The 72089-nt window shown below is 37.4% G+C and overlaps 1 protein-coding gene across 2 annotated transcripts; it reads left to right on the top strand.

The window, feature by feature from the left end:
* The first annotated feature begins 47038 nt into the window (after positions 1–47038).
* BNIP2 (BCL2 interacting protein 2) lies at positions 47039–71851 on the top strand. 2 transcript variants are annotated; one of them, XM_082647751.1, is made up of 11 exons: positions 47039–47228; positions 53760–53866; positions 54994–55061; positions 55555–55722; positions 57552–57728; positions 61289–61391; positions 62063–62194; positions 63564–63650; positions 63768–63866; positions 64597–64632; positions 67249–71851. In XM_082647751.1, exons 2-11 carry the CDS (start codon positions 53817–53819, stop codon positions 67298–67300), a joined length of 972 nt encoding a protein of 323 aa, XP_082503877.1. In that variant the 5' UTR covers positions 47039–47228; positions 53760–53816; the 3' UTR covers positions 67301–71851. The 2 variants fall into 2 exon arrangements, with proteins under 2 accessions (XP_082503877.1, XP_082503876.1); XM_082647750.1 differs by lacking the exon at positions 47039–47228 and adding an exon at positions 52131–52173.
* Positions 71852–72089: the final 238 nt, after the last annotated feature.

The following is a 72089-nucleotide window of genomic DNA, read 5'->3' as shown; positions in this document are numbered from 1 at the left end:
ATGTTCAAAGAAATACGAGTCCTCTAAGTTTCCCAAAGGACGATGAGAGGGTGGTTCCAGTATTAGAGCCCATGAGAAACAGAATATGATAGCGTCTGCGAGAGATTTTTGGGGGGAATGATGACTGAATCCCAGCAGAAACAGGACACAGTGCTGTTCATTGGAGAAATGAGAAGACTTTTTCAAAGGATTGGATCTTCTTATCCCTGGTCCAAGAATCAGTGAGATTTAAGGATCCGAGTCATGTGCCTACAAGAGCATCTAAGAGCTATACTTCATTAGAAACTCTTAGAAAGTATGAAGGAGGGGAAGGGAAAGAAAAGTACTAGAAGAATGTTAGCCTCAGAGTGACTGCATGCTTATGTTGTGGCAAATATAAGTAAAGAAACCAACCCTTCGCCAGTGACTTCAGCCCTTGGAAGACCTGCGGTAGAACATGGGACTTTTCTCATCTCCCTGGCCTACTGCCTCATTTATCAGACTGGATTCCTCAGACAGTATGACTGAGAGCCTACTTGGGAATGAAAAAAATAATTTCTCATTTTCTTAATTCAGGGAGAGTAGGTCTTTGTTTTATTAACTTGTCCACCTTCTTGTGTTCCGCTTTCTTGAGGGCAGGGTGTTGCCCACGTATCTCAGCGTCCCAGGGGTAGCGAGTACCCAGTCCAGTAAAAACTGTGAATACATCATTCAGCACCTCCCTTTCAGAGTCTGCTCTCTGAATTTTTAGTGTAGTGTACCTTATGTAGGCCAATTTCTGCATCTAGGCCAAAGAAAGTATCTATACTCAGTTCATGTTCCCTAAAAAAACCAAGTGACTAGACTGTCCTAGAATTTGAAAAATCGGTTTTTGGTATTTTGATTCACAATTCTGTAAGCACAGAAGAATTCACAATTATTCTGTAAACACATGGCTAAAAGAATAGGAATAATGAGTATTAAGATGTTAATTATAAACATTTTGTTAGGGAGAGGATTTGAAACTCTGGTTACAAAGGTTTAAGTTTTATGCAATACCAGACTTTGCCCCTCTAACAAAACTTGCTGGATTTTCTATATATTAATTAAGTTAATATTATATCATTAATTGGTTTTAAGGCACTTTTTTAAAAATAGGCCTCGTTTCTCCTGTCCTTTCATACTGGGAGAAATATATAATAGATAGAAACCAACCTGGATTGCTCTGGTCTGAACACAGATCATGTAGGACTTTAATCATTGAACAAACGAACCTTTAATAGTGGTTATACCACAGAGACGTGCTGATCCAACACCAAGGTCGTAAACCCTATTGTCGATATGAACTCTAAAATAGGATTGCGCTGTTATCCCTAGGATAACTTGTTCCGTTGATCAATTTTTTGGATCAATAAGTGATAATATATTTTGACTAGTAAGTCTAGACTTTAATCATTCAGAGGCTTTTTTGTTCTCCGAGGTCACCCCAACCAAAATTGTTAACCCATGTGAAAATTTTATTATCCTTTGGTGGTTTAGTTAGGTTTCTGGGGTTAATTAATTAAAGCTCCATAGGGTCTTCTCGTCTTATCTTATTATTCCCACCTCTTCACAAGAAGGTCAGTCTCACTGACTGAAAGTAAGAATTCCCTGGCCGTCCAGTGGTTAGGACTCTGTATACAGTCTCACTGCCGAGGACCTGGGTTCAATCCCTGGCTTGGGGTTCAGTCCCTGGTCAGGGAACTAGGATCCCACATGCTGGGCAGTGCAGACCTTCCCCCTTGCAAAAGTAAGAGACAGTAAAACCCTCATGTGCCCATTCATACAAGTCCTTATTTAGAGAACAAATGATTATGCTACCTCTGCACAGTCAGGATACAGTGGCTGTTTAACAGTTGTCACTGGGCAGGCAGTCCCTCTAATACTAGTTATGCTAGAGGTGATGTTTTTGGTAAACAGGTGGGGTTTATGTTTGCCAAGTTCCTTTTCCTTTTTTTAGTCTTCCCTTGGGTGCATGCCTGTGTTGGGTTAACAGCATACTTAATAATTTAATGTTGAGTTGTGTTTATTGGCTGTTAACTAGCAGTATAATATCAGTTACTGATGTAAGCTTATGCAAGGAGAAATAGTTCTTGTTACTCATACTAATATAATTGCTTCTCTTGGTTAATAGATGAGTCCAGTCCAGCTAGGAGATGATTTGCTTATTGTTGGTATTAAGATAAAGTCATTGCTGAGCTTGAATGCTTTCTTAGTTGGTGGCTGCTTTTAAGCCAATATGGTGTTGTTTATTTTTCCATTTCTAAAAAGGTATACTTTTTTTTAAAAATATAAATTTACTTATTTATTTATTTTTGGCTGCATCACCTTTTCGTTGCTGCACGCGGGGTTTCTCTAGTTGCGGCAAGCAGGCCTACTCTTCGTTGCGGTGTGCGGGCTTCTCATTGCGGTGGCTTCTCTTGCTGCAGAGCACGGGCTCCAGGAGCGTGGGCCTCAGTAGTTGCAGCACGCGGGCTCAGTAGTTGTGACTCGTGGGCTCTAGAGTGCAGGCTCAGTAGTTGTGGTGCATGGGCTTAGTTGCTCCACGGCATGTGGGATCCTCCCAGACCAGGGCTCGAACCTGACTCCCTTGCACTGGCAGGCGGATTCTTAACCACTGCGCCACCAGGGAAGTCCCAAATGGTGTACCTTTTTAAATTAACATTTAAAAATACATTAAAGTTTATAATATTTTTTGCTAATTTTTAAAGTTGAACTAAGATTCTTTTCTTGGACAACCAGCTGTCACCAGGCTCGTTAGGTTTGTCACCTCTGCTTATAAACCTTCACACTGCTTTGCTACATAGATGAGTTTGTTCTACAAACTGTTCGTAAGTAGCTCATCTGGTTTCGGGATATTTAGCATAAGTTCTTTTTGTTAAATGTTTACTAGTTAAATCATTATGCAAAAGGTAAAAGGGGTAAACTTTGCTTTTTATTACTTGTAATGCTTCTTTCATCATTCCCTTATGGTGCTTTCTCTATAGCGCCAAAAGTGGGTTTTTTTCGTTTGTTTGTTTGTTGCAGTACGCGGGCCTCTCACTGTTGTGGCCTCTCCCGTTGCGGAGCACAGGCTCCGGACGCGCAGGCTCAGCGGCCATGGCTCACGGGCCCAGCCGCTCCGCAGTATGTGGGATCTTCCTGGACTGGGGCGCGAACCCATGTCCCCTGCATCGGCAGGTGGACTCTCAACCACTGCGGCACCAGGGAAGCCCCAAAGGTGGTTTTAAATTTCTATCTCCTGTACTTTAAATGTTGAGTGAATGATTTATTTAATTTGCTTGTGTTAGTAAAATTTGTGGAGGTTTCAGCTAGATTTGTTCAAAGTATTCACAGATTAGGAAATTCCCTAGGTGTAAACGAGGTGCTTTTATTTAAGCTATGCTTTGATTGATCCAAGCACACTTTCCAGTATGCTTACCTTGTTACGACTTGTCTCCTCTCATAGAGTTGGTGTTTGTTAACAGGTTATAGAAAGTTGTTATAATACCTGAGGGGGGTGACGGACAGTGTGCGCATGCTTCATGGCCTTGTTCAAGTAAGCACTCTATTCTTAAGTTACTGCTAAATCCTCCTTTGGTTTTTAGTTTTCATAGAAACTTTCGTGTGTGAGGAATATATTCTTGAAATAGAATATATTCTTCCCATCCCATAGGTTACCCCTTGCCCTAGAGTTTTTATGTGTAATATTTATGCTTACTTTTATTCCTTCTTAGGGTTTGCTGAAGATGGCGGTATATAGACTGAATTAGCAAGGGTTGGTGAGGTTCATCGGGGTTTATCGATTATAGAACAGGCTCCTCTTGAGGGGTGTGAAGCGTCGCCAAGTCCTTTAAGTTTTAAGCTGCTGCTAGTAAATACTCTGGTGAATAATTTTGTTATTGTAATTATTTGGGTTTAGGGCTAAGCATAGTGGGGTATCTAATCCCAGTGTTGGTCTTAGCTGTCATGTAATTGGGAAATACTAAAGTCACTTTTGTAATTTATTTTTATTTTAGTTGTGGCTTTTTACGGCTCAGTTAGAATTTAACTTTATTTTTTATTACTCTTTAACATGCTTTACCCAGGTTTCCTATTAATTTGGGTCAATCGTATGACTGAGGTGGCTGGCACGAAACTTACCAAACCTAGGTAGTATAACTTAGTGAAACTTTCGTTTATGGCTTAATTTTTATCACTGCTGTTTCCCGTCGGGGTGTGGTTAATCATGGCATTTTGAGCTACTACTGTTACTGTGCTTGATACCTGCGCCTTTTAATCTTAATGATTTAGAGGGTATTCTCACTGGGGTGCACACACTTGCGTGTGTAATCTTACTACAAACTAATAGAAAGGTTATAGAGTTAATAAACTCATCTAGGCATTTTCAGTGCGTTGCTTAAGGTTTTAAGCTCCATTAGCAGGTTGTGTTTATATAGTAAAGTAACGTATATATAGTTTTGTGTGATTTATGTTAGATTTAGTGTTAAAATTTTAATAAAAATGGCCAGTAGATCTAGGGAGATGTCTGTCTGTATAAGTGGTATATACCTAAGTAATTCATTGGTATAATTAGGGTTTATTTTCTAGGTCTGTCTTACTTTGAGCACTGAAATGTTCATGCTTTGTTGGATAGATTAATTAAAATTTATGTATGTATTTATATGTTTTTGTGTTGTATGGGAGATTTGGCATGGACTTATAGCCCAGTAGAGCATAGGATTTAAGTGGGACGTGAGGGGGGTTTGAAGGATAGGGATAATAAAAATGTACTCTATGATGTTCTAATAAGAAAAATGTACTACAGGATATAAAGGAAAATTCTGTTCTGAATTAGTCACAACTATAGACTGTTTTTAAATGCCCTTTAAAAGATTTTTTTAAATAATGAAAATTAATCCTTAATGAAGTCCTGCCAAACAGAGGTCCTAGAGGGCCTTCTTTTGATGAATAAATTAAGGATTTTTAATTCACTAATTTAATGGTTTCCTTGCCACTTCTGAAGGAAGGAATTGGCATCTAACGCAACCTTATGTAACCTGTAGTGCTCAGCAAGTGGCTTGAACACATCTGACATTCGGGAAGTAGCTACTAAATAGATGCTTGTAAGGGGTTTGAGAACCATTTGCTCTCTTGAGTAAATATTTCTTCCATATTTTTCATTTTATGAGGTAATTGCCACTTTTTTTTTAGCCACTGCAGAGTTCAGTTTTAGTCCAACCCATGAAAGAGTGATTATAAATTCCAGATAAGTGGGATCCAACTTCACACAGTTTTACTCAACTTCAAAATGTGGCACTATGGGACCTCCCTGGCAGACCAGTGGTTAAGACTCCACGCTTCCAACACAGGGGACATGGGTTTCATCCCTAGTCGGGGAGCTAGGATCCCACGTGCTGCATGGGGCAGCCAAAAAATATATATTTAATAAAATAAAATGAGGCACTGTAAATTGAGAGCCTTGAAAATATGTTTACCTTTCACCCAGTAATTTCTCTTTTAGAAATAGTAAATAATAATGGATTATATAAAGATTCAGATAAAAGAATATTCATTACTGGGAAGCACCCTAAATGGTCAAGTATACCTTTAGTGGAATAACATTTAGCCTTTAAAAATGGCCTTGTAGATAATTATTTAGTGACTTGGAAAGATAATAATATATTAAGATTCTTTTAAAAATAAGGCTCAAGTTGACCCGCCAGAGGTTGGCAGATTGAGCGATGGATTAAGAGAAAGAGGTTTCTCACCGTCAGAAAAGAGAGTTACAAATGTGAAAAGAGGGAAGGTTAGAATGAACTCTGCAGTATTGGACTGGAATTGGCGATATTGTGAATTTATGGCTTTCAGTATGCATAAACATAAAACCAAATATAAATGTAAATGTATATGTATTATACAGAATGTATCTTTCCCTGAGTGTCTGGGAGCATCAACCTTCCAGTAGCAATAAGCACACCACTTCCTAAGTCTTAAAAGACCTCTCCATTAAAAAGAACCTCCACAAAGAAGAAGTAGGGCTTCTTGGAGAAATGGCTGATTTCAGGGCTAGAGCAGGGAAGTACACAATATGCCTGGAACATCTTGTACCAGAAAGTAAGGCAGTGCTCAAAGAACAGTATGGACATGTCACTAGGACATGGAAGCTAGCTTTCAGGGATTCCCATTGGCTAAATATGGGACAATTTCATGGTCAGAATAATTAATGGCAGTAATAGAAATAGATAGTAATAGGAAACAGTAGAAATCCATGAATCCACACTGATATAAATGAATGAAGAAAAATCTCTTCTTTATAATAGAATGTCAACTAACAAGTGTAGAAGAAATAATGGATTTAGAAAATCACCATTTGGTAGCTATCATAGTAATAATAAATTCAGTTAAGAAACATCAAGAAATGCTAAAACTAGTGGAAGAGATTTAGTTGGAAAATGGGATATATATATCATCTCGGAGTATCTCCATGCAAAATATTTACTACTTACAAAGGAAAAACAAGTAATTTTATAGGGAAAAACCTGCCATACATTACCAGTGACAAAAGTTAACGTCACCAGTAGTGGAGAAATCAAATAGTATGCCATCTTATAAAACGCAGTGAGAGAGCACAACATTCCTTTGTGATATTCCTGCCAAAGATTCATAAACTGAATCTAATCATGAGGAGACATCAGACAAAACCAAATAGAGGGACAGTTGACAAAACAACTAACCTGTAATCTTCACATATGTCAAGGTCATAAAAGTCAAGTTAGGACTGAGGAACTGTCCCACAATGAAGGATATTAAAAAGACTTGACAGTTAAGAGCAGTGTCTATTTCTGGATTAGGTCCTTTTGTATAAAGAACATTTATTCATACAGTTGCTAAAACTTGAATAGGATCTTTGGATGGTGGGTTTAGGGAGTTCTTTGTATTGCACTTTCAAAATTTTTTAAGTTTGAAATCATTTCAAGCTAAAAAATCAGGATATAATACAATATGTAAGCTATAATATCGCATTTTTTAGAAGCTGTATATCATAATATACATGACACAAAGAGAGAGGTCAAAGAATATATATCAAAACATTGTAATCTCTGAGTAATGGGACTATTTATTTATATTTTTATCTGTTTTTTATCTGTATTTTATAATTGTTAAAAATGAATATAATCGTTGCAATGCAAAAAATTATTATTTTATTTATTTATTTTTATTTATTTATTTTTTTTGCGGTACACGGGCCTGTCACTGCTGTGGCCTCTCCCGTTGCGGAGCACAGGCTCCGGACGCGCAGGCTCAGCGGCCATGGCTCACGGGCCTAGCCGCTCTGCGGCATGTGGGATCTTCCCGGACCGGGGCACGAACCCGTGTCCCCTGCATCGGCAGGCGGACTCTCAACCACTGCGCCACCAGGGAAGCCCAATTTTTGTTTTTTAATGTGTATTTGTGCACTTTGGTAATTTCCAGCCTTAAACTGGTAAGATTATATTATAAAGCATGATTGCTTCGTTTATCATTCAATTAGCTTCCACAGTATCTAGTTTTGTACTTCCAAGTCACTGCAAGATTACATTTTACTTCTGAAATGTGGGAAATAGTCATATTTGGGAAATGCTGTTTATCTTTTCTCTTTAATACATTACCTGTTGCTCATTGATCATATTCCTGAAAAATAGTCTACTATAATTGAATCACTTCCATTCTAATTTCTACAATAGAACTTTTAAAATAGTTTAGTCTTAGGGCTTCTTACTAAAAGAATTTGAGCTTCACGTTGAATTGCATTCATTGAAATGAAATGTGTTCAACATTGTTATCATTTGCAAAGGCAAAGCCCTTAGTAGCATGGGCCTGAGATCACAGAAGAAGAGCCTTGCAAGTATCTAAAAAATGAGATTCTTCATCAGATTTTGAATAAATTTGCAGTTATGGTCATTGTGCGCTTAACGTATAGAACACAACACTGAAAATGTACACTAAATTCACCTTTTTGCATGAAAGCTTGAAAGAAACATCTCCTGGGTCAGTTTAGGTGAAAAGAAAATAAATAGTGGGGCTTTGCAAACCCTGGACGTACACACGTATCTCCAATTAACTGAAACAAAATTCGCAGCATGCTTTGAGTGGAGAGGACATTCTTTAATCATGTCATTGTATTTTGGCAGGTAATTTTAACTACATAAATCAGAAATTTTAACAGCAGAATCAAATCAGAGACATACATTTCTCTATATCAATTTTAACACCCTCTCTCTGGGCAGGTGTCTACAGCACACTCTACCTTACTTACCAGATCTGTAAAACAGAATCAATATTACCTTGTGCAGTGGGAGAACCAGCTGAACTTGGCTTGTAAAAATTAAGGTCTATAATATACATAATCTCATTACCTGCTAACACCTCTACTACACTGTAGCTATTCCTCAAGCCAAAGTCTCAATCAGAGAAAGATGGTAGGTGAATGAAACTGGTCTTACAAATACCCAGGACAATAACAAATTAAGATAGTTAATGTAAAGATTATGTTTAAAAATAGGATTATTTTAGCTGCAAGCGTAGAAAACCTAACTGAAAGTGGCTTAAATGAAAGATCAGTTACCATTTCACATAAAACGTGTCTAAAGGTAAGGCTGCAGGGAGGCTACAGGGACATCCCTCAACAGTGACATCCATGACTCAGGCTCTTTCCGTCTTAATGCTCAGTTCTCTTCCATGTGTTGTCTGTCGTCCTCACGCTCATTCCCTCGTTGTAGCAAGGTGGCTGCTGCTACTCCAGACATCAAGTTAGTAACCATGTTCAAAGGCAGAAAGGGTAATGTTTCTCTTTTGATCAGGGAGGAAAACTTCACAGAACTTCACCAGCAGACCTCCCCTCAGGTCCGTTGGCCAAGACTTCCTGGGTCCCATGCCAATGCCCTAGCTGCAAGAAAGCTGGGAAACTACCTTTCTGACATTTAAGCCTCTGAAATGAGAATCAGCTCTGCCAGCAAGAAATAGGGGAAGTTGGAAGGGCCGTTGGTTAGGCAGCCAATAGTGTCTACTATACTATGTGTCTTCTGGTCAGAGTTTTGCTTTTTCTTTTCTTTACTTTAAAAAAAACTTTTTAGAAAGCTTCAAGTAAGCTTTAAGTACACCTGTCAGATGTATTCATATGCTTTTGAATATGGTGCATTTATGAGCCCTTGTTTCTCTTTAACTTTGCACGTATGAGGTGGATGTTTGTTAGTGGTCTCCTGTGTTTTCATTGGGCTCAACATACATAGCCACGTTCCAGCACCTCTGTGCTGATAACATCCTAAATTTACACCTGGGGCCCTATCCTTTCATGATAAAAATTAGCATTTTTATAACGCTTTGTAATTGGAGAAACTTCCTATTCATATATCTTTCAAACCTTACTATCCATATAAAGGCTGTGTCCATTTTTTTAAAATGAGCCAGGACAATAGGAAAGCTCTAGACCTGGCACTCCAGATCTGGACTAGGTGAAAGCCAGAGACTGGACACTTAAGTTTCAGCCTCTGGAAACTTTGTCAACAAACAGCTGGGCTCCAGCCAGTGGCCTAGTGCTCAGAACAGAGCTCCGGTCTCATGCGAGGAAGGCCAACGACAAGATGACACTTTAGTCTGAAGGGAAACATCTCTAATAGGAGGTTAGCAGATGAGGATCTGGGAATCAGGACCAAGGTAGAAATCTACAAATAAGACCTAAGACTCAGGAGTATACAGAAAAATCCAGCAAGTTCTCAATACATTTTGATGAAGGAATGAATAAATGAGATAGCAGACTTGTAGCAGAGGTGATTTAATACTGCTTAAATAGTCACATCCATTATTAGTATTTACTTTAAATTACATAGGTATGTATATGTGTGTAAATATATAGGTATATATTGGGTTGGCCAAAAGGTTCATTCTGTTTTTTCCGTAAGGTGGCTCTAGTAGCGCTTAGTTGTCTTTAACTTCATTTGAAACAATTTTGTTAGATTGTACTGTGACAGCTGTCACATCAGCATGCATTAAAAAAAAAAACTTATCAAAATTGGTGAATTTTTGTGTAGCCATTTTAATATTGAAGATGGAAGAAAAAAGCAACATTTTTGGCATATTATGCTTTATTATTTCAAGAAAAGTAAAAATGCAACTGAAACACAAAAAAGATTTGTGCAGTGTATGGAGAAGGTGTTGTGACTGATCGAATGTGTCAAAAGTGGTTTGTGGGCTTCCCTGGTAGCGCAGTGGTTGAGAGTCCGCCTGCCGATGCAGGGGACACGGGTTCGAGCTCCGGTTCGGGAAGATCCCACATGCCGCGGAGTGGCTGGGCCCGTGAGCCATGGCCGCTGAGCCTGCGCGTCCACAGTCTGCTTCGCAACGGGAGAGGCCACAACAGTGAGAGGCGTGCGTACCGCAAAAAAAAAAAAAAAAAAAAAGTGGTTTGTGCAGTTTTGTTCTGGAGATTTCTCACTGGATGATGCTCCATGGTCGTCAGGTAGACCTGTTGAAGTTGATAGCGATCAAATCAAGACATTAATTGAGAACAGTCAACGTATTCCACGCGGGAGATAGCAGACATACTCAAAATATCCAAATCAAGCATTGAAAATCATTTGCAGCAGCTTGGTTATGTTCATCGCTTTGATGTTTGGTTTCCACATAAGTTAAGCGGGAAAAAAAACCTTCTTGACCGTATTTCCACATGTGATCCTCTACTGAAATGTAACAAAAACGTTCCGGTTTTAAAACAACGGATGCTGTACCCTAATGTGGAATGGAAGAGATCGTGGGGCAAGTGAAATGAACCACCACCAACGACACCAAAGGCTGGTCTTCATCCAAAGAAGGTGATGTTGTGTATATGGTGGGATTGGAAGGGAGTCCTCTGTTACGAGCTCCTTCCAGAAAACCAAACAATTAATTCTGACAAGTACGGCTCCCAATTAGACCAACTGAAAGCAGCACTCGATGAAAAGCGTCTGGAATTAGTCAGCAGAAAACTCATAATCTTCCATCAGGATAATGCAAGACTGCATGTTTCTTTGATGGCCAGGCAAAAACTGTTACAGCTTGGCTGGGAAGTTCTGATTCATCCGCTGTATTCACCAGACATTGCACCTTCGGATTTCCATTTATTTCGGTCTTTACAAAATTCTCTTAATGGAAAAAAATTCAATTCCCTGGAAGACTGTAAAAGACGCCTGGAACAGTTCTTTGCTCAAAAAGTTAAAAAGTTTTGGGAAGATGGAATTATGAAGTTGCCTGAAAAATGGCAGAAGGTAGTGGAACAAAATGGTGAATACGTTGTTCAGTAAAGTTCTTGGTGAAAATGAAAAATATGTCTTTTATTTTTACTTAAAAACCCAAAGGAAATTTTTGGCTAACCCAATACATATACATTTACGTGTGTGTGTGTCTATGTGTGTGTGTGTGTGTGTGTGTGTGTGTGTAGTATAGGTGTGGGGGGGTGTATATATTCCATAGCTTCATCCACTTCCTTCCTTCCAATTTTTTATTAAAACTACCCGATCATAACCTCCTTGAGGACAGTATCCATGTCTTTACTCCTTTGTATCCTACAAAGCACTTACCACACACATTGTACATATACATACTCAGTTATTATTTATTGTTGAGGAAAAATCTTATCAGCCAGTAAAAGAGCAATGTGGAGATATGGAAAAAACACGTTTGAATTCTGGCTCCAGTGTTTAATAACTGTGTGTCCTTGAGTGAGTCACTTCTCTGAGCCCTGCTGTGTGTGAAATGGTGATGTGGTTGGAAACAGCCTATGGGTGTGTATACTCTTTGCCCCAGTTACTCCGGTTCTAAGAATGTATCCTACAGGTTGTCATCTCAGAAAAAGAGGTAGACTGTAAACAAAGAAATGCATTTATTTGGGGTCTTAGAATTGCAATGTGGAAGCACAGATTCTGACAGCAACCAGAATAATGAAATGTCCTGTCTGGGGAGCAAAAAATAGGGGTCTTAAAAGGAAAATAGAGAAGTACATTTAGTTTACATAAGTTGTTTGCCAAGAAATATGATTGGATGGCATATATATATATATATATATATTTTTTTTTTCCTGTAAGAATTTATTGGCTTGTCAAGGATGTTTCAGTAAAGGCACATTTCTACACAGTTCTCAGGGATTACTTTCTCAGCAAATAGCTTCCTTTTTTTTTTAAGTCAGCAGAGTCAGGTCAGCAGAGTTCCCAGTTTAACAAGATGGAGTTCTAAGGTACAAAATGAAGTTACTGCTGACAACTCTTTCCAGAAGGTAAACTTGCATTATTAAGAAATAGTATATTTACAGGTTTATTCATTGTAGCATTGTTTGTAATCACAGAAGATTTTAAGTAACCTAAATGCCCATCAATAAAGAACTGATTGGGACTTCCCTAGTGGGGCAGTGGTTAAGAATCCGCTTGCCAATGCAGGGGACATGGGTTCGATCCCTGGTCCAGGAAGATCCCACATGCCACGGAGCAACTAAGCCCATGTGCCACAACTACTGAAGCCCACACACCTAGAGCCCGTGCTCCGCAACAAGAGAAGCCACTGCAGTGAGAAGTCTGCACACCACAACAAAGAGTAGCCCACACTCAACACAACTACAGAAAGCCCGTGTGCAGCAACAAAGACCCAATGCAACCAAAAATAAAATAAATAAATAATTTTTAAAAAATAAAAATATAGAACTGATTGAATAAATTATAGCATATGCATATAATGACATCATAAAAAAAGATTGGGGAAGCTCTTTTTGTATTGATATGGAACAGTCTCTAAGATATATCATTAAATGCACATTTGTGTGTATAGCATACTACCATTTATCTTTTAAAGGGTAGGGAAAGAATGTATTCATTTACATATATATGCATAAGTTAGCTCTAAAGAAACAGATAACATTACATACCCACGAAGTGAAATATCACAGGAAACTGCTAACATTAGTTGCCTGTGGGAAAGGTAGCTGAGAGGCTGAGGGACAAAGGTGGCAGGGGAGAGTTTTCACATTATACTCTCTTGGACTTTAAAATTTTTTAAACTTGTAAATATATTTTCTATTTAAAAAGAGATAATATAATTTAAACTTAAGACATTAAAAATAAAGAAATAATGTTGTAAAATACCTAGCATGTGGCTGACATTTAGATATCAGCCTCTGATAGGCAAGTTATCTATCACTGCTGTGAGTAGTGATGTAAGTCTACTTGCTTTTCTCTCCAAACATTAACCTTGTTCCCTCTGGTGGTGATACCAGTGAGTTGCACTAAGCGGGAGAATAAAAGTTGGAACATCAAATTCATGAGTAAATGAGAAATGGATTGGATACCTACCTTCATTTTCCCTAACCACTCCAGTCCATGCATTTTCAAGGTAGCTCTCAACTTAGGGAGTCTGGCACCTGACAGCCTCCCCAAGGTACATGAAGAGTTAAGAATATACGTGATGTGCTCGCTTCGGCAGCACATATACTAAAATTGGAACAATACAGAGAAGGTTAGTATGGCCCCTGCACAAGGATGACATGCAAATTCCTGAAGCATTCCGTATTTTAAAAAGAAGAATATATGTGATCACAGTGGCCAGCACATGTAGCTCGGTTTACACAGACCTGTGGATGCATCTTATAAAACTTTGGGATGTTACCAAACTCAGGTCCGGCTGTTCACTGCTCGAAAACCAATACTCAAGAGGCAGGTGTTGGTCGAAAGGAAAATTTGCTTTATTTTTGAGGCTGGCAACTGGGAGAGAATGTGGACTCATGTCCAAAGACCAATTTCCCGCTGCCGGCCAGTGGGCAAGAGCTTTTAAAGGAGAGTTTCAGGGGTGTATAGATGGAGAGAGGTGGCTACATGTAGAACAGCATAGTCTGCTCTGATGATCATCTTGAAATTAGTCATGCGGTGGTTTGATCAACATCATGTTTGATTGTTTTAACTACCGTTAATCTTCAGTTCAGGGTCGGTTTGTTCCCATTTCCTTGAGGCCAGTTCTTGGAATTATGGTAGCTTATGTCATGGCTACAGTTTGGTCATCATGTAGTTAATGTCTTCCACCTGGTGGGGGTTTCAGTATCTACGAAACAGCTCAGAGAATATGGCTCAGAACATTATCTATAGCCCTCGACAAGGAGCTAAAAGTCTTTGACTTTGCTTAATGACTATACTATTATTATTTTGTCCTGTTTGACTGCTTTTTATTTGTTTCTGCATTTTCTCATTTCTCTGATTAAATTTATTTTTGACTAAAGTTTTTCTACAGACAAAAGGCAGGCAGAGGACATGGAGGGTGTCTGTCTTGGGAAGGCCCCATAGGGTCCTGCTCCATTTCAGGGACAGTATATTTGTAAATAGATAACCTAGAAATGTGTCCAAATATTGTCCAATAATTGAGGCAACTCAACTGCTATTATTCACCCACAAGCATGATTTTTTTTAAGTATAAATGGCATAAAGTTTTTACTCTTGAAATTAGCAGGTAATTTTGTTTTACATCTTTATTGGAGTATAATTGCTTTACAATGGTGTGTTAGTTTCTGCTTTATAACAAAGTGAATCAGTTATACATATATATATGTTCCCATATCTCTTCCCTCTTACATCTCCCTTCCTCCCACCCTCCCTATCCCACCCCTCCAGGCGGTCACAAAGCACCGAGGTGATCTCCCTGTGCTATGCAGCTGCTTCCCACTAGCTATCTACCTTACGTTTGGTAGTGTATATATGTCCATGCCTCTCTCTCGCTTTGTCACAGCTCACCCTTCCCCCTCCCCATATCCTCAAGTCCGTTCTCTAGTAGGTCTGTGTCTTTATTCCTGTCTTACCCCTAGGTTCTTCATGACATTTTTTTTCTTAAATTCCATATATATGTGTTACCATACGATATTTGTCTTTCTCTTTCTGACTTACTTCACTCTCTATGACAGACTCTAGGTCTATCCACCTCATTACAAGTAGCTCAATTTCATTTCTTTTTATGGCTGAGTAATATTCCATTGTATATATGTGCCACATCTTCTTTATCCATTCATCTGATGATGGACACTTAGGTTGTTTCCATCTCCGGGCTATTGTAAATAGAGCTGCAGTGAACATTTTGGTACATGACTCTTTTTGTATCATGGTTTTCTCAGGGTATATGCCCAGTAGTGGGATTGCTGGATCATATGGTAGTTCTATTTTTAGTTTCTTAAGGAACCTCCATACTGTTCTCCATAGTGGCTGAACCAATTCACATTCCCACCAGCAGTGCAAGAGTGTTCCCTGTTCTCCACACCCTCTCCAGCATTTCTTGTTTCGAGATTTTTTGATGATGGCCATTCTGACTGGTGTGAGATGATATCTCATTGTAGTTTTGATTTGCATTTCTCTAATGATTAATGATGTTGAGCATTCTTTCATGTGTTTGTTGGCAGTCTGTCTATCTTCTTTGGAGAAATGTCTATTTAGGTCTTCTGCCCATTTTTGGATTGGGTTGTTTGTTTTTTATTGATATTGAGCTGCATGAGCTGCTTGTAAATTTTGGAGATTAATCCTTTGTCAGTTGCTTCATTTGCAAATATTTTCTCCCATTCTGAGGGTTGTCTTTTGGTCTTGTTTATGGTTTCCTTTGCTATGCAAAAGCTTTGAACTTTCATTAGGTCCAATTTGTTTATTTTTGTTTTTATTTCCATTTCTCTAGAAGGTGGGTCAGAAAGGATCTTGCTGTGATTTATGTCATAGAGTGTTCTGCCTATGTTTTCCTCTAAGAGTTTTATGGTGTCTGGCCTTACATTTAGGTCTTTAATCCATTTTGAGCTTATTTTTGTGTATGGTGTTAGGGAGTGATCTAATCTCATACTTTTACATGTACCTGTCCAGTTTTCCCAGCACCACTTATTGAAGAGGCTGTCCTTTCTCCACTGTACATTCCTGCCTCCTTTATCAAAGATAAGGTGACCATATGTGAGTGGGTTCATCTCTGGGCTTTCTATCCTGTTCCATTGATCTATCTTTCTGTTTTTGTGCCAGTACCATACTGTCTTGATTACTGTAGCTTTGTAGTATAGTCTGACATCAGGGAGCCTGATTCCTCCAGCTCCATTTTTCGTTCTCAAGATTGCTTTGGCTATTCGGGGTCTTTTGTGTTTCCATACAAATTGTGAAGTTTTTTTGTTCTAGTTCTGTGAAAAATGCCAGTGGTAGTTTGATAGGGATTGCACTGAATCTGTAGATTGCTTTGAGTAGTAGAGTCATTTTCACGATGTTGATTCTTCCAATCCAAGAACATGGTATATCTCTCAATCTATTTATATCATCTTTAATTTCTTTCATCACTGTCTTATAATTTTCTGCATACAGGTCTTTTGTCTCCTTAGGTATGTTTATTCCTAGATATTTTATTCTTTTTGTTGTAGTGGTAAATGGGAGTGTTTTCTTGATTTCACTTTCAGATTTTTCATCATTAGTATATAGGAATGCCAGAGATTTCTGTGCATTAATTTTGTATCCTGCTACTTTACCAAATTCATTGATTAGCTCTAATAGTTTTCTGGTAGCATCTTTAGGATTCTCTATGTATAGTATCATGTCATCTGCAAACAGTGACAATTTTACTTCTTCTTTTCCGATTTGGATTCCTTTTATTTCCTTTTCTTCTCTGATTGCTGTGGGGAAAACTTCCAAAACTGTGTTGAGTAAGAGTGGTGAGAGTGGGCAACCTTGTCTTCTTCCTGATCTTAGTGGAAATGCTTTCAGTTTTTCACCATTGAGGACGATGTTGGCTGTGGGTTTGTCATATATGGCCTTTATTATGTTGAGGACAGTTCCCTCTATGGCTCCTTTCTGGAGGGTTTTTATCATAAATGGGTGTTGAATTTTGTCAAAAGCTTTTTCTGCATCTATTGAGATGATCATATGGTTTTTATCCTTCAGTTTGTTAATATGGTGTAACACGTTGATTGATTTGCATATATTGAAGAATCCTTGCATTCCTGGGATAAACCCCACTTGATCATGGTGTATGATCCTTTTACTGTGCTGTTGGATTCTGTTTGCTAGTATTTTGTTGAGTATTTTTGCATCTATGTTTATCAGTGATATTGGCCTGTAGTTTCTTTCTTTGTGACATCCTTGTCTGGTTTTAGTATCAAGGTGATGGTGGCCTCTTAGAATGAGTTTGGGAGTGTTCCTCCCTCTGCTATATTTTGGAAGAGTTTGAGAAGGATAGGTGTTAGCTCTTCTCTAAATGTTTGAAAGAATTCTCCTGTGAAGCCATCTGGTCCTGGACTTTTGTTTGTTAGAAGATTTTTAATCACAGTTTCAATTTCAGTGCTTGTGATTGGTCTGTTCATATTTTCTATCTCTTCCTGATTCAGTCTTGGCCGGTTGTGCATTTCTAAGAATTTGTCCATTTCTTCCAGGTTGTCCATTTTATTGGCATAGAGTTGCTTGTAGTACTCTCTCATGATCTTTTGTATTTCTGCAGTGTCAGTTGTTACTTCTCTTTTTTCATTTCTAATTCTATTCATTTGAGTCTTCTCCCTTTTTTTCTTGATGAGTCTGGCTAACGGTTTATCAATTTTGTTTATCTTCTCAAAGAACCAGCTTTTAGTTTTATTGATCTCTGCTATCGTTTCCTTCATTTCTTTTTCATTTATTTCTGATCTGATTTTCATGATTTCTTTCCTTCTGCTAACTTTGGGGTTTTTTTGTTCTTCTTTCTCTAATTACTTTAGGTGCAAGGTTAGGTTGTTTATTTGAGATGTTTCCTATTTGTTAAGGTATGATTGTATTGCTATAAACTTCCCTGTTAGAACTACTTTTGCTGCATCCCATAGGTTTTGGGTTGTCGTGTCTCCATTGTCATTTGTTTCTAGGTATTTTTTTATTTCCTCTTGTATTCTTCAGTGATCACTTCGTTATTAAGTAGTGTATTGTTTAGCCTCCATGTGTTTGTATTTTTTACAGATCTTTTCCTGTAATTGATATCTAGTCTCATAGCGTTGTGGTCGGGAAAGATACTTGATACAATTTCAGTTTTCTTAAATTTACCAAGGCTTGATTTGTGACCCAAGATATGATCTGTCCTGCAGAATGTTCCATGAGCACCAGAGAAAAATGTGTATTCTGTTGTTTTGGATGGACTTGGATGAACAAGTCCATCTTGTTTAATGTATCATTTAAAGCTTGTGTTTCCTTATTTATTTTCATTTTGGAAGTTCTGTCTATTGGTGTGAGTGGGGTGTTGAAGTCCCTTACTATGAATGTGTTACTGTCGATTTCCCCTTTTATGGCTGTTAGTATTTGGCTTATGTATTGAGGTGCTCTTACATTGGGTGCATAAATATTTACAATTGTTACATCTTCTTCTTGGATCGATCCCTTGATCATTATGTAGTGTCCTTCTTTGTCTCTTCTAATAGTCTTTATTTTAAAGCCTATTTTTCCTGATATGAGAATTGCTACTCCAGCTTTCTTTTGGTTTCCATTTGCATGTAATATCTTTTTCCATACCCTTACTTTCAGTCTGTATGTGTCTCTAGGTCTGAAGTGGGTCTCTTGTAGACAGCATATATATGGGTCTTGTTTTTGTATCCATTCAGCCAGTTTGTGTCTTTTGGTGGGAGCATTTAGTCCATTTACATTTAAGGTAATTATCGATATGTATGTTCCTATTCCCATTTTCTTAATTGTTTTGGGTTCGTTAGTGTAGGTCCTTTCCTTCTCTTGTGTTTCTTGCCTAGAGAAGTTCCTGTAGCATTTGTTGTAAAGCTGGTTTGGTGGTGCTGAACTCTCTCAGCTTTTGCTTCTCTGTAAAGTTTTTAATTTCTCCATCAAATCTGAATGAGATCCTTGCTGGGTAGAGTAATCTGTTGCAGGTTTTTCTCCTTCATCACTTTAAATATGTCCTGCCAGTCCCTTCTGGCTTGCAGAGTTTCTGCTGAAAGATCAGCTGTTAACCTTATGGGGATTCCCTTGTGTGTTATTTGTTGTTTTTCCCTTGCTGCTTTTAATATGTTTTCTTTGTATTTAATTTTTGACAGTGTGATGAATATGTCTTGGCGTAATTCTCCTTGGATTTATCCTGTATGGGACTCTCTGTGCTTCCTGGACTTGATTAACTATTTCCTTTCCCATATTAGGGAAGTTTTCAACTATAAACTCTTTAAATATTTTCTCAGTCCCTTTCTTTTTCTCTTCTTCTTCTGGAACCCCTATGATTCGAATGTTGGTGAGTTTAATGTTGTCCCAAAGGTCTCTGAGAGTGTCCTCAGTTCTTTTCATTCTTTTTTCTTTATTCTGCTCTGCAGTAGTTATTTTCACTATTTTATCTTCCAGGTCACTTATCCGTTCTTCTGTCTCAGTTATTCTGCTATTGATCCCATATAGAGTATTTTTAATTTCATTTATTGTGGTGTTCATCGTTGTTTGTTTCATCGTTAGTTCTTCTAGGTCCTTGTTAAATGTTTCTTGCATTTTGTCTATTTCCAAGATTTTGAATCATCTTTACTATCATTCTGAATTCTTTTTCAGGTAGACTGCCTATTTCCTCTTCATTTGTTAGGTCTGGTGGGTTTTTATCTTGCTCCTTCATCTGCTGTGTGTTTTTCTGTTTTCTCATTTTGCTTATCTTACTGTGTTTGGGGTCTCCTTTTTGCAGGCTGCAGGTTCGTAGTTCCCGTTGTTTTTGGTATCTGTTCCCAGTGGCTAAAGTTGGTTCAGTGGGTTGTGTAGGCTTCCTTGTGGAGGGGACTAGTGCCTGTGTTCTGGTGGATGAGGCTGGATCTTGTCTTTCTGGTGGGCAGGTCCACGTCTGGTCGTGTGTTTTGGGGTGCCTGTGGACTTATTATGATTTTAGGCAGCCTCTCTGCTAATGGGTGGGGTTGTGTTCCTGTCTTGCTAGTTGTTTGGCATAGGGTGTCCAGCACTGTAGCTTGCTGGTCATTGAGTGAAGTTGGGTGCCGGTGTTGAGATGGAGATCTCTGGGAGATTTTCGCCGTTTGATATTACGTGGAGCTGGGAGGTCTCTTGTGGACCAGTGTCCTGAAGTTGGCTCTCCCACCTCAGAGGCACAGCACTGACTCCTGGTTGCAGCATCAAGAGCCTGTCATCCACACGGCTCAGAATAAAAGGGAGAAAAAGTAGTAAGTAAGTAAGTAAGTAAGTAACTAAATAAGTAAGAAAGAAAGAAAGAAAAAGGAGGGAGGGAGGGAGGGAGGAAGGAGGGAAGGAAGGAAGCAAGGAAAGAAAGAAAAAGTAAAATAAAAAAAGTAAGATAAAATAAAATAGTTATTAAAATAAAAAATAATTATTAAGAAAAAAAAATTTTTTAAGAAAAACAACAACAAAAGAAAAATGGACGGATAGAACCCTAGGACAAATGGTGGAAGCAAAGCTATACAGACAAAATCTCACACAGAAGCATACACATACACACTCACAAAAAGAGGAAAAGGGGAAAAAATCATAAATCTTGCTCTCAAAGTCCATCTCCTCAATTTGGGATGATTCGTTGTCTATTCATGTATTCCACAGATGCAGGGTACATCAAGTTGATTGTGGAGCTTTAATCCGCTGCTTCTGAGGCTGCTGGGAGAGATTTCCATTTCTCTTCTTTGTTCTCACAGTTCCCGGGGCTTAGCTTTGGATTTGGCCCCGCCTCTGCGTGTAGGTCGCTGGAGGGTGTCTGTACTTCGCTCAGACAGGACGGGGTTAAAGGAGCAGCTGCTTCGGGGACTCTGGCTCACTCAGGCAGCGGGTAGGGAGGAGTACGGAGTGCAGGGCGGGCCTGGGGCGGCAGAGGCCGCCGTGACGTTGCACCAGCCTGAGGCACGCCGTGGGTTCTCCCGGGGTAGTTGTCCCTGGATCCCGGGACCCTGGCGGTGGCGGGCTGCACAGGCTCCCCGGAAGAGGGGTGTGGAGAGTGACCTGTGCTCGCACACAGGCTTCTTGGTGGTGGCGGCAGCAGCCTTAGCATCTCATGCCCATCTCTGGGGTCCAGGCTTTTAGCCGTGGCTGGCGCCTGTCTCTGGAGCTCCTTTAAGCAGCGCTCTTAATCTCCTCTCCTTGAGCACCAGGAAACAGAGGGAAGAAAAAGTCTCTTGCCTCTTTGGCAGGTCCAGACTTTTCCCCAGACTCCCTCCCGGCTAGCCGTGGCGCACTAGCCCCTTCAGCCTGTGTTCACGCCGCCAACCCCAGTGCTCTCCCTGCGCTCCCACCAAAGCCTGAGCCACAGCTCCCAGCCCCGCCCGCCCCGGTGGGTGAGCAGACAAGCCTCTCGGGCTGGTGAGTGCTGGTTGGCACCGATCCTCTGTGCGGAAATCTCTCCGCTTTGCTCTCCGCACCCCTGTTGCTGTGCTCTCCTCCGCGGCTCCGAAGCTTCCCCCCCCCGCCACCCGCAGTCTCTGCCCGCGAAGGGGCTTCTAATGTGTGGAAACCTTTCCTCCTTCACAGCTCCGTCCCACTGGTGCAGGTCCCGTCCCTATCCTTTTGTCTCTGTTTATTCTTTTATCTTTTGCCCTACCCAGGTACGTGGGAAGTTTCTTGCCTTTTTGGAGGTCAGAGATCTTCTGCCAGCGTTCAGTAGGTGTTCTGTAGGAGTTGTTCCATGTGTAGATGTATTTCTGGTGTATCTGTGGGGAGGAAGGTGATCTCCGCGTCTTACTCTTCCGCCATCTTCCCTACGATATCCACAAGCATGATTTTTAATGAAGATGACTAATTCTTATAACTTCCACAATTCAAGGTGTCAGAGACAGATGTACTATTCTGTGTTAGTTGATATTTGTGTTGCTGAAGGAATGATACTCCATCTACATCAGAGTTTTTCCTACTGTGGACCCCAGTGAAACCTCAGGAACATTAAATCCCATTAGCACTACTACCCACACTGGAGGGAGAATTGATTTAATTGGGAGTCAGTACACATTTTATACTTCTTTGGGAGCAAAATCTCAGGACTTGGGTATGATTAACAGCAAAGGCTCTGTATGGTACTATGAGGAATAATTAAGCCATAAATTTCATCTTTGTTTGCAAAATGAGAAACGCCTTTAAAAAAAATATGATCCACTCTTTTCCCTCCAACTTTATCTGTCTAGGTAAACATAATTAGGTAATGGATGATGATTTGTTAGCATTTTACTTCTTGTGTTTGCAAGGGCATTAACACTGATCATAAAGCTCACAACAAATATGGTCGGTTTCTGATTTTCAGAAGCAAGAACGTGACTTTTGAGAATCAGATGGGCCAGAAGCAGGCGTCCTTGCAAATTAAGTCTTCCTGTATTCTGAACAGGATCTGAGAGACTTTTGTCTTAGCTGATTTGCATGCACTAATTGCTAATTCTGAGTAAATGTGGAGTGATCACCTACACAATTACATTCATAAATTAATATTTTTACTTCACAGTTATTTACACACAGAAAGAAACAGTACAAATAATTTTAAGGCTGTGTCTACAATTACATAATGAACTGGTTAATTAAGGTAATGAGCTAGTTAATGACAAGCCTAGAAAATTTTCATGCAATATCCATATAAGGGAGGAAGAAATGTCTTTGCCTGAATAATTCTCATAATGCCTCAACATTTGACTTCACTATCTACACACAGAGACATACCCTAAATGATACTTTGGTAATGAATCTAAATTATCTTTTGATTTCTCATTGGTGGTATGGATGCCAAGGCTAACTGCCAGTGTAACAGGATTAAACCTGAGGTATCACAGAGAAAGAAGATAGCCCCACTCCCAAAAATCAGACTGGACACAGGCTGTTTCAGGCAAGTAGGTGGCAGTGAATATACAGAAACAGAAGCTAAGCTGGGTCTAGGGTAAATTAGCCATTAACTGTCAATACCAAAGAGCTCCTTTATCAGGGTGACCCATCCCAATTTTAGAGGGGCTGATCCTTTTGGGATCTCTGATCCTTTGGTCCAATAGATGTCTGACCTTTATGTTGGAGACAAAATTTCCTCTGACTCTTGGCTTCACATCTGGAGGGGCCTGCAACAAACCCTAATCATCTGGGTTTGGACAACCACCTCACTTATTTGGGAAAAGATCTAATTTTTTCCCTATTTCAGTGAAGACCATTGCATCCACCCAGCTGCCCCAAGCAGAACTCCAGCAGTCATCCTTGATTCTTTGCTTTCCCTTGTGTCGGTCTGAGCCACCATCATCTCTGATCATTGCAACAGCCTCCTCACTAGCCTCTCTGCCTCCATTCTTGCTCCCCTCAGCCACACCACTGATCCCCAAAGCCTATTCTCAATGCAGAAGCTGGTATAATTCTTTAAAATGTGCATGATATTATGTCAGTCCTCTGCTGAAAATCTTGAGCAGATGTGTAGGACTGAAGCTGTGGAACATGTTCTGGGTCTGGAAGCATATAGAGGAGGTCAGCAGATCAGCTTCTGTGGGATAACAGGGAGTAAAGTGCTCATGAAGAGTTGGGGAATTAAGCCCCTCTCACTGCTTGAAGCCATGACTAGGGGTGGAGCTCCTCTGTCAAGTTCAAGGATGCTTTGGCCAAGGACTATGATTTATGAGAAAATCAGCATCTAGAGAGGTGAAAGGACACAGACACATCCTCTTTACCTGGACCTGATCCAATATTGCCTTGTATATTAATAATATCCCCTAGGATGGGAGCTGGGAACAGCTGCCACTACACTGAGTTCTCACCTAAGGCCTCTAGGGGAGATCCTGTGAAGGCAACTGTAAAATCACTAGACAGCAGGAGGTAAGCACAAAAAAAAAGAGAGAAAAATAAAAACCTCCCACCCCAGAATCTGAAAACCTAAATTCTAAAACATAAGAAGGAAACTAATTCTAAGAAGGGGAGCCAAACAAAACTATGGTCAAAAAGCAAATTTACCTGAGACAAAAGAAAGTATTTTTTTAAAAATCTAACAAATATAGTTTGTTTCTGCAAAGAAATACAAATTTTTTTAAGTATAGAATAGGTTAAAAAAATAAAATTCATGGCTAATAAAGCAAACTAATTAAAAAGTGTTCAAATGGAGTATTATACTGACTGGACTTTTTAAAAAAAAATCAGTAGAAGGGACAAACTCTGGATAAGAGTTGAAGAGAGAATTACTGAACTGGAAGACAACACTGGGGGATTCTCTGAGTATGCAATACTTAGATACAAAGAAATAAAAATATGAAAGAACAGTTAATGTACATGGAGAATAAATTGTTTGGGATATAATTCTATTAAGAGTTCCTGGAAAAAAGATGAAAAGAATACGGGAATAGCAATATTTGAAAAAAAATAAAGAATTTTGCAAAATTTGAGAGAGACAGGCATCCTTAAACTGAAAATGTACTCTAGAAACCAAGAGGAAAATAAATAAGTACACACTTAGACTTGTTCTAGTGGAACTGGAAAATATCACTGTTAAAAACTTTTAAATGCTATCAAGGAGGGGAAAACATTAGTGACAAAGGAAGTACAATTAAACTAATATCCAACTTCAGTCTTCAGATGCCAGAAGGCAATGGAGAAGTAGCTGTAAATGTCAATTAGAATTCCACACAAGTCTGAACTGTAATTTAAGAGTGGGAATAAAATGAAGACATTTTCTGGCAACTAAAATTGTTTACCTGTTACTGACCCTCAATAAAATAATCACTAAAGAATCTTGTCAAATAATAATATAATCAATGTCAAATCATAAATAATCTTGTCAAAGAGAAAAGTGAACCCAGAGGAAAGAAGTAAGATGCAATAAACAGTGAGCATTGAAATTAGGTTTGTTTTTAATGTTGCTAAGTTTAAATAGCTGTTTACTGTATACGGTAGATAGAATTATAAGATGGCCGCAAGATTCCGTCTCCCTAGTCTACTTCCTATCCTTGAGTGTGAATGGGACATCACAACCATGATTAGGTTATGTTGTATAGAATAGTTGATTCTAAGGAAAGTAGATTATCCTGGGTGGACCTGACCTAATCCAATGAGCCCTTAAATGGGATTGATCAGTACTTAGAGAGAAATACTTGAAGTATGAGAAGAATTTGATGGAAGATTGCTCTTTGAAGATAAAGAGGGTCACCTATCGGAGAATGAGAATGGCCTTAAGGAACTGAAAGCATCTCCCAGTTGTTAGCCAGTAAGAAATGGGAACCTGAGTCCTACAACCACAAGAACTGAACTTTCCACATAAGCTTGGAAGAGGGCCCCAGTTCCAGATGGGAATGCAGCCCAGCCAACAACTTGATTTTAGCTTTGTGAGACCCTAAGCAGAGAACCCAGTCACACTATGTCCAGACTCCTGACCCACAGAACTGTGAACATTTAAAAGAGTATTGTTTTCAGCCACTAAATTTGTGGTAATTTGTTAGGCAGCAATAGAAAACTGTTTTACCTAAAACAGTTAGTTTTAGCCATTAGTTCAATGGCTAAGTTAGGACTGATTGTAGTAGAAAGAATCTCAAGGAAACAAAACAGGTTAGAAATTGCTGTAGTAATCTAGGATGAGATGATACCAGAAAGAAAAAAACTAGAAACATTGTGAAGGAAGAGTCCTTTAGACTTGGTGTCCTCAAAAACATTCAGGGATAGTTAACTACTATAGCAATGATTAATCAAAGAATTCATTGGAGTCAATCATGAACTTTCTTTTGATGGCTTTCCTGCTGTAAGAAGATAGGGTAGAAGGTCCCCAGAGAAAGAGAACCAGGCGTGGCTTTCTTGACAGAAGAGAGGTTATTTTTGGCCTAAGCCATTATGTGACCTAAGCCTGACCACAGTGCTTGCCCTTGAACATGTCTCAGTAATTAATGATCTCAATGGAACAAAAGAATTCAGGAACAAATTCTGTTATCAGGCAAGAGAAGTAACAATAGAAATGATAATAAATCAGTTGTGAAGATTTCCTGTTCTGTTTCAATGGTAAAGATTAGCCTGACACCTCAACCGCCTGATCAACTGGAACCTAAGGGATGGTGATGTTGACTGACCTTTTCTGACCTTCAGTGACTTCAATCAACTAAAGGTTGGACTCTGTTGACACCCTCCATGAATATGCATATACCCTTAGCTTAAAAATTCCCCAATTTTGCAGGGAGACACTGCTTTGGGAAAGATCCCAGTGTTTTCCTTACTTGCTGCAAGTGATAAGTCCTTCCTTCTCCAAATCTTTGGCTTGATTGTGTCTTTTGGCTCAACACCAACCAAGAGGTGAACCCAGTTTTTGGGTAACCATGCTATTATATTGGACTACTATTCCATTTAATTTTTGTGTGTTTGTATTAGCTTCTCAACTAGAAGACAAGCTCCTTGTGGACAGGATTGTTTAAACTTTACTGAATTCCCCCATGGAAACAAATGTCATAGGTATGAAATGGTTTAATTAAATTACAACATATTTTACCACATGTCTGTTAGACTGGCTCAGATCAGAAGGAGCTGACAATGTCAAGCGCTGACAAGGATGCAGAGCAACTGTAACTGACATGCATTGCAGGGGGAATGAAAAATGGTACAGCTGTTACTGAACCCAAATTCATGTGCCCAGCACATAGTGAGGCCAAACAAACAAAAGTATTAGAGTTTGGAGCAGAGAAAGGTTTATTGTGGGGGCCAAGCAAGGAGGACAGGCAGCTCAAGCTCAAAAGACCCAAACTCCCTGATGGTTTTCAGGGAAGAGTTTTTAAAGGCAAAATTTAAAAATTTTGGGCTGAGAGCTTCTTTCTTAGATCAACTGATTAATTTTTCATTGACATATGTAATATCCTCTTCCTAGCTCTACCCTTCAACCTCGACAAGAAATATATATGTATTAAATTAAGTAAAATAATTTATTTTTACACAGAGAAATTGACAGAAACAACAATGGATATACTAAGGGGGGAAGGAAGAAAATAAAATATTTCCACAGGTCATATTGAAGGTGAGGAAGAGGTCTGAAAGCAAGGAAGGCCTGCCAAGCTGGGACAGCATATCAATCAAATGTGTACCTGGACTTTCAGTCTATTTTTAGCACCAATTGGTAGCCTCCTCCATCCTCTACTTTCTTTGGCACCATGTAGCAACAGCTGCTTAAATCCTGAAAGAGTTTAGAAGCACTCCAGACATAGGACTCTGGGCAATTTTTTAACCCCTACTTTCCACATCTTAGAGAAGTCTCTGCCTATAGACTTTCACAGGCATCTATGACAGGTCAAGTCTTAGGAAGGTTTGTGCAGCATTTCAGAGTTCATACTTCTACTGACGTAATAGGCAGTCACAACTGGTAATTTTCTATTTTTATCTGACCTGACTTGAATGTAATTTCTGTGTAAACAGGGGGAGTGGAGTCTTATAAGACCACCTCTAATCTTAGGGAAGAGGAGGAGAATTTCTCCTATTTCCCTATTCTTTTCTTGCAGTTTCATACACAATCACATAAAACAGGCACCCAAATGACACAGTTTAGGAAAGTGTGTCAAATGAGAAAGTGGTGTACTAGGATTAGTGAAAGCATTAATGCTGGGATGACATTAGAAAAGAAAGGCAAAAGAGTTCTGTGTTAGCATGATAGCATCTTATGTGGTCAGAGAGTTGTAGGCATTTCTGTTTTACTACATTGGTTATCTTTCTTGAGTTGTGTCTTTAAATTTAAGATGGGGTATACATTTTTACAATGGTTAAATACTGTACCCTTTGAGAATAGAGGAATTTGAATTTAATATTAACAGTATTTCCAATATGTTAAAAGTTAACTACAACCCATGTTCAATATTTTCTTAGATAATGATTGTATTTAACAGGCCATTCTGAAGTATAATAAATGATGTCTTCTAAATTCTAATAATGGCTGGCATTACTTATGACCCTTTCTATAGCAATAGCCAATTAAAAAAAAAAGATCATATTTTCAGTATATACATATCCTTTTGAAGACCTAATGTTCAGAAGTGAGTCAATTTATTTAATTTATAGGAATATGAAAACCATTCTAGGAATAACATTTTATGATTCTACTCTCATCGATATCTGATACTCTAAATTTTCTTTTTAAGCATCTCCATTTTCCATTATCATGTCTGAATTACTTTTATTATTGTATTTTACCTATTTCACTGTCTACTTCTTTTCTTTTATAAATGAATTCACCAGTTGAAGCCAAAATGAGCCTAGAAACCCTTAAGATTTAAAACACACTTTAATTATCATATATCATGCCATTAAGAAAAATCATATATATCTCCCTCTCTAATAAGCATTATGTTTACATTTATCTCATCATTAAATCTGACTTATTAAAAATAATCTTTTAACAGCAATAAAAATGGAAGTGACATTAAAAATTTGTATTCTTATTTTATTATTTTAAAATTTTAAAACTATTTGGATGCTGTTGCAACTCTATTTTCGTCATTCCCTCTGCTTGTTTTACTGAAGAAAAAAATGTCACCATTGAAAATGTACATGTGATAGAACCTATACATAAATAAATATACATAGAATGACTGTATATACATATGCATATCAGCAGACAAAACTGTAAAATGACTCCGTAAAACTTCTGCTATTAAAAATGCTTCAAATACAGTGATAAGAGAATTATCAGAGATTTCTTTAGGAAAGAAGAAGTCTGTCAGTGTGTGGGAGGGTCTGTATTTAGATAAGCCCTGACTGGCCAGTTAAGTCCATGAAAACTGTCTTCTTCTTTTTCATTCATCACTTGTGTTTCCCCATTAGTCATTTTATAACAAATCAGAAGTCCAATTTAAGATCCAAGTATCGTGTTTGCAGTGTCTTATTTAACCCCCCAGACTATAAAAGATCCACCCCTTTGCCTTCTATTTGAATGGATATTAAGAGAAATGAAAGAGAAAGAGAAATATGGCTTTGTTTCATAAATGGTAAATATCATCTAAAAAGTTAGTTTATTGGCCATGGTTAAATATTTGATGCTCATGAAGAAATTGCATGATATGCTTTTGAATCACTTTATATTATTAATTGCATTAAACCTTTTTCACTCCCATAATTATTTTTAATTCTCACCCATTCCTTCAATTACTTTTTCCCTTTGAGTACTTTAATTATCATGTTCACTTTTCTCAAACTAAATTTTGTACTTTCCTTTATAAATTTTGTATTTCCATAAACTAGATAACATTATTCTTGGCCTAATGACCTAAATACGTTACAAGATTAGATATTACTAAGTGTGCTGCAGAATTTTTAGGATTAGATATCAGAGACAGAAATTGTGACAAGGTTGAAGATTTTTAATGGAAAGTTTTTTGACACTATATTCTGGTCGCAACTTATGGCTTAGAAACTTAGAGCAAAATAACTCAATACATATACAGATCAACAAATAAATAACCAACACTGACATAAATGCCTTATTTCATATGAACATGTCTCATCTCCCTTATTAGATGGTTAGTTTTTAAAGACAGAGTCAAAATAATGCCCCAGCATCTAGTGTATACCTAGAAAGTATTAGGAAATAAATGTTTGAGTTGGTTTTACTTTTTTTAATTAATTAATTAACTTATTTATTAATATTATTATTATTATTAGTTTGGCTGTGTTGGGTCTTTGTTGCTGCACGTGGACTTTCTCTAGTTGCAGTGAGCAGAGTCTGCTCGTTGTTGTGGTGTGCGGGCTTGTCATTGCAGTGGTTTCTCTTGTGGAGCACGGGCTCTTGGCGCGCGGGCTTCAGTAGTTGTGGCACATGGGCTTGGTAGTTGCGGCCTGCGGGCTCTAGAGTGCAGGCTCAGTAGTTGTGGTGAACGGGCTTAGTTGCTCCGCGGCATGTGGGATCCTCCCAAACCAGGGCTTGAACCCTCATCCCCTGCATTGGCAGGCAGACTCCCAACCACTGCGCCACAGGGAAGCCCAAGTTGGTTTTATAAGACCAATTAATCTTTTGCCGTGTATATTTATTTATCCCAAAATGAAATGTTATGCTATTTAAGATGTACAGCGACTAAGTTATTTGCACATCCTGTGAGTTCTGCACAAGTCTAACAAATCGATTAACTTCATTTTCTATTGTGAGTTTCTGAGTTTACATTGCTTCCATATACCAATCATGAGGGACGGGGTGCTTTTGTTGCCCTTTCCTTAGACTGTGTATCAATCTTCACAATATGGGACAAAGCAGAACATTTCTTTTAGACAGTTTTTGTTCCCAGCTTACGCTTTTTGCTTTTGAGATCGTTTGACATTTCATGTTGGTGGAAAAAAATAAAAGTATTTTAAATGTGCAAGTGAAATAACAGCCAACAAAAAACTGTTCTCTGCATTAGATGATAGAATTTTAATGTATTTCTGCTGTCAGGTTGGTGTATTTGTGTGATAATTTTATGTGACAGTGTAATTAAATTGTAAAACAATTCCCATTTCCTATGTATTTTATCTATTTATCATCATTTATTTCTTTACCTTCTCTTTCTGCAATAAATATTATTGTAAGGAGAGTTAAATAAGTTAAACCAATGCAATTACTTTTACAGATTGAAATTAACTTCATATATCAATTTGTACACATTTATACAAAGTACCTACAACTTGCCCAGTATAAATAAATGTGTTTATTGCAGTATATTTATGATGTCACTGTGGTTTCCATGTTTGCCTTCCTTTTGAGTAATGATGTATATGTTTAAACCTGACATTTTAACAGTATTTTCAAACAATTTCATTCATTATCAAATAACCATTTATTACACTATGGCAATTTCATACCATTTACTCTACCCTTTAGACACTCCTAAACAATGATTTATCAACCAATATACAGATTTTAATGCTTATCACAGCAAATATAGAAAGTAACATTAAATAGTGACTTGACAAGAGATAACTAAATTATCTTTTTAAAAGAAATCTTGAAGAGTCATGTTTAGCAATCGCCACTATGCACTTATAGCTGTACGAGTAATTAAAAGAAGTGTATTAAATAAATTGTTATATTCTTCATCTATTAAGATGGTTAATTATAAAACCTATATGGACATCAACCATATAACCCCAAATGCTAATCTTAAAGGAAAGAAAGAAGAAAGGGTGTTTTAAATGTTTTGGATGCTGACCTACTTGGTAGCTTTTTGTGTCTGGGCTTCTCGATAGGAAGGACAAGAGTCCTCAGAAATCATCCCTTGCGACAAGCCTGGAATGAGCCAGATGGATCGTGTCCTGTGAAACCAGTGGCTCTTTACAATGACCCTATCTGCTTGCTGCACACAAGACATAGCCAGATCGTCCTCGTGAGGTCATCCTCGCTGGAGCATCCCACAGAAGTTATGTAGCTATGAACTTTATTAGGGGAGAAAATTTAATTTCTCTACCCAAAGGAGCCAAATCAGTGGCAGAATATTATCCTTGTAAGATCACACAGTTGATCCAGTGAAGACTACAGTTCTCAGAGGACGCTGAAAAAGAAAGTTTAGTTTAAAAATAAACAATTAACAAGGACAGAAAGGGAGGAGGGAGAAACACGACAAGCTTCCTTTCAAGTAGTATCATTTCCATAAAACATTAAACCTGATAAAGGTTTCTGTCAGTGTGTGGGAGGGTCTGTATTTCTTTAGTTGTCCACATCCAGAATGAATTAATTTGACACTAACTGCAGAAGGATTAAATTTATTCAATCTCTATAGACTACTCCTTGACTACTTAAATTAAATGAAGATAAAAATGAATTATTCTTTCCTAGATCAAAAATTAAACACCAAACCAATTTATGAGGATGTGAGGGAAGATGGGCAGTAAAGACCTCAATCTGTGAGTTTTTTGTTTTTTCTAAAATAGATTGAAATGAGAATCTTATTTTTGGATAGATTTATTAATTTAACAAAAAGATTCCTTCTTGAGGAGGCCCCTGGGACACCTTTAGAAAATATACCCTAGCTATAAGAACCTAAAAATATATACATTTTTATTAATACTTTTAAAATAGATAGCTATGCCATGATATTGGTTTGCTAGAGAACGGCTTTTTTAGTAGTCAAAACACAGAACGAATTATTAAGATCAAAAAGAGAAACAAGTTTCAAGTGATTTCATTGCAGCATGTGTTTTCTGTACCTCCAATCAAATAAAGAACTGAAGCAAAAACTGTTATAAGAAGAGGCATGCCTATAAACTAAACTTTGAAGCAACTCCTCATTTTCAGAATGGTCCTTAAACAATAAATATCAATTCAAGGCAATTCCTAAGACTCCCTGAGACTACCATCTATTTCTTCATTTGCTGTTACCTGTTTCCTTGTCTTAGAGAATGCTTATTACATGGGGCGGGGTGGGTAGGGAAGGGGGGAGACTTACAAATTCAATGGTCAAGTTGGAATTTCAATGGAAATTTGCTGATTCTGAGTTCAAGGCTCTGTCTACTGTATTGTGCAAACCTGCAAACTGTAAATACCGATATCCCTGGTAAATATTCAGATTCTTTACAGTATCTTTCCTATCACCTGGCATGGATTTTATGTATGTATTTGGATTGTCTTCTTTTTTTATGCCATTTTTAGAAAAGATAGATGATAACATGTAAGGCGTGTCATTTTCAGATGTTTGTACTGAAATATCCACTTAACATTTTAGTGAATTCCTAAAATTTAATGAAATGATAAGCCCAGCTTCAGACAAAATGCTGAATTAGGTAAAAATGAGTCTCTGGTACCTCATAAATTACTGACAAGGAAACTGAAGTTCTAGGGGACATAGGTAACTTGCCCAAGGTCACAGAGACTGTACTGGAATAAGGACTAAAATGCCTCTCCTAATCCCAATCCAGTCCTAGCCTTCCATTTTAGCATAAGTTTTATGTATTAAGCCATTCTATGAAAAATAATTGCATTCTAACATGAATCAGTGCCATTAGCTAATTAAGGAAAGACTAATAATGCAATTTCAGGCATTAGTCATCATATTGATTCAAATTCACCCCTGCACTCTCTCATATCCCAGACTACACACAAGGCATATTAGATACAGTATTTGTACATAGTGCCTGGGTAAGGTCATTGTCAGATGGAATAGCACCTCATATATATATATATATATATATATATATGTAAAGGTCCTCATATTAATGGGTAATCTGCTGAAGGGTTAATACTCTAGAATTTTAGAGAGTAAAGATCTTTTAAAGATGATAATTCATGCTAAACTTCTGTCATTTCATCTCTCCCCATTCTATAAATACCTGAAACTACAAAGTGTTCTTTTTAAAAAAATTTTTATTGGGGTATAATTGCTTTACAATGGTGTGTTAGTTTCTGCTTTATAACAAAGTGAATCAGCTATACATGTACATATATCCCCATATCTCCTCCCTTTTGCATCTCCTATCCCACCCCTCTAGGTGGTCACAGAGCACCGAGCTGATCTCCCTGTGCTATGCAGCTGCTTCCCACTAGCTATCTATTTTACATTTGGTAGTGTATATATGTCCATGCCACTCTCTCACTTTGTCCCAGCTTACCCTTCCCCCTCCCCGTGTCCTCAAGTCCATTCTCTACATCTGCGTCTTTATTCCTGTCCTGCCCCTAGGTTCTTCAGAACCTTTATATTTTTTTTAAATTCCATATATATGTGTTAGCATACGGTATTTGTTTTTCTCTTTCTGACTTACTTCACTCTGTGTCACAGACTCTAGGTCCATCTTAGAAAGTGTTCTTTTTCTTAATTTGGTGCTTTAGTAATTATATGAGAAGAAAGGCATTTGTCTTTAAGTATAAGGGAACTGTGTAAGTGAAAAAGAATGTTAAAATATTAATATTGTCTCCTCGGTTTTACTGAAATTCATTTAAAAAATTGAGTTAGTACATTTTACTTATTTACAGAGTTCCAATGTTTCAGAATATAATCACCTAGATTCCCTCAGTTGAGGTACTTTTAGGAGGTAAAGTATTTTGGGAAATATGTTTCCAGAACATTTAGCACATCACAATAGTGAGTTAGATAATACAGCCTTTTCGTGTTTATATTTGTATGAAATAAAAATGCATCTGCCTAGATAGCCTCATCCACCAGAGGGAAGACAGCAGAAGCAAGAAGAACAACAGTCCTGCAGACTGTGAAACAAAAACCACATTCACAGAAAGATAGACAAGATAAAAAGGGAGAGGGCTATGTACCAGATGAAGGAACATGGTAAAACCCCATAAAAACAACTAAATGAAGTGGAGATAGGCAACCTTCCACAAAAAGAATTCAGAATAATGATAGTGAAGATGATCCAGGACCTCGGAAAAACAATGGAGGCAAAACAAGAAGATGCAAGAAATGTTTAACAAAGACCTAGAAGAATTAAAGAACAAACAAACAGAGATGAACAATACAATAACTGAAATGAAAACTACACTGGAAGAAATCAATAGCAGAATAACTGAGTCAGACGAACGGATAAGTGACCTGGAAGACAGAATGGTGGAATTCACTACTGCGGAACAGAATAAAGAAAAAAGAATGAAAAGAAATGAAGACAGCCTAAGAGACCTTTGGGACAACATTAAGCACAGCAACATTCGCATTAGAGGGGTCCCAGAAGGAGAAGAGAGAGAGAAAGGACCAGAGAAAATAGTTGAAGAGATTATAGTCAAAAACTTCCCTAACATGGGAAAGGAAATAGCCACCCAAGTCTGGGAAGCACAGAGAGTCCCATACAGGATAAACCCAAGGAGAAACGTGCTGAGACACATAGTAATCAAATTGGCAAAAAATTAAAGACAAGGAAAAATTATTGAAAGCAGCAAGGGAAAAATGACAAATAACATACAAGGGAACTCCTATAAGGTTAACAGCTGATTTCTCAGCAGAAACTCTACAAGCCAGAAGGGAGTGGCATGACCTACTTAAAGTGCTGAAAGGGAAGAACCTACAAGCAAGATTACTCTACCAGCAAGGGTCTCATTCAGATTCAATGGAGAAATCAAAAGCTTTACAGACAAGCAAAAGCTAAGAGAATTCAGCATTACCAAACCAGCTCTACAACAAATGCTAAAGGAACTTCTCTAGGCAAGAAACACAAGAGAAGAAAAGGACCTACAAAAACAAACCCAAAACAATTAAGAAAATGGGAATAGGAACATACATATGGATAATTACCTTAAACGTGAATGGATTAAATGCTCCAACCAAAAGACACAGGCTCGCTGAATAGATACAAAAACAAGACCCATATATATGCTGTCTACAAGAGACCCACTTCAGACCTAGGGACACATACAGACTGAAAGTGAGGGGATGGAAGAAGATATTCCATGCAAATGTAAATCAAAAGAAAGCTGGAGTAGCAATACTCATATCTGATAAAATAGACTTTAAAATAAAGAATGTTACAGGAAACAAGGAAGGACACTACATAGTGATCAAGGGATCAATCCAAGAAGAAGATATAACAATTATATATGCATCCAACATAGGAGCACCTCAATATATAAGGCAACTGCTAACAGCTATAAAGGAGGAAATTGACAGTAACACAATAATAGTAGGGGACTTTAACACCTCACTTACACAAATGGACATCATCCAATATGAAAATTAATAAGGAAACACAAGCTTTAAATGACACAATAGACCAGATAGATTTAATTGATATTTATAGGACATTCCATCCAAGACCAGCAGATTATACTTCTCAACTGCGCACGGAATATTCTCCAGGATAGATCACATCTTGGGTCACAAATCAACCCTCAGTAAATTTAAGAAAATTGAAGTCATATCAAGCATCGTTTTGGACCACAGCACTATGAGATTAGAAATCTATTACAGGGGAAAAAACGTAAAAAACGCAAACACATGGAGGCTAAACAATATGTTACTAAATAACCAAGAGTTCACTGAAGAAAGCAAAGAGGAAATGAAAAAATACCTAGAGACAAATGACAATGAAAACACAATGATCCAAAACCTATGGGATGCAGCAAAAGCAGTTCTAAGAGGGAAGTTTACAGCAATACAAGCCTACCTCAAGAAACAAGAAAAATCTCAAACAATCTAATCTTACACCTAAAGGAACTAGAGAAAGAAAAACAAACAAAACCCAAAGTTAGCAGAAGGAAAGAAATCATAAAGATCAGAGCAGAAATAAATGAAATAGAAACAAAGAAAACAATAGCAAAGATCAATAAAACTAAAAGCTGGTTCTTCGAGAAGATAAACGAAATTGATAAACCATTAACCAGACACATCAGGAAAAAGAGGGAGAGGACTCAAATCAATAAAATTAGAAATGAAAAAGGAGAAGTTACAACAGACACCGCAGAAATACAAAGCATCCTAAAAGACTACTACAAGCAACTCTATGCTAATAAAATGGACAACCTGGAAGAAATGGACAAATTCTTAGAAAGGTATAACCTTCCAAGACTGAACCAGGAAGAAATAGAAAATATGAACAGACCAATCACAAGTAATGAAATTGAAACTGTCATTAAAAATTTCCATCAAACAAAAGTCCAGGACCAGATGGCTTCACAGGTGAATTCTATCAAACATATAGAGAAGCGCTAACACCCATCCTTCTCAAACTCTTCCAAAAACTTGCAGAGGAAGGCACACTCCCAAACTCATTCTATGAGGTCACCATCACCCTGATTCCAAAACCAGACAAAGATACTACAAAAAAAGAAAATTACAGACCAATATCACTGATGAATATAGATGCTAAAATCCTCAACAAAATACTAGCAAACAGAATCCAACAACACATTAAAGGGATCTTATACCATGATCAAGTGGGATTTATCCCAGGGGTGCAAGGATTCTTCAATATATGCAAAACAATCAATGTGATACACCACATCAACAAATTGAAGAAGAAAAGCCATATGATAATCTCAATAGATGCAGAAAACGCTTTTGACAAAATTCAACACCGATTTATGATAAAAACTCTCCAGAAAGTGGGCATAGAGGGAACGGACCTCAACGTAATAAAGGCCATATACAACAAACCCACAGCAAACATCATTCTTAACGGTGAAAAACTGAAAGCATTTCCTCTAAGATCAGGAACGAGACAAGGATGTCTACTCTCACCACTATTATTCAACATAGTTTTGGAAGTCCTAGCCATGGCAATCAGAGAAGAAAAAGAAATAAAAGGAATACAAATTGGTAAAGAAGAAGTAAAACTGTCACTGTTTGCAGATGACCTGATACTATACATAGAGAATCCTAAAGATGACACCAGAAAACTACTAGAGCTAATCAATGAATTTGGTAAAGTTGCAGGATACAAAATTAATGCAGAAATCTCTTGCATTCCTATACACTAATGATGAAAAATCTGAAAGAGAAATTAAGGAAACACTCCCATTTACCATTGCAACAAAAAGAATAAAATACCTAGGAATAAACCTACCTAAGGAGACAAGAGACCTGTATGCAGAAAACTCTAAGACACTGATGAAAGAAATTAAAGATGATACCAACAGATGGAGAGATAGACCATGTTCTTGGAGTGGAAGAATCAATATTGTGAAAATGACTGTACTACCCAAAGCAATCTACAGATTCAATGCAACCCCTATCAAATTACCAATGGCATTTTTTACAGAACTAGGACAAAAACTCCTAAAATTTGTATGGAGACGCAAAAGACCCCGAATAGCCAAAGCAGTCTTGAGGGAAAAAAACAGAGCTGGAGGAATCAGACCCTCTGACTTCAGACTCTTCTACAAAGGTACAGTAATCAAAACAGTATGGTACTGGCACAAAAACAGAAACAGATCAATGGAACAAGATAGAAAGCCCAGAGATAAACCCACGCACCTATGGTCAACTAATCTATGACAAAGGAGGCAAAGATATACAATGGAGAAAAGACAGTCTCTTCAATAAGTGGTGCTGGGAAAACTGGACAGCTACATGGAAAAGAATGAAATTAGAACACTCCCTAACACCATACACAAAAATAAACTCAAAAAGGATTAGAGACCTAAATGTCAGACCAGACACTATAAAACTCTTAGAGGAAAACGTAGGAAGAACACTCTTCGACATATATCACAGCAAGATCTTTTTTGATCCACCTCCTAGAGTAATGGAAATAAAAACAATAATAAACAAATGGGACCTAATAAAACTTCAGAGCTTTTGCACAGCAAAGGAAACCATAAACAAGATGAAAAGACAACCCTCAGAATGGGAGAAAATATTTGCAAACGAATCAACAGACAAAGGATTAATCTCCAAGATATATAAACAGCTCATGCAGGTCAATATTAGAAAAACAAACAACCCAATGCAAAAATGGGCAGAAGACCTAAATAGACATTTCTCCAAAGAAGACATACAGATGGCCAAGAAGCACATGAAAAGCTGCTCAACATCACTAATTATTAGAGAAATGCAAATCAAAAGTACAATGAGGTATCACCTCACACCAGTTAGAATGGGCATCATCAGAAAATCTACAAACAACAAATGCTGGAGAGGATGTGGAGAAAAGGGAACCCTCTTCCACTGTTGGTGGGAATGTAAATTGAAACAGCACTATGGAGAACAGTATGGAGGTTCCTTAAAAAACTAAAAACAGAATTACCACATGACCCAGCAATCCCACTCCTGGGCATATACCCAGAGAAAACCATAATTCAAAAAGACACATGCACCCCAATGTTCATTGCAGCACTATTTACAATAGCCAGGTCATGGAAGCAACCTAAATGCCCATCAACAGACGAATGGACAAAGAATATGTGGTACATATACACAATGGAATATTACTCAGCCATAAAAAGGAACGAAATTGAGTCATTTGTTGAGACGTGGATGGATCTAGAGACTGTCATACAGAGTAAAGTAAGTCAGAAAGAGAAAAAAAAATATCGTATATTAACGCATATATGTGGAACCTAGAAAAATTGTACAGATGAACCGGTTTGCAGGGCAGAAATTGAGACACAGTTGTAGAGAACAAACGTATGGACACCAAGGGGGGAACGCCACTGGGGGGTAGGGGTGGTGGTGTGATGAATTGGGCGACTGGGATTGGCATGTATACACTGATGTGTATAAAATTGATGACTAATAAGAACCTGGTGTATAAAAAAATAAAATTTAAAAATTAAAAAAAAGTGCATTTGCCTTACATAGAGCCATGTTAGCGCCTCATTTTGTTAAATAGAATGAAATTCCCAGTTGACCCAGTAATTGTTTGTGTATTTTAAAATGCACTTACTTGTCTTCTTGAAACAAGTAAAATTGTACTTTGATTCTAAAGGTGCAGAACAAATTGTTAATGCTTTGTTGAATGACAATGCTATATCTAATTTTGTGCTAATCTGGATGCAGGAACTGTAATTGGCTGTGGGACAGTTCACTTTAGTTATCAATTCTCACTTTTCTTTACCCAGCCCATAAAGAATTAGAAAAGCATTGTCATTGGTAAAAATGAACATCATCACCATCATCATCAGTCAAACTCTGCTTTTTGTAATTGGAGGCTATTACTTTTTTGTATGTTTCTAATTATAGATGGTCATACTGCTATTAACATTTCATATCTTAAAGGAGAGAAGGAAGAGTAAAATCAACTTCCCTATTCAAAATTAATGTTTATTTTAGTAATAAACCAAGCATGGTAATACTATGTCTCATACTTTTGCAAGAGCATTAATTAATAAGTGGAGTGATTTTTTGGTAACATCTCAGGGTAGGTGGATCTCTGTCCATCATCTTCTTTCCAAATGTGAATCACGATCTCCAATCTATTTGTTGCCATGATTTTGCCAAATTTTGTGCTTTTATATTATAAAATGTATCCTGTCAGATAGTTTTTAATTCATATTTGCCATTTCTTTTATGACACTGCATTAACATCTTCACAGAGGACTTGAATATGGACTTGAAGCTTTGTTCACGCTATTAGTTTTGATCAGTAATCTGAGGTAGTACTAGTCTTTCCTAACTTCTGCTGGATGAAATGCACATCTCCTATCATCCCCAACAAACATGACCATGTCTAGATCTCAACTTTTTTTTTTAACATCTTTATTGGAGTATAATTGCTTTACAATGTTGTGTTAGTTTCTGCTTTATGACAAAGTGCATCAGTTATACGTATGCATATGTTCCCATATCTCTTCCCTCTTGTGTCTCCCTCCCTCCCACCCTCCCTATCCCACCCCTCCAGGTGGTCACAAAGCACCGAGCTGTAGATCTGAACTCTTATTTTCACATGACTTTAACCCATAACCTAGCTATTTCCCTGTATGAGTTGAATCCTTAAAATCCTGCGGACTAAAATTGTCCAGTAAATAAGCCTAGTTTTCCTCTAACATGGCCTTAACCTAACTCTTCGTGTGAAAATATTTCGTAGGAATGTGTGCTGCTGCGTCCCCGTACCTATCCTGTGGGATGTGGAAGCATCACTCAGGAGTGAGGTGTAATATATGTATGCAGTCCAGTTTGAATTTTCTGAAATAGGGAAGCAGAAATTCTCTCTGGAACAATTTCTTTTACTGATTCACTGTAGAAAAGAAACTTGTCACCATGCCAAAGACAAAACTGCTGCTGGGTTTAGTTTTGAATTTTATAAAGTGAATAAGTGAAAAATATATACACATTCATTTCAGACTCAAGTTATGAATAATTAACTGAATATATAATTGTATCCGGTTTTACCCTCAAGCTCAACCAGCAAAGACATCTTCAGCCCATGTAAAAAGGATACTTCATTTTTTTTCAAAATTATGAGTGAGCTGCCAAACATCATTGAATTTATATGCTCATAAGCAAGAATAACAATCTGTCTATAAAATTATACAGTGGAGAGTGCAGCAGCCTTCAAGAATTTTGTTTAATGTACATTATGTCTTCTGAAATTTGAATTTACACAAGCATTTTCTTAGCATTGTCTCAGATGTCTTCTTCTTCATCACCCCTCATCTGACCTGTGGTCCAAGGTTGGGGTGGGGGTGGAACAGGGACAGCACCTCTTAAGTCCATCTTGACTGAGTGCTTTTGTTTTGATGTATGAAGTATGACAGAGTAACACACATACTAAAGTATATATTCCAATGAGTGTTATCCCTCTCAGAGTTGTTCTCTTAGGACTTGTCCTAACGAGGCTGCCATCGTGTAGGACATGTTTCAATTTCTTCTTTTGGAGGGTAATTATAAAGTGATAATTGATTGCTTTTCTATGTCGTTCATTATATCGGCTTGAATAAATCCTTAGTATTAAAAAAATCCCTTTTTACTTTAAAAAAAATTTTATTGAAATATAGTTGATTCACAATGTTGTGTTAGTTTCAGGTGTGCAGCAAAGTGATTCAGTTTTTTATACATATATATCTTTTTTTACATTTTAGGGTATTACAAGAATTTCCTGTGCTATACAGTAGGTCCTTGTTGGTTATCTATTTTACATATAGTAGTGTGTATATTTTAATCCCAAACTCCTAATTTATCCTTCCCCCTCTCCCCTTTGGTAACTGTAAGTTCGTTTTCTATGTCTGTGAGTTTGTTTCTGTTTTATAAATAAGTTCACTTGCATCATTTTTTTAGATTCCACATATAAGTGATATCATATGATATTTGTCTTTGTCTGGCTTACTTCACTTAGTATGATAATCCATGTTGCTGCAAATAGCACTATTTCATTCTTTTTAATGGCTGGGTAATATTCCATTGTGTATATGTACCACATATTCTTTATCCATTTCTCTGTCGATGGACATTTAGGTTGCTTCCACGTCTTGGCTATTGTAAATAGTGCTGCTATGAACATGGGGGTGCATGTATCTTTTCGAATTATGTTCTTCTTCAGATATACACCCAGATGTAAGATTGCAGGATCATATGATATTCCTATTTTTAGGAAAAAATCCCTTTTAAAAAAATTTACTTATTTATTTATGGCCACACCCTGCGGCATGCGGAACTTCCCTGACCAGGGATCAAACCCGTGCTCCCTGCATTGGAAGGGTGGAGTCTTAACTTCTGGACCACCAGGGAAGTCCAAAAAGTCCCTTTTTAATCTGGCCTTTAATTACTTATTATTGTTACTAGTCATTCATACCTGCTTATCTCACTGCTTGTTCTCTAGTCATGATGAACAGTGGGCACTTCCTAGAAGACTCCATGCATTTGCATATGCCATTCCCTCTGCTTGGAAGATCCTCCTTTTATTCTTAAGGTCAATATCATTTCTTTCAGAAAGTCTTCCTTTCCTGACCCTACCTTCTACTCCCCCACCCCCAATCTGTTTAGCTCCCTTCTATTTAGCTGCACCTTGGAAGTACCAACATCACCTCAATCCACCAAATTGTTTACGGTCTTCATTTGCCCTTCTCCCTGACTAGTCTATGAGTTTCTTGAAGACAAACATTGTGTCTTTTCATCTGTACCCTCAGGGCCCAACTCTCAGGACTCACAATATTGTCCAATAAAGGTTTGTCCAGTGATGGTTTGTGAATGGATACAAAGGTTTGTCAAAATGTTTGTGAATGGATACTTGAACTAGGTGGGTAACCTTAGATCAGGGGTCCCCAATCCCTGGGCTGCAGACTGGTACTGGTCCACGGCCTGTTAGGAACCGGGCCACGCAGCAGGAGGTGAATGACCGACAAGCGAAGCTTCATCTGCCACCCCCCATTGCTCGCATTACCGCCTGAACTATCCCTGCCCCACCCTGGTCTGTGGAAAAATTGTCTTTGATGAAACCAGTCCCTGGTGCCAAAAAGGCTGGGGACCATTGCCTTAGATGATAATTTTGAAGGTAAACATTCACTTGATTGAGTCCTAGTCAAGTTAAAAAAATTACTGGATTATTTAATAAATGATATTAGGTGGAATATTTTGTCAGTAAAGTAAAAATCAGATTCCCTACCTCATATCATAAGCATATGTACAAAATTCCAATTGGATTTAATGTTCGTATTTTTTAAAAAGATGAACTCTAAACAACTATGACTACTTGTATAATTTTAGGGTGAGGAGGGCCTATTTAAACATAGCACCAAAACCAGAAACCACAAAGGAAAAGATTGATGGTGGCTCTGAACTAATGTATCACTTTCCAAATGTATCACTTTCTGCTTAGGGTCTGGAAGACACACTTTCTTCCTTTGTGGACTTAAAAAAGCTCACAATGTAAAAGTTGCTAGTAGAGTTTATTCAGTGTCTTCCTGAAGACTGTAGCCTGGGAGACAGCCTTTCAGATAGCTCTGAGAAACTGCTCCAAAGAGATAAAGGAGGAGGTCAGTATACATGTGACTTTGGCAAAGGGGGTATGTGCAACCAAGCACACATCTTGGGAGAAGTTGCTGCTAATCATGAGGAACACACATCTTAAAGGTTTTAGTGCTTTTCTAAGTATAGGCAGATGCAACAATCCACGTTCATAAAAAATTTCTCCTGAAAATAATCTAATTATCTAAAGGCCTGTTCTGCTAGTGTTTTTTAGCACAGAGTGCCTCATTCCTGATCTCTGCCCTGAATTCCTTTCAGAGTGTGTTAAAAGTCAGCAACGGTAATGGCTAATGACTCAATCCTTGTAGGACCACATGGCTAGCAACATTCTTTAGTTGGCACCTCTGAATTATTTTCCAATTGTTAAGAGTCTAAATATCTGCCTATTCAAGGAGCCACATAGGAAAAACAAGTGATTGTAACAATACACTAAAGGTTGTCCAAAATTTTGGAAACACAGGGAAAATAGTGTCTATTATTCTTTTTTCAGATTAATAATTGAACCCATTGCTTCAAGGTATTTCACCTAAAAGTTGAAGGAAAATATATTGAGCGTATTATTTGAAAATATAACTAGTATATTGTTTGAAAATAAGTGAGTCCTATGTTTCTGACCTTTTGGATACTCCATGCAGTGTTGGCTTTAACAGTGCATAGAGTATCCAAAATTGAGCAACCTAAATGTTCAATAAGGACTTGTTAGTACATAAATTATCCATAATAAAAATTATGGTGTTGAAATATACGTATTGACCTGAAAAGGAATTCAGGACATATTTTTAAAATATTTATTTGTTTATTTTTTGGCTGCATTGGGTTTTTGTTGTGGCATGCAGGGTCTTTTGTTGCGGTGCAGGGCTTCTCTCTAGTTGTGGAGCACAGGCTCAGTAGTTGCAGCGCACGGGCTTAGTTGCCTCGTGGCATGTGGGATCTTAGTTCCCTGACCAGGGATCAAACTGGTGTCCCCTGCATTGCAAGCCAGATTCTTTTTTTTTTTTTTTTTTAATTTATTTAGTTTTGGCTGTGTTGGGTCTTCATTGCTGCACGCGGGCTTTCTCTAGTTGCGGCGAGCGGGGGCTACTCTTCATTGCGGAGCACGGGCTTCTCATTGCAGTGGCTTCTCTTTGTTGTGGAGCACGGGCTCTAGGCACGCGAGTTTCAGTAGTTGTGACACACGGGCTCAGTAGCTGTGGCTCGCGGGCTCTAGAGCACAGGCTCAGTAGTTGTGGCACACGGGCTTAGTTGCTCCGTGGCACGTGGTATCTTCCCAGACCATAGCTTGAACCTGTGTCCCCTGCATTGGCAGGCGGATTCTTAACCACTGGACCACCAGGGAAGTCCCCAGGATATATTTTTAAATGAAAAGAAAATATGAGATTATAAACTGTTAGGTAAATTATTTTATTTTTATAAAATATATGCTATTTTTATAGTTATATGTATACAAAAATCTGAAAGGATATACATAAATGTGATAATAGTGACTGCCCTTCTTGCCTTATCTGAGTTTCTAATGTTTCAGCAATAAGAATAGATAATTCATGAGATGGGGATAAAAAGTCAAATAGTAGAATGGTTTACTCAAAACCAAAGCAAATACTGACCAAACTTATTTAAACAATAAAGTTAGTGAAATGAAAAAGAAACTAAAGATTGCAAAACCACATAACTGTATACGATTTCAAATCATTTTCTGCCACCCTGTGGAGAATACTACTCATTGCAGGACATGGAACTATGAAAAATCTAACTGAAGATGAAATTGTTGTCTAGGGGCATGGCCCAAGAAGTTGTTTAAAGGTCGGTTTATTAGGGCTTCCCTGGTGGTGCAGTGGTTACGAATCTGTTTGCCAGTGTAGGCGACACGGGTTCAAGCCCTGGTCCAGGAAGATCCTACGTGCCACAGAGCATCTAAGCCCATGTGCCACAACTACTTAGTTTGCGCTCTAGAGCCCGCAAGCCACAACTACTGAGCCCGCACGCTACAACTACTGAAGCCCGCGCGCCTAAAGCCCTGCCCCGAAACAAGAGAAGCCACCGCAATGAGAAGCCCGCGCACCTCAGCGAAGAGTAGCCCCCGCTCGCCGCAACTAGAGAAAGCCCGTGCACAGCGAAGACCCAATGTGTCCAAAAATAAATTAAATAAATACACTTATTTTTAAAAGCCCTCTGTTTATTAGTTGATCAGTTTTGTTTGTTCACTGTGCCAGCTACTTAACAAAATTGATAGGAGGAAAATAATACCTAACACATATATAATTCCAAAGCCATTCACTGTTCCAATATACATAGGACTTTATCTCACAAAGATCCTATGAAGTAGGTATTACTTTTTCCCCATTTTATATATGAGACACAGAGAGTTTAACCCCCTGCTAGCGGTAAATGTTGCCAAAGCAATGTAAACCCGCGAGCTGCATTTTAGGTCAATGATTTAAATTTTTGAGCTTTTCAGTTCCCTCAAACCCCACCATTCCATAATGCCTTACCCAAAGGGTTGACTGCTGGGCCTTTGCAAGGATTTAGTGTTTGGGATTTAAGAGGGATCATTACATTCTCCAAATTAATCTTAGTTCCTTGAAGGTGTAGAGCAGTGTTGCTACTCAGAATATGGCCCATTGATCTGAGCCCTTCAGAGAACTGTTTGTTACTGGTCCACGGCGAGATAGGTAGTACAGAAATTGAGAATAAGTGTTTAGGAAACTTTACGGCGATTTTGCAGGTAATTTTATGGCTGTTGACTCTAATGATAAAATGTTTCTAATTTTTTATCTTACCAAAGCATGGTCCACAATTAATTGGAAATTTGTAAAAATAATAAGTTGATCGTTCTCTACATATACTTTTGTAAGCAGATACGGTAGCGGGTCCCCGAAGAAAAAGAACTAGATCCAGCTTTTTTGACATAAGAGAAGCCATTTTAGGCCTAAGCCATTTTGTGATCCAAGCCTGGCCACAATGCTTGCCATTGAACAGGTGTCAGTAATAAGGATCTTAAAGGAACAAAAGAACAAATGACTGTTATCTGGCAAGAGAAGAAACAATAGCAAAGATAATACATCAGTTGTGAAGACTCCCAGCTCCGTTTCAATGGTGAAGGTTAGCCGGAAGCACTCGACCACCAGATCAACTGGAACCTAAGAGATGATGATGTTGACCTTTTCTCAGCCTCAAGTGACTTCAATCAACTAAAGCTTGGACTCCGTCAACCTTTACCCCAATTCTATGCCGCAGTCTCCTCTGCTCAAGCCCCTTCATGACTGTGCATGAACCCTTAGCTTAAAACTTCCCTAAGTTCTCTGCTTGGCAGACACTGCTTTGGGAGAGATTCCCCAGCTTCCTCCTTATTTGGTGCCAGTAATAAATACTTCCTTCTCCTGATCTTTACCTTGGTTGTCTTTTGGTTCAACTCCCTCTAAGAGGTGAACCCAATTTTCTGGTAACAATTTGAAAAGCACTGTTATAAAGCTGTTCGCCCGGGATAATTTTACCAGACTCTAAGGATTTCTTCTGAGGTTAACTTCCCCAGTGAGACATCTGATATTTTTCCTCCTCTTTTTGCATCTTTTATTATATAGCGCTATCATAATGATCAGTAAAGCAAACATAAAGAATATAAAAATGGCTCCTTGAGACTCGAGGGCGGCGGTCCTGCGCCGGGCGAGGAAGCGCCAGTAGCCTCTCGAGGGCCGCAGGGTTGTGTAACAGGTCGCCTGCCGGACAGAAACGCTTGACAGCCCCGCGGGCCAAGTCGCGGGCGCCTGCGCGCCGGCATTAGCTCCTCCCTCCCTTCCTTCCACCCAACGGCTGAGGGTGTGGTTGGGAGAAAGAGCCCTGAGGCTTCCCGAAGACGCCACGGCTCCGCCTCGGCTTCCGCCAGCTGCGGCGTCTGGAGAAGGTCGGGATGTTGTCACTTCCTCCGGAGCAGCTCTCTGCATCCGGGTCGGCTGTTGCCGCTGTGGCTGAGGGACTGGGCCCGGGTCTCACCGTCAGAAGGGAGCGGGCTCCGCTCGGCGCTACCTTCTGCGACCTGGCCGTCAGCCCTGCGTCGCCGGCCTGGAGGGGCGAAGAAGACGAGGAGGCCAAGGGTTCCTCCGGGGTCAGTGCGACTCGGGAAGGCTGGGCACGGCGGGTCTGAGCTGGGAACAGTCCTGGGGTGGACGGGGGGACGTCCGAGGGGCGCGTATCCCGGACCGCCCGACAAGGGAAGCCCGGAGCGGTATCCGCTGTAGGAGGCGCCGCGGAAACTGCCCGGAGGCACTTCCCGGATCCCCGCCCCGCTTAGGCCCCCGCCCTTGGCCAGGCTTCTGATTGCTTTTTGCCACCCTTGCGTCCCCCCTTCTCCCACCCCTTTTCCGTTTGTAGGGGTGGTGCTCTCTTCTCTGCTCCTCTGCACATCCCCCACTCTGGGGGCACGTTGGTCCCTTGTTTGTCACCAGCGTTGGTCCTGGTGCAGAACAAAGAAACTTGGATGTCTAATGTGCTCCACACCCTCCGGGAATATAGACACGGAAGCGGCATCTGTAATCAGGGCTTTAAGGGACCTTGATATGTGGAAAGCCCAGTTCCTGCGTGGATTCAGACACTGCCTTTTACTTCCGTACCTGGCAAAAGTGGTTTGAGTTTCTTGATGCCCCTGGAGATCTACTAGAGCAACTCCTATTAAATCAGAAATGTATTTGGGTCTGATACGTTGCTTTGAAACCCCCTTGGTCTTCCCTGTTCTGGGCAGCTCTTTGAGAGCACGGCTTTTGTCATCTAGGTAGTCGTAGCGCCTTGCATGTAGTTAGTTTAATGAAGTGTGATTGTGTTTTGGTGGTGGTTTTTTTTTTCGGAGTTTTAAAAAAAGGCTATTTCTCCTAATACTTAATTACTTAATTTTTAAAATTAAACGTATTTTTTCTTTAAAATTATACAAGAATTTCTGCCATTTGTAAATGGGTGTTGTTTCCTCAAAATTATAACTGAAGTTACCGTGTCTAGTTACCCTACAGACTATTTTCTTATGATTTTGCATATCTTCTCCTTAGTTCTTATCATTTTACATTTTCTCCACACAATCTTTTTGATTTTCATGATCTCCTCTATTGCAGCCTAATATTGTTGGGTTTAGACAGGAAGTATGACAGGTCCACTTCTGCAAACATGGGGCTTAAACTAGATCATCGTAAGTCTGTGCTATTGTAGTCTTTAGGCATTACAGGACCTTTGAAGCTAAGTGTAGCCATATCTGGCATTGCAGGCTTATTCTGTAGAAAGTTGCCAGTGAACTGGAGGCGGTGTACTGTATTAGAAACAGTCTAGGTCTAATCTGGAAACCAGAATGTAGTGTTATTTGCCTCATATATAAGATAAAATGGGTGTAATAACATCAGTGTTTTATACGACACAAAGTTTTTGGGTGGGACGCATGGGATGATGGATGTACAAGTGGTTAGTAAAGGGGAAAAGCACTCTTTAGGAAAGTAGTTCTCTTCCTTCTGGTGTAATGCTCGTAGAAGGAGCAGTAGTGGAGAAAGGCATCTAAAAAAGGAAGTATATGTGTAGCCAGATCCGATAATTTAACCTTGGCTGATAGTGGATCAAAAAATGCCATGTGAAGTTTGCATCCTATAAAGCAGAGTGCTAGTATAATGTGATGATAATAATATTCCAAAGTTATAATTTTATGTTACATCCAATATTTGTAACTCCACAGAAAAGTGTTACAGATCAGTTTTTAGACTTTAATCTTCTTAAAGGTCTCAGAGCATTTCCAGTACGTTCTGCATACTGATAATATAATGTACCTTGTATAGTTGGCATAATTACCCTGTGCTTTATCGTCACAATTTTGAGAAATAGCACTATTGTAATTTCTCTTGAATTTTGTGTTAACATTTCTGATAGGGTGTCACATTTAATTGAGATATATAATTGACATGACAGTTTTTTAGTTTCAGGTGTACAACATCATGATTCGATATTTGAATATATTGCAAAATGATCACCACAATACGTCTACTTAACATCCACACTTAGTTACAAATTTTTTTTCTTGTGATGAGGACTAATATTTACTCTCTTAGCAGCTTGTATATATCTAATACAGTTTTATTAATTATAGTCACTATGCTATACATTATATTTCCAGGACTGACTTATTTTATAGCTGGAAGTTTGTACGTTTTGACCCCCTTCATCCATTTTACCCACCTCCCACCCCACGACCTCTGGCAACCACCAGTATGTTCTCTGTATCTATGAGCTTGGTTTCGGGGGGGTTGGGTTTTTTTCTGTTTTTTTGTTTTTTGGTTTTTTTTTTTAAAGATTCTACACATAAGTGAGATCATATGGTGGTGTGTTTCTCTGTCTGACTTACGTTACTTAGCATAATGCCCTCAGGGTCCATCCGTGTTGTTGCAAATGGCAGAGTTTTTTTTAAATAGCTGAATAATATTCCTTTGTGTGCGTGTGTGTATGTGTGTGTGTGTGTGTATTCATCGATGGACACTTAGGTTGCTTGCATATTGTTGGTTATTGTAAATAATGCTGCTGTGAATGTGAGGGTACAGATATCTTTTCCAGTTAACGTTTTCATTTTCTTCCGATAAATACCCAAAAGTGGAATTGCTGGATCATATGGGAGTTCTGTTTTTAATTTTTTGAGGAACCTCCTTACTGTTTTCCGTAGTGGCTGCACCAGTTTACATTCCCATCAAGGATCCCCTTTTCTCCTCATCCTCGCTAACATTTGTTATTTCTGGTCTTTTTGATAATAGCCGTCCTAAAGTGTGAGGCGATATGATATCTTTGTGTCATTTCATTCTTAAAAACCTGCATGACTCTGCTCTCAAGGAAACAATGACAAGCATATAGGATTTTTACAGGTGTTTTGGTGACCTTCCTAAACACATAGGCTGGGTCTAAAGTATTTTCTTGTAGTGCTACCAGCATTGCCAGCTTCACAGGAAAAAGTGAACATAAATATTTAGAATGAAGCCCTTTCCTTTAAATGGGGATGTGAAAGCCTTGCCTAAGCATTTCCTTTTGCCAGATTGATTTCAGCATACATGTTGGTTATTAGCACCTACATCTAGGTTAAACTACATAATAGTAAAGTTGTCATGTAAAATTGTAAGTGATAATTCAGGCAGTTCTAAATATGATCTTAATATTCAATTTCTGCTTATATTGTTGTTTGTTATATTGTTAGGCTGCATGGGGAAATATGATCTTAATATTCAATTTTTGCTTATATTGTTGTTTGTTGTTTGTTATATTGTTAGGCTGCATGGGGAAATCCCCGTTTTCATCTTGGTTGAATTTACCACCACACCTCACTGAGGTCAGCTACTGTTTTTGAATTTGTCTCTGTGACCTCCACTGCTAACTGGCATAAGTAATGATGTACCACCACTACCACACATTTGTTGAGAAATCAGGGTATTCCTGTTGCATTTGGTTATTTTAACAGTTGGCATCGTAAAGTATTACTTCCCCATTCTGATTTACCAAATCAATGAACAAAAAACGGGAAACAGCCACGATTAACTTGTGAATCAGCAGCATCCTGATTTCCTTCAGAGTAGTTGTGCTTATATTGCTCCTGTCTTGTTTCCTGTTCTTACAGCTGCTGATAATGTGCTTCTAAGAGCAGTCCTCTCTCTGTCATTTAAACTTTACCTAGTGTACTTCTCCCCTAAAATTGGTGATGAAATGGTTAAGAGTGAATCTGTATTTCTCTCTCCTCCTAGGTTTCGTTTAACTAGCTTAATTAATTATCCCCAAACTAAATATCCATGTCCATATGCTGGGGTGTATTAACATCACATGACTCAATGATATTAAAGTAAAAGTTGAATGAATCAGCTAAATGAGCTGAGAGACTCTGGCTGCCTGTGTCTAGAGAAGTATTTTCACGTGGTTGACTTGTTCAAGTGGTAAAGCAGCTAAAAGACATGGTTTATCTTTTAGAATTTCACAAGGTATGTATTTTCTCTTACAAACAAGGAATAATTTTACCAACAGAAATAGACACTGCTTGTATGTAGGTTGCCCCAAATATTTTCACTGCTCTTTTTGAGGGGTAAAACTAAACAGGGAGACTATTTATGTAGTTTAATTAGAAAAAAAAACTTAACAGGTTGAGCAAAACAAATGGTTACTATTCAATGTTAAACCTTACAATTAAATGTTTATTTTTAAATTTAACTAATGTTTAAAGACCCATTATGTGCCGGACACTGTGCTAGATGTTGGGAGTATAGTGGTAGCAACTTCCAGTCACCGCTTATATTTTTGAAATATTAAATGTTTTTCTGAGTATGTGGGGTATTTGAAAAAAACACTCAGAACATCCTATTATTTTTCCAACACCCAGTAAAAATGTGAAACTAAGTAATGAAAGCTCTGATTATTAAATCTAGGAAAAAACATTAATTCACTTCATAGTGAGTATCAAAGATTTGAAAAAACACTGAGAAGTGTAATGAATTTAAAAATTGAGGGACTTCCCTGGTGGCACAGTGGTTAAGAATCCGCCTGCCAGTGCAGGGGACATGGGTTCGATCCCTGCTCTGGGAAGATCCCACATGCCGCGGAGTAACCAAGCCCGTGTGCCGCAAGTACTGAGCCTGCGCTCTAGAGCCCGTGAGCCACAACTCCTGAAGCCCATGCTCTGCAACAAGAAAAGCCACTGCAATGAGAAGCCCGCACACCTCAACGAAGAGTAGCCCCTGCTCACTGCAACTGGAGAAAGCCCGTGCGCAGGAATGAAGACCCAATGCAGCCAAAAAAGAAAAAAAGTTATAAAAGTTGGAATAGACTGTCAGTTTTCAACCTTAAGTAATAGAATGCTGCACTCTCACTTGAACATGAATTCTAGAGTAATAAGTATTAAGTATTTGGGTTTTATTGATCATAATTTGGGGGTCTTTTCTAATAATTCTGTGTTCTAAATAGAAAATTATTTGTTAAAGTAGGTATCCCTTTTTTGTTTGTTTTCCTCTCTACAGAGAGTAAGAGTTGCTGTCAGAGAACAGTCTATGAAGTGGTCCTTGAAGGTGTGTCAGATTACTTTAGGTTATGTATCAGAAACAGAGAAACTGCTAAATAAGTCAAGATTATTATATTTTAAGTGTGTTTTCCATTCATTTCTCAAAATTGCCTGGCTCAGTTTTTCCCGGAGAATTAAAAATGCCTTACTCCTATGTGTAAATTAACTGACTTTTCCCAGCAAACATGTTGGTGAAGAAAAGACAGCATTTGCTTTTTTCTATTTGCAAGTGGTTCCTCAACAATTTAGACCTTTTGAGAATGTTTGAAATCTCTTGAGCATAAGTAAGAATTCAAACTGGGAAAAGAGCCTCCCAGTCTTGGCAGAGATATGAATGTAGTTTATTATGTGAAATCTAACACTTTAGAAAATTTCCAATGTAATTTTGTTGTTGTTGTTCTGGAACATAATGGTTTTTTGGTACAACTTTGTGTATCTTTTGAATGTTGTAATGACACAGCAGATAAGGCAACCATAAAATATGACCACAAGTTATACATACATGGTTTTAAAAGTTAAATAATTTAGAAGGATTTACCATGAATAGCATCTTCTCCCCCTCCCACCTTATTTCTTCTTCCACTGGTGTCAACCACTTTTAACTTTGTTTTAAAACTGCTAGTGATAACTAGTAATACTTTCTATCTCTTAAGACATCTATGTTTTACTTCTTTTTTAAAAGATAACTTTAGACATCTATTGACTTACTCTAATGTAAGTGAACTAAATATTCCGTTTATACCTCTTGCCCCCTAAAGTTGTCACGATTTTTGTTGCACTGTTAACCAGTTGATCTTAATGACTTCTTAAATAATATACTTAAACCTGTATTTCTTATTCCATCAACGATACCAAACTCTAGATCCTTCATTTTGTAAACTGCGGATAGTAACACCCACATCCTTTCTTGGAAAAACTGAAACTAAGTTAAAACATGGAGTTGCGTGAATAGAAATATTCACCAAATTCAGTGTCTGAAAACTCATGCTAAACTACATGAGAAAAGCTTGTTATAGATATGAAGCAAATCAGAACGTAGCATAATTCATTTACTGGACAGGTACTGAATAGCCTTCTTTAAGTGGCTCAGGAATTATGTCATCGGAACTATAGAGAAGTAATATAAGAGCACACCACTTGGACTCTGCTGAATCAAGTGAGTGTAAATGCTATTTACCTAGTGTTCAATTTCTAGAATTAACCTCTCTCCAAAGGACAGAAAATTTAATTATGGGTGTAGAATAGAGCATATATTTATTTACTTTTATTATTTGTGCCCCCCCATCCCGCAAATTGCTTTTACATAATTTACAGTACCTAATAAATTTTAAATCGTGTCCTGGGGCACACATGCATATATGCAAATGGAAGCAGGTACTTCACTGCACAATACCCTTATTACAAACAGTAATTACTGGAATATATACACTCTGTTTTCTGTTCTAATTCTTGGGGGAAAAAAGTTGTAGTTGCAACCAACTAAATTTATTTCATGATCAGGGTGGAAGTATGAACTAAGGTATAAGATTATTGCATCTTTTCAGCAGATAAAGTGAAAAATAAGCCTATAAATTTTTTTTTCGTTTTTTACAGGACCTTGGCTCTCTGGGTTATCAGGAGCTTGTAGTTGACATTGAGTCCAGGCTGAGGATGGAAGGTGTTGAACTTAAGGAAGAATGGCAAGATGAAGATTTTCCAATGTAAGCAATGCTTTTAAATGAAAACAAGTAAACAAAACTTCACAGTTTCTTTATTGAGATGTCACTTACTACAGGGGTCCCCAACCCCCAGGCCACGGACCACTACTGGTCTGTGGCCTGTTAGGAACCCGGCCACACAGCAGGAGGTGAGCGGAGGGCGAGTGAGTGAAGCTTCATCTGCCGCTTCAGTGCCGCTCCGTCACTCGCATTCCCGCCTGAACCATCCCCCCACTGCCCCTCTGTCTGTGGAAGAATTGTCTTCCACGAAACCGGTCCCTGGTGCCGAAAAGGTTGGGGATTGCTGACTTACTAAATGAATATCAGGCTTCTTAAAGAAACCCAGTGTTGCAAAGTATTCATTTAATACTGGTAATAAGAGTCTGAGGGGTTTCTAGGGGAAGATGGTCTTTAGAAGTCTATAAGAATTGTTAAGTTGTATGCTTTTATTTTGAGAAAAAGCTTGTTAAGTAACCAAGGAAGAGCTTTCTAGGTTATCTGGCGAGCTACCTTGACACATTTGCATTTGTGTTTACAATTGTATTGGCACCAGTTGGGTTAAGAGAAAAAGAGCAAAGGCAGACTTTATATTTAAGTGATGCTTCCATGCCATCTTGGTCAGAAGACCATCCCAGTGCATAAGAAGGTTCCTTAGCAGTTGGAATATGGACAGCTGGTGAGAGTACTGAGTCATTGCATAGCATAGCATGATAATAGTAATAAAGAAATGCAGAGCTCAAAATATGTAATCATCATTACCATATTCCCATTGTGAGTGACAATTCAGCTTCATTGTACATTGTATCATGCATCACATTAAATTCATGCATTTGAAATATATTTGTTTTGTAGATTAATGATTTTTTAATTTGTTTTGTAGTTGTATTTAAGAGCAGTTACATAAGGAATATATATATCTACTTTTATGTGTTGCTTATGTAAATATGTAAGTCAATTCAGACAGTCTGAAAATTTTCTTTGACAGTGGTTTGTAAATTACTAAACCTTAAGAAACATTGGTTTATTCAGTTTTCCACATAATTGTTTCTATAAGCTATTTTAATAGATCTTTGAACTTCAAAAAATTTTTTTTTAATTTCTGGGTTAAAAATTGTGTCTGTGTGTTCTAGACCTTTACCGGAAGATGATAGTATTGAAGCAGATATATTAGCTGTAACTGGACCAGAGAGTCAGCCTGGTAAGAACTTGACACTTAGTGATAGACTTTAACTGTGCTATTTTTTGAACACATTTCTTTGTCAAGATAAAAAATATACTCAGTTTTTATTCCATCATAGGGTGCCAAAGGGTAATTTGAATGTTTAGGAAAGCGTTTTTGGATTGCTTTGGAATACTTTTCAGAAACATACCTTTGGGTTTTAGAAATTTCAACCATAAAGGGGTGAGAGGAGATCGTTTTTAATAGTAAAAGGTGACTATAAGGTCTGCTGCTGTTATTTAAAAAGGCATATCCTTGCTGAGATGTGTCATCTTGCTGTGATACAGAAGCAATAGTGATCAAAATCCAAAGTTTGTAAATAAGTGCTTTGGAATTGTGTTTAATTAATGTTATTTTCTCAAGAATAAAGTGATTAAAGTTTTTCTCTTATTCAGTTTATACATCTAAGCATTTTTTCTAAATATATCTTTCACCTTTTTTTTTTTTTTTTAACCCATTCCCGGCTCACTAGAAGTTAATGGCAATAAAGTGAGAAAGAAACTAATGGCTCCTGACATTAGCCTAACCCTGGATCCTAGTGATGGCTCTGTGTGGTCAGATGATTTGGATGAAAGCGGGGAGATTGACTTAGATGACTTAGATACACCATCAGAGGACAGTAATGAATTTGAGTGGGAAGGTAAGTGTTTCATTATTTTTACCTGACTTTTATTAATGAATGTTTGTGTTTATATACATACATAGTAGCATTTTCCTATTAGGATAATTGGAAAAACTTAAAACTTGATCATGAACCAGCTAAGGGATTTTGTTGAAAAAATCAGTGGCTAAGGGATTTTGTTGAAATGTTATACTTTCTAAAGTTCATATATTTGTTGCAAAGATATGAAATTCGGCTAAACACTGAATACGATGGCTTTCAAAACCGTTTATAGTAGATTACACATGTGGCTCTATTTTTTCTTAATTGCCCAATGCTGTAAACGTACGTTTTTCCATGTTGCTCCCAATATTGCTTGATAATTATGGCATGTTCTTTTATTCAGTAGATAACTAAGAAGAAAAGCTTTGAAGAAACTTATGCTTTAGGGAATGTGCTAAAAGTAGTTAAGAATTTGCAGAGAGGGAGTTCTGAAGGGAGTGGTTTTTTTTTGAAGGTGTTTTTTTTTTAAATAGGTTTGCCGGATAGTGCTGCACTTTGTAAACAACTACCTTGAATTAATGTATTCTCCTAGCCTCCACCCTTATATTCTTTATCATTAGTTATTTGGAATTGAAAGGAATTGGCATGTGTTTTGCTTTGCATGCTTTCTTTAATTAGATAATTGCTGTCTACAGTATCTTTATAGTTGTTAATAATTTATATATGTTTAGTTCATCTTTAAAGTGATTTTTATTTCAAAGCAGTGTTTATCACTAGGTATGTTATCTGCAGTAAAGAGTAAGATCCTTAATGTGCTGTTATCTTCTGTTCCTTTTTTCTTCCCTGTTTCACTGGTTCAATATGCAATCCGGTAATAAGCAATATTTTATAAAGATACTGAAATAGTTTTCTGCCTATGTGTTTTGTCTCTTCTTTCTTTAATGCTGCTGTAGTCATTTCCTGGAAGGATATTTTCCGTTAACAGCTTTGTCTTGGAAACAAACAACTAACATACAGTAGGTTTCCCCTTCCCCCATCTTTTGGTAAGGACTATGATACTAAAATTTCGAAAATCATTGCTTCATTAAAAATCAGCTAAAGTGCAATCTTAAAATGTAAATTATACCTAATCATTGGTGCTTGTGCTTTGACTAATGTCAATTTAAAATAGACTTTTGCATGTACACTTCAGAATATTATCAGTAATTTTCTGCTTTATAAGACTGATCAAATGAGAAATAATCATTGACTCGTTAACCACTTTCTATCTGGTATTATAATGTTTGGGGAATAATTTATGTGCTCAACAACAAAAAACATTGGCTCCCAGAGAGTTACTTTAAGTAACCTATAGTGGTAACTGTCTGTCAAGGACAGTGTTGTAAATAGAATCTGGAAAGGCATCGTAGGGCCAGTGTACTAAGATTTTGATGGCTGTGTGAATTAACGTTTCTGAATTTGTGGATGTACGTTGTACTGCGATTAGGTCCTTTCTGAATTAAGCAATTCAAAACAAGTTAACCATGATTTCCAAAAAACAAAATGGCCTTATATCAAGAATAAGCCTTTTCCTCTATTACAGAAGAAATATTTAAAATTCCACACACAGGGAACTCTGCTCAGTATTATGTGACAACCTAAATGGGAAAAGAGTCACTTTGCTGTACACCTGAAACTATCGCAACATTGTTAATCAACTATACTCCAATATAAAATAAAAAGTTAAAAAATAAATAAAATTCCACAGAAGGTATAATAAAAAAATTCTCTGAACAATCTAATTCGATAGTTAAGTGGTTAACATGTAATTTGATTTTTATTTTATAAATAACAATCTGTGATTCAAAAACCTTTTATTTTGACAGATGATCTTCCGAAACCCAAGACTACTGAAGTTATTAGGAAAGGCTCAATTACTGAATATACAGCAGCAGAGGAAAAAGAAGATGGACGACGCTGGCGTATGTTCAGAATTGGAGAACAGGACCACAGGGTTGATATGAAAGCAATTGAACCCTATAAAAAAGTTATTAGCCATGGAGGTAATGGTTACCAAAGATTTTTTAATACAATATCAGAAATCTGAATGCTTAAGAGAATCTCTCCTTTGAGGTATTACATAATTTTGAAAGCATAATAAACATCATGTCCTTTTAGAAATGTAACAGGTTTAAAGTAAAAGGCTAAAGCCAACATTTAAAAATTGTTAACACGTGCATACAGTAAGTTCAAAAGGTGTAAGAGTGTACGGTGAAAACTGTCTCCTTCCACCCTTATCCCTAGACACCCCTAAACTGGGACTTTCTCCCTTTTTTATCCATTTATAATTTATATACAGTGAGCTACTGTAATCCTTTTTTTGTAGCATTTGTATATTCCCTTTTTTTCCACCTTCATTGAGATAAAACTGACAAAGTGTGTAAGTTTAAGGTGTAAAATATGTTGATTTGATACATTATATATATATTTTCTTTTAATTTTAATATTTAGTTATTTGGCTACCTCGGGTCTTACTTGCGGCATGTGGGATCTTTTGTTGCAGTACGTGGGCTCTTTCGTTGCAATGTGGGCTTCTCTTTAGTTGTGGCCCTCGGGCTCAGTTGTGGCATGTGGGCTTTAGAGCGCGCAGGCTTAGTTGCCCCTCGGCATGTGGGATCTTAATTCCCCAACCAGGGATCGAAAATGCGTCCCCTGCATTGGAAGGTGGATTCTTTTTTTCTTTTGCTTTCTTTTTTTTAAAAAAAGTTTTATTTGTTATTTATTTTGTTTATTTTTGGCTGCATTGGGTCTTAGTTGTGGCACGCGGGATCATTCGTTGCAGTGTGTGGGCTTCTCTCTAGCAGTGGCGTGCAGGTTTTCTCTTCTCTAGTTTTGGTGAGCAGGCTCCAGGGCGCCTGGGCTCTGTAGTTGTGGCACACAGGTTCCAGAGCACATGGGCTCTGTAGTTTGCGGCATGCAGGCTCTCTAGTTGAGGCACGCGGATTGCCCCGCAGCATGTGGGATCCTAGTTCACTGACCAGGGATCAAACCCGAGTCCCCTGAATTGTAAGGCGGATTCTTTACCACTGGACCACCAGGGAAGTCCCTGGAAGGCGGATTCTTAACCAGTGGACCATCAGGAAGGTCCTTGACACATTATATACTGCAAGTGATTGCTACCATAGCATTTGCTAACACCTGTATCACATCACATAATTACCATTTCTTTTTTGTGGTGGGAACATTTAAGGTCTAGTCTACTCTTTTAGCAACTTTCAAGTACATAATACAGTATTGTTAACTATAGTCACTATGTGGTACATTAATCCCCAGAAATTATTCATCTTCTAACTCGAAGTTTTTACTTTGATCAACATCTCCCCTTTACCCCCAGCCCCTGGTAACCACCATTTTAGTCTCGGTTTCTGTGAGTTTAGCTATTTTAGATTTCAGATACAAGTGACATACAGTATTTGTCATTCTTCTGTCTGACTTATTTCACAAGAAATGCTCTAATCTTAAGTGTACAGTTCACTGAATTTTGATGAATGCCCATAGAACTATATACACTTAAAATCTACACCCCCAGACAGACAGAACATTTTCATTGCCCCAGAAAATTCTCTGGTTCTCCCTCTCAATGAATACCCTCTCTCCAATAACCACTATTCTAATGCCTACCCCGTGATTAGTTTTGCTTGTTAAAGAATTTCATGTAACTGGAATCATAGTTTACACTCTGTCTACTTTCACTCAGCCTAATGATTTTGACATTTATCCATGTTGTTGCATGTATCCATAGTTCATTCCTTGTTACTGCCGGTTTGCTTATCCATCACTATTTTGATGGCCTTGTGAGTTATTTTCTAGTTTGAGCTATTATGATTAAAACTGCTGTGAACACTTTATTTTTTGTCTTTGCCATTCATTTGCTTTTGGCTTGGGGGGGGAGCTGTGTTGGGCTGCACACAGGTTTCTTTCGTTGCTGCGCTCAGGCTTTCTCTAGTTGCAGCGAGTGGGGGCTACTCTTCGTTACAGTGCACAGGCTTTTCGCTGTGGTGGCTTCTCTTGTTGTGGAGTACGGGCTCTAGGCACGGGGGCTTCAGTAGTTGCGGCTCGCAGGCTCTAGAGCGCAGGCTCAGTAGTTGCGGCGCACGGGCTTAGTTGCTCTGCAGCATGTGGGATCTTCCAGGACCAGGGATCAAACCCGTGTCCCCTGCATTGGCAGACGGATTCTTAACCACTGCACCACCAGGGAAGTCCCCTGTGAACGTTCTTATACTCTTTTGCGCTTATAAATACAACCTGGCCCTTTAAAATATGAATCTTAATTTGCCTTAAAACCCTGAACAAATCATTTAGCTTACCACAAAGTAGACAGTTAGTTCATTCCACATTTTTTTTTGGAACACCCACTTTGCATATTTATGGAATATATAAAAATAAGGCTTTGTTCCTTAAGAAATTTACAAGTCAAATAGGAAAAGCTATGAAGTGCAGTTATAACATCTATCAGTCTGACTGTCTTGTATGTAGAAGTTTACATAGTCACTGTGTAAATAGCACCAGAATGTTAGTGGTAGTCAAAATACAACTCTATAGAGCATGTCATACTACCTGAAATCCTAATTCAGGACAGGGGGCCACATAGGTCAAGCAGATTGGGTTTTTCACATAGTCGTTTCTGCTTAATTTACTCTCTGCCAAATGCATTCTGTTTATTTCTGTAGTCTTCATTCATCTGAAAGCAAATCTCTTGAATATTTGCAGTTACATTATTCTGCCTAATTTAGTCTTACTCAGTGAAGAAAACAGGATAATATGGATCACGAAGTCCACAGACATGTATTAATTCATCTAGTTCATTGGAAGCAAGTTGTGAGACCTGCCTCATTGTTTAAACCTAACATTTTTGAGAAATAGCACTTTATTTTTTTAGGAGAACATAATTAGGGCCATTTTATCCTATTGAGTTACCACAAGGTGTTTTGTGACTAAGGGATTAAGAAAGGTAGTGAATATTCTAATGTACTTGAAATGTTCCTTTTTAGTGCATGTTTGTAAACAATAGGAATGAAAATTAAAGCGGAAGTATTTGTTGCTGGTTACAGCTTAATATCTATATGAGAATTAAAACATTTATGTTTTAGAGATTGTAATTAAAACGTATATTTTAGTGCTGTTTTTCTTCACTTAGACTTAGGTCAGACATAATCTTTTCTTTTTAATACCCTAAAAGCTACAAAATGCTAGACATCATTGAATGTAAAACTATTTTTTAAAGAGCAACTACTTTAAGCAGAAGTTGCATAAGAATGTTTTATTGCAGATGTTGTATCTGGTTGGATTATTATCTACTTGCTAAAATAAGGCAGCTTTCTGAGTATGCTAATTTAAGTGGGTTTCTGGTTTTTATGCCCACTCTTTCCTCTTTAAATTTTATTGTTCTCTTTTTGAGAAGAGAGGATTTAAAGAGCTCTGTAAGACTATACAGGGTCAGAACAAAAAAAACCATACTTTTTGATTCAGAAATGTGTGGAACATGCACCACTATAATTTATCAACCATAAATGATATCCCCTGAAACATCTTCAGAGTATAATCATGCTGGTTTCTTTTTCAGGATATTATGGGGATGGATTAAATGCTATTGTTGTGTTTGCTGTCTGTTTTATGCCTGAAAGTGGTCAACCTAACTATAGATACCTGATGGACAATCTCTTTAAGTAAGTAGATCATCACAAAAATGTTTGGACAGAATTGAGTACATTAGATCTCCAGTTTAAGGAAGAGAACTTTATTTAGCTGGGTAGAAATTATTGCATTGGCCAAAAAGTTCATTCGGGTTTTTCCGTAAGATGTTACAGAAAAACCTGAGGGAACTTTTTGGCCAACCCAATATAAATAATCCTAGTTCTGATTCCTTACGTCTATCCCTTGGCATTATAAAAACTATCCATTTTCCAACTCAACAGAAGAATTGTCATTTTAAAACTGGAAGAGATATTACAGATTATGTGTTCCAACTTCATTTTACACTTGAGGACACATTAAGTGCTTTATTGGGGAAAATTTCAAATATATACAAAGGCAGAGAGAAGTATATTAAATCTTTGTGTAACAATCACCCAGTTCCACAATTATCAGTTTATACTTTATTCCCACAAATACCTCCCCATGGCATAATTTTGAAGCAAATCCCAGACATCATATCATTTATAAACATTTTAAGATGTATTTCTAAAAGAAAAGAACTTTTTTTCTTTAAATAACCATAATACCAACTAATGCTGTTTTAAATTTTTGCTCTCACTGAAGGGGAGGGAAGGGAATTGTGTTATTTGGATAAGCTGGTTTGGTTCTGCATAGCAATGTTTCTAAGACTTTATTTGTACAGGTACGTTATTGGCACTTTGGAGCTGTTAGTAGCAGAAAACTACATGATCGTTTATTTAAATGGTGCAACAACTCGAAGAAAAATGCCCAGTCTGGGATGGCTCAGGAAATGCTATCAACAAATTGATAGAAGGTATTGTAAATGCAAGTGGAAAGCTAGTCTGAATAATGTTTATTATGTCCTTATTAGATTAAACTTTATTTCTGTTGCCACTTAAAGTCACCATGTATTTCTTCAGAAATTATATTTATTAATTTCATAACAAGTTTCTATTTTCAAACTTATAAAATAGCTCTTTATTTCTCCTTTGTACCACATCAAACATTTTCCTATAATTTACATTTTGGGAAAGGATGGAGAATTTAGTACATTTCCTATTTTATTACATTCTGGATTTTGCCTCATTTATAGTGCTTAGTATATTTTGTTAGTTAAGATGCTTATTTAGCTGTAATCTTTCTTTGGAATGAGTTCTAGAAATGTATTCTCTTGGGAGTTAGTCATCCATACTAATGAAAGGAATTTTGATCCTCTATTTGGTTTGATTTGACCACAGCTAATTCAAACTAGGTTTAATCAACTCAGATCCAGTAACAGGTTTCTCTTCATACCTGAACATGACATTGGCTGGTTCTTGTGATTTTTTTTTTTTTTAATACTTAGTCATCACTGTAAGTGTGAAATATGATGATAAAAACAGCAGTTTTTATTTCATCATTTTAAGTTGTCTAAGATAATGCTTTTTTTAAATTTATTTATTTATTTATTTATTTATTTTTGCGGTACGCGGGCCTCTCACTGTTGCGGCCTCTCCCGTTGCGGAGCACAGGCTCTGGATGCGCAGGCTCAGCGGCCATGGCTCATGGGCCCAGCCGCTCCGCGGCATGTGGGATTTTCCCGGACCAGGGCACGAACCCATGTCCCCTGCATCAGCAGGCGGACTCTCAACCACTGCACCACCCGGGAAGCCCTAGGATAATGCTTTTAACTTTCAATAAAAATTTTAGACTCCATAAGAATACATTAGATCTGATTCATGTTGCCTGTTCCTGTGGTGATCTCTCCTCTCACCTTTCTGCCTGCCCAGTGCCTTTCATGGTGTTGAAGAAATTAATAACAGTTTCCCCTCCATCCTGAAAAATGAAAAGAGCTTACTTTTATATTCAGTATTGGCTTCTACCCCTGGTTGACAGTCTTGAAGACAAGTGAATGTATATTAGGAGACATTTAATAACAGGCTACACTGTGAACATAAATTTAGGTAAATGAAGTAGAGTTCATTTTGTGGCAGTGGGAAGGACCATTGGAATTCAGGAGTGCATTTTCTTTTGTTTGTTATCTTTTGTTGTCTTTAGGAATATCATATCCAAATGACAGCTCTTGAATGAGGATTTTTTCAATTTTTTGTATAGATTTGCACATACTTACTGATGTCTTAGCTTTTCTTCTAGCATTAGAATTTGTAGAACTTTAAAATTTTTCTTTTTCTTTTAAACTCCAGGTTACGGAAAAACCTAAAGTCTCTCATTATTGTACATCCCTCTTGGTTTATCAGAACACTTCTGGCTGTTACAAGACCATTTATTAGGTAATTTTCTGAGAACCATTGACTCTTAAAGAAACCCCCACAGACTCCTTGTATGAATTTCTTGTCAGTTCTGTTGGTCAGAAATATTAAGGTAATTATCTTTATTTCTTTCCATAGCTCAAAATTCAGCCAAAAAATTAGATACGTCTTTAATTTGGCAGAACTAGCGGAACTTGTCCCCATGGAATATGTTGGAATACCAGAATGCATAAAACAGTATGTTTTGTTTCATTTTTTTAATTGTATTGGATCTTTATATTTTGATGTGCAAGAGGTAAATATTTCAGTACCCATTCTTTCTCCCTTCATATGTTATAATTATTTTATAACTGCTCTTGTTTTTATAACAAAGAAAAGGGGGAAGAAGACACTTTCCAACACTTTCCCCATAAGTCACCATTTTCTTCAGGCTATCAGTTGAGTAGGAGGAATTGTTTCTGGTTTGGTTCATTTATATTTTTAAGGATAGTTACAGTCTTAAGAGATGGTCTCTTGATTGGTTAGTACTAAGGAACATTCTCCAGACTTGAACATGCTGGTCTCCAAATTTGAGTAAGCTTGTCATGGCATCAAATAATATTATTAGGGAAGTAAAATATTTATATCTGTCTAATCTTAATACTTTCCAGTGGCTGGAGTTTGTTCTGTTTACCAAATTCACTTATCTAACTTCTAAAAGGAATTGGTAGAAGACTGTTAACATAAATACTTGAGTATCACAGTGCTATAATATAGAAAAATGTTTCTTTGTTCTATTAATGTGATGTTTTAGTCTGTTGAATGTGTCAAAACCACATTTCTTAAGTCAGTTCTGACTTCCTGTATAGTATGTTAAATATTTTTGGGTTTGCCTGCAAACTTTTGAGTTTATTTTTAGTGCCTTTTTTTGAGTTTTTGTTCATCTTCATAACATGTATGTTTACTAAAATAACTCTTCCCTACCAAGGTATGAAGAAGAAAAGTTTAAAAAGAAACAGAAAAGGTATATGCACACCTTGACTGGGTTGCATCTAGACTAGTCCATTTGCATTGCACAGACTAACTCTTCCTTATTGGTTGGTTAGCTCGTAGACAAAGATAATAGCATTTGTAAATATAAATATACCCCAGGATTCAAATGTAGAGTGAATCCAAAGTTCCTGATGCTGAGTATGGCTTGGATTCACTCTGTTTTAACACCATAATAATCTCAGTTACAAAATAAAGACCACACCTCCTCCTCCCTGCTTTTGATATAAATACTGACAGTAAATTCCTAAGAATACTATTTGGAAAACCAATTATTTATAATACCTTACCAGTTTCACCATACTTTAAATCTCTAAGTTGCGCTTTTGAAATATTTGTGCACTTTTTTAATGTATCAGTTTTCCCCCCTGGGGTTGATGATTATATTTGCAATGCACATGTTCTTTGGCTAACCAACATTGATTTTCTTGTATGCTTAAATGGCCTGCTAACTAGTCAAATTCTACATGTGATAAAATACCTAAAAGTTCAATGTACCATTTAATAGTTAAAACACTCTGCTTTCCATCTTTAATTTAATTTTGAATACTTCTGCTTTGAGCATAACAAACTGTCATCTGTTAATATCTTGGCATAGAAGATGAAAGGCAAGTGTATAAAATAGTTACCATTTTATATAGTAATTTAGAAAATTATAGGATTTAGATCTAACTTGTTAATGGATTTTTAAAATATTAACAACTAAATTAGCAAAACAGATTGATACAGTCTCATAAGAGTTAAGGTGAGAGATTTGTATGTAGTTATCATTTGGACCATTGTAAGGAACTGGAGCTGGAATATTCTTAACTTTGAACACATTTTGGCTCTGTTGATGAGCAAGAATTCAGTTGACCATGTGATAGAGTCATAGCTTTACATTTCTATGTGACACTTTACAGCTAAACATTTTAAGATAGAGATAAGGACAGTGATTTTAAATCTTGCTAATTTCTCGTTCCTCTCAAGACATTGGTGTGAATTTGCCAGACAAGAGGCTGAAGTTTAAAATGTAGTCTATAATTGTAGAGTATTTTGAAGCCAGCTGCTTCATGGATTTCAAAATGAATTGCCTTTGTTGATGAAATCTGCTATGTTGTGCCTTTTTACAAAATTCTTAGTTAAGTAACTTAGGCATCAGAAAAAAAAGTAGAATTGTACTTCTTATTTAAATGTATTGTTTGAAACCTACCAATATTATTTTATCTTGATTTTTTTTTTTACTTTCGTTTCATTTAATCTTAAATAGAATCATTACATATATCTTTTAGGCACTTCTGAGTTTTTGTACAGAGCTTCTTAGCCTTGAAAAATAATAAATCCTTGTCAGCTTGAAAAGGGTAACACTCAAGTTTTAAAAATAGAAGGGCATGTTTTTAAAACCAAGTTAACAGAAACTGCATGGGGGAGCTTATTACCCAAGGTGAAATTTCTATGAGTACTGGTGATAAGGGTTCAAAACTGAGTGTGCTGAAATATAGCAGTTTTAAATGTTTTAGATGTTTGTTTCAAATAACTCAGTGCCAATGTAGCCAGGTAGATGTTGATTGTTAAAATATTTGAACAGAGTTTAAAAATAAAGTGATTATGAAATTAGTTCATACCGATATTTCACATGTTGAAAAGATTGATGTGTTTTGCATGCCTTATCAAGAATATGTACCTTTCAGATTTTTGTTACCAATATAAAAAATATTTTAAAATGTTGTTAATCTGGCTTTACCACAGGCCAAGGCTTTTAGGTCTGACTCACTAATGTTCAGGTGATTGTAGTAATGGAAACAAGTGTGAAAAGTATCTTCATATATCATACCAAGTTGTTTTAAACTCTCCTCCATCAGTGATTCAAACTACTACAAATATAAATATACAAATATAATAGTAAGAGATTGTTGTACATTATCTGTGAAGGGTTGTCTATAATTTTTGTGTGCTAATTACATAATTCTTCTAATCCCCACTTGCCTAAATTTTGATGTGATCTCTATGCATCCCACTCCTGATCCAATCATATTTTTAATCTACATCTAGATACTTCTGATTATTAAATTCTGTGGCTTCTTACTATCAAGATAAATAAAAAGTATTCACATTCTAAGTGTACCAATAAATTTTGGAGAATAATTATGGCATCCATAAATATGTACTTTTACCACTGAACTTAAAAGTTGATCAGTTGATGGCATTAGTGGCATTTAAATATTTCAGTTAACAACATCATTTTTGAGGGAATGATTTTTCCTGCCACTCAGATCACTTAGCTCCCTGCCTCAGCCATGCTACAGTTCAACATTTTAATATGCCTGTTGTAATTTGAACTTCTAATAAAGTTTATATGCATTTGTATATAAAGTATCTTACAATCTTAAAAAAAAAAACAATAATCACATTCTTGCCAGTGTCCTCTTGCCTTTAAAAATTATCTTTCCTGGTTGGGAAAATGTTTGGTAACCTTTTTACTATGTCTGCTTCTTTGCAAAGCTTTGTTTATAACAGAATAATAATCTATGGTAAAATCAGCCATTATTTTTAGAAAGAGAATTGTTCATTTGCTGATATCTTATTATCTATATTGTTTTTCATTAAATAGAGTTGATCAAGAGCTTAATGGAAAACAAGATGAACCGAAAAGTGAACAGTAAGTTTGGCATCTAGTCCAAACACTGAAGAATGTGCTGATGAAGCAGTGCTTTTTTGCATTTATAATGCATTTATTGGTCCTGATTTTTATGTAACCTGTTACAAAACTGACTTGACTTTTTCTTAATGGACTTTTGTATAAGGGACTGTTCACTGCTGTACTGGTTTGCAGATCTCTTGAATTTAGCTCTTTACTAGCTAATTATATTGTAATCATTTTATATTTTATATTGCTAAATAGCAGAGAACCACACTTTATATAAAGCAGTTTTTGCATTTGTTTATTAAATGATGCATTTTCTTCAGTAAAATATTTATATGCCTAAATGGAAAAGGAAAGAGATAATATATATTTTTATGTTTTTGAGCAGTATTTTTTAATGTATACCTTTCTTATGGAAGAATATGCAGGTAAATAAGACCATGATTTTGTAAAATGCATGTTAAAATATTTGTTTTTGTAAATGGTTAAATACACTTCCTGGGTCACTTAGAAAATACGCTCATAAGGTGAGGGACAGTTAAACTGGTTCTCATGAATACCCAAAGGTCATATACATAATCTAAGTAGATTAGTACCATTCTGAGTTTTTTTTCTCACTTAACATTTATTTCTTAATTCAGACACAAATACAAGTGTATTGCACACTTTTTTTTTTAAACATAAAGACAAGTCAAAAAGCCATTTTTAGAATTAGAGAATTTAAGAGGTTAAGAATTGGGGCTTGTGTATATGTATATATCAGACATTTTATCTTCTGGCCAAAAGTCAGAACTTCATAAAAATTGTAGGTTTGTTCACTAATGTGAAATAAGCTGTGTGTCCAGGGTATCACTCTCCTGAATTGGTGTGAGTGCAGTGTAATATTCAGAGAATGTGATGAGTTATTCACTGTCACTACTTTTCTTTAGAAAATAGGGGCTGCTTTTTTAACTACTTTCAATGTGGGCACTTTACCAAAATACTTTCATATCAGGTGTCTGACCCAGTCAGATAAGGTGTGTTTTCCCATTTTCTGTTGAATTATGTTGACAGTACTGTAAATTAAGTTATTTTGTAAGTCTTAGAGCATCATCATATTATGGTGTTTTGCGTTTTGTGTAAGCATATGAACTCCTTGTTTAATTTGGTAAGTACCTTGACTCTGCATTGAAATTGTACTTATGCCCCAGATAGAACTTAATTACCCACAAAATCATTCAAAAACAACAGGTTGGTCTAATACTGTGTCATATACTTGTGTGACTTATACATTTGGTAAACTTAGTACCTGCCTGATTTAAGGGTCACACCACACTCCAGCCCTTCTTATAAGGTAATTTACAAAAGAGTAGTAAAATTGAAGTGCAGGAGCTAAACCTCTAGGATTTATTTTATCCTAGACTGGCTTTTATCATTGCTGTTTTTAGTGTAAAATTTTCTATTACAAAAGAGAATTTCCTTTACTTTTTGTCCTCCTCAGTCATAAACTTGACACAGTAACCCAAGTCCAATTATGGCAGATGCTGGAGGATTCCCAGGATGAGACTTTCTTTAGCAGCCTCCTGACTTCACTTGGATCTAGCTGCTGTAGGCAGATCCTGAACTAATGTCACTATAGTCAATAAAGCTAAAACCATTATTGCTTGCTCAGATCTTAGAAATACTTTGTGTTCAAAAAGCAAATTAACAGTAACAGTTTAGGCATTCCTTCTGAATTTACGAATAAAAGATCATATTGAATTTAATTGTGATTAGAGTCTATATTTGTAGAGTGCTTTAAGTGACCTTTCATCAGTAAAAGTAGTCTTTCATCTATAAATTTGTGTCTCAGTCAAACCTGGCTGAGCTTTTTAAATAGGTGGCTTTCCTCCACATTAAGTACCCAGTTCTTCAGTTGCAACACGTTACTGTTTATTGACTTTTGCATTTGCAAGCATTGTCCCTGATTATAGATACAACTCGTTGCAAAAGTGGTGCATTTTCCTACATATTTTTTTAAAGTAGAGATAGCCTATATTCTATCAGAACATTAAAATTTAGAGGGAACAGTGATACCATTTGGGATATAACCAAAGGGATGTGCTGTGAATCACTAGATTTAAAAGAATACCTGTTCTAACCTATACCTTGATGAAATCTGGTATAGGGACATGCCCCGTAATGTTTCATAGCTGTGAGACTTAAGATCATAACAAGTAGGTCAGAGGAAAAGCATTTATTAAACTGGTTATTTGTAATTACTAGCTATGTGACATTTTCCCCATATCATTCAGTTTTACTTTTCCATTAGTGGTTGAGGTGAAAGTACATAAAATTGTGTTATTTTATCTTTCTGCTGGGATCATGGTTCTAACTTGTTTAATTTGATGCTTATGCCACTATTTTTTGTTGTGTTTAGGTTCTGAGCGCCTCTTCTTAGTCAAAAGTTTCTCTTATAAAGTAATCTGATTGTGTTCTCCTTGGTCATATTCCTTATTAGCACCAAGGGAAGATACTATATTGATCCCACAGTTTAAGCTTAATAGTCTTTAACTGGGGGTGGGGGGAGTATAAAGAAATATGATTCCAAGTAGGGCCTAGCAGGACCTGGAAAGGAAGATAACAAAACAAGGAAGTAAGAGAAAGAAAACTATAAAGGGATAATGAGTTAGCTAAGATTCCACTGAATGTGTCCTTGTTAAGGGGAGTGCTGTATATGGCAGCAGTTGGTACCATTTCTTGTATCAATCAGGAAGACCTGCAGGCTACATACAGAATATGTGAATAAGACTGTGGAGTGAAGGGGGCAAAGGCTGGTAATACTTACAATGAAAATTCATATTTTCCTCTGCTTTGTCTCTTCATACAAAAGCAAGTTTAAACAGGGAGGGTCAGCAATTACAATGCTCAGATTGAAGTGTAGGGTTACGTTACTTTTGACATAGCTGGTAAACATTTAATGTATTGTTCCAAAATGGACATCACTCTTTAGTAACTATACTGAATACTGAAATTTGCTGATTGACAGGTATATATAGGTTGCTAGACTTTCTTCAACTGCAATTCCAGAATTTAAAAAGGTAAGGAATCTGCTTTTTTGAGAGTCTTCTTTTAAATGACTGTGTTACTCTGGCTGTTTTTACGTGATTGCTCAGGGAATTTGAAAGTGTTTGAATTAAAGGAGAAGGGGCTTTTTAGATTTCTTCAATTGATAGTTAAAAATTAGCATTAGGATATGTCCAGTTTCCTAATGAGATTGGTAAAGTTGTATATAAGGTGACAGCAGCTTCATCCTTTTCCCCATGTGATACGTGGAAAATTGCTAACATTGCTCCTACAGGAGGAGGAGGAAATAGACTGAAAATAGGTAGTTATGGCTACCACATTCTGTTTTGTTTTCATGCCTATTTTTTCTCATCCTGTATAGGTATTTGAGAAGTGGATCACAAATGTCAGAAGGGTGGGATAGCTAGAGGAATTAATGTACTTAAAAGTTAGACCAACTATTCTGTTAGAGTTTATCTTGTAGGAACAGGGATTGCGTAATTTGAGTTGCTGGGAGAAAGAGTTAAGGACTTAGACTTGCATGAGAAGGTCAGCTGGTAAGAGAAGTGGGAGATTCTCAGTGTTCTAATAGTAAGGAAGAATTACCTGGAGAGTCTTTCATCCCCCTCTTCCCATCCCAAGATTCTGAATGAGTTAGAATCATATCAGTGGTGAGTCCCAGTAATGTGATCCTTTAAAATTCTTAATGGTAATTGAAAATAATGTGTTGACCAGCAAGGAGTGACACTAAAATTTGAACAGAACTGTTACTTTGTTGCAGCTATATATGATAGATCTACTTAATTTCTTATGTTTTGAGAACTACTTTTATGAAAAGTTTACATGAAGCACTTAATATAACACATCAAACACCAGAAGAAAATCAAAGTTTAATGCTTTCATTTACTAAAGAATTATTATAATATCTGTCTAATTCTATTTTATAAGACATTCTACAAGAGGTTAAAACATTTGCATTTTGAAACTTTTATGCGTTTTCACATTCAGTGTAGCTAAGGAGGAACTTGGAAAATAATGTTAATTAGCTACTCTACTGCACTTTTTGTATTTGAATTTTCTGAAGTTATGTCCCTTAAACAGCTTATTTACATAAACTAGCTAGTAAATATTTGTGGTGTTCAGGGCACTGACTTGCACAGCCCTTGGGGCACATGGAACACAATTCAGAGTTCGTTAGACACTAATGCACTTTGATACATATTTCAAAGATTAATACATTTTTCTTACCATAAATTCACATGCTGTCATTTAGACACAGTTAATGTACTGTGATCATTTTATCACTGTTCAGATAATGTTGCATAGCCTAGTGCTCTCCTTTTACAGTGAGAGAAATTCAGTTCTGAAGACTGTGTGTGCAAGATGTTGATGTGGTCCCTGTAAGAAATACTAAGGTTGGTCTTGATTTACTAAGAAGATGTAATATTTTCTTTTTCTCTGACTTGTTAGGAATACAATAACTTGTGTCCTGATTTGTTGCACATCGTATTTTTGCAACGTTAATGAATTGAAATAAATTAATTGGAAAGTTTTGGTTTTGACTCATTTGTCACATTTTTCTGTCTCCCATTTCACTACTGAATTTTTACAAAGTTTATCTTGTAAGCTTTTCAAATAGTTTTAAACCTTTTGTTTCTGTAGTTTGGGTGCTGCTTCCTATTCAAGGGGGTGAAGAGTTCATCCTGCTTCAATTTTAAACATTATCTTAACTATAAGCACACTTTGTATTTCATAGTTTAGAATTATTTTAGTTATGGGGAATC

Source organism: Grampus griseus (genome assembly GCF_964374135.1).
Source record: "Grampus griseus genome assembly, chromosome: 2".
In the NCBI taxonomy this organism is placed as follows: domain Eukaryota; kingdom Metazoa; phylum Chordata; class Mammalia; order Artiodactyla; family Delphinidae; genus Grampus; species Grampus griseus.
This window is presented reverse-complemented; position numbering and strand designations above follow the sequence as displayed.

Coding starts and splice junctions, on each gene's coding strand:
- BNIP2 (XM_082647750.1), top strand. Junction 53,867..54,993: donor CAAGATGAAGATTTTCCAAT/GTAAGCAATGCT, acceptor TGTGTGTTCTAG/ACCTTTACCGGAAGATGATA. Junction 55,723..57,551: donor TAATGAATTTGAGTGGGAAG/GTAAGTGTTTCA, acceptor TTATTTTGACAG/ATGATCTTCCGAAACCCAAG.